The following is a 51,268-nucleotide window of genomic DNA, read 5'->3' on the forward strand; positions in this document are numbered from 1 at the left end:
AGATACAGATAAACATGGAAAATTAAATGCCAAGTTAAATTCTTCAAGAAAAGATCAGAATAAAATTATCAGCTGGTAGCACTCACATTTTTTACTTTCTTCCACCACTCAGCCTCCATGTCAATTGTTTGGGTCGCATTGTTCCAACCAGTACCTGTTTGCCTCCTCTTCAACTTTAGCCAAATGGTCCAATCAGCCTTTAATTTATCCCACTTGTTCTTAATTTGAGTCTTTGATAATGAGATACCAGTCATTTGCAAAAACCTAGCTAAGATCTCAGTATAACCTACAGAGTTCAAATGAGTATTTGGGCGATTGCCTCTACTAACTTGTTCAGCCATCAACTCGCAGGCTAATTGCAAATGTGCATCGTTCCAGTCCATTTGATCACCCTGACCATGATATTGCAATAGTATGTTCAAGCACTCAGGAGAATCTATTGAATTTTGCTAGCACTGTCGCACAAATACTATCTATTCAAGGCATCATGAAGCTCATTTTGAAGTTTTACAGCAAGGAGCAATACCTATTTCTGTTGCCTTAAGACAAAACTGTGTATTCAGACATGTTAGCAACACTTGAAAATAGAAGTGAACTATGGCGCCACCAGCTCGATTTTTATGTGATCAATGTGCTACTGCTCATGGGTCCATGCAAACGTGCACTAGCACATTGGAATGTTCATGACAAATAGAAATTTTAACACCAGTATCAAGTTATTTCACGAGAACTAAAAGCAATACTACAAACACGCTATGACATAAGAGTTTGTATATATGATTTTTGCAGCTTAAACTGTGTAAACCATTGCAGTTACAGCACTAAATACTTGTATCCAGTTTTATATCAGCATAGGACAACACATGGGATCATCAATTTGGAAAGGAAAATGTTATGTAAACAAGATGCCGTCAGCACACCCCACTCCCCACTGCAGACCATGGTTCTACATGCTGGCAAGAGTAAGAACCACAAGGTTAAAGAATACTAAACCCCTACAAGCAAGAAAAGACATACGAACAGTAAAAGCACCCAGAAGAACTTCAGAAGTTAAATGCATAGTGCAGAAGTATCTAAGCGGTCAAGGATTACATCCTGCAATTTAGCAATTGCATCCACCACATTATTGAAGCAGATAGTCAATGTAGCAGAGACCACATATTACACAGATGCGTTATGCATAGCTTCACTCAAGGACTAATGATGCATCAGCATATGTGATCAAACCGTTTTTGGGGTGTATGTTCAAGCACTCAGGACAATCTATTGAATTTTGCTAGCACTGTCGCACAAATACTATCTATTCAAGGCATCATGAAGCTCATTTTGAAGTTTTACAGCAAGGAGCAATACCTGTTCATCTTTCTTCTTCGCTGGTAGTTATCGTTTGCGTGAAGCACATGCCAGAGGGCGTTGGTCGGCCATGGCTTGTGGGGCGGCCTGCCCTGATCGACCAGCAGCTGGTCTTGGACGGCCACCACCCGTCCCGGCCTGGATGGAGGCCACCAGCGGTGTCGTCGAAGGAGGCCGCGCCAGCCCCACCCTAGGCGCCGGCGAGCTTCCTCGACCCACGGACACGCCAGCAGTAGCTTCATGCGAAGTTGGGGGAGGGAAGACGGAGGGGATTTGGGGGTAAGAAAAGAGAGGATCCAGTTCAGGATCAATGGATCTATCTTCTCCCTCCATCACCTTGCTGGAATGCTCATTGAGGCGGCCGGAATAGCGGGCAGCGGCGCTAGGGTTCGTGGGGAAGAAATGACGACGCTACGGAAGAAAAACCGAGGGAGGAGGCAGGTGGACGGTGACTCGGCGGAGTGGGAAACAGAACGAATCGGTATTCTTGTGTAATGAGTGGCAGGGGTGGGTAATTTTCCACGAACTCCACGAGGACGTACAAAAGGCTATTTTCTGGAGTATCCCTTGAGGAGCTCTGAGAAAAACGTGGAGTTGGTCTCTAGCTCCATCTTTTTGTTGGAGCAGAGTTTCTGAAGTTTGACCTGTTTGGCTAGCCAAGTTTGGAGCAGAGCTAGAAAAGCTGGAGTGGAGCAGTCCCAAACAGGCCCTTAAGCATGCGTGCCTAACCTACGCATGCATGCATAACGTTCGGCTCTTGACACGATGCTAGCTGTTGTTCCAGCCGGCTCCGTGCTTCCTTCGCCTTCGCGGCATGCGGCTGACTGGTCAGATCATCAATAGATTAAGACAGCGATTCCTCACCGCTACACCATGTACACTGTTTTTGTTAGTTATATGAAATGTTTATAATAATATAAACCGTATCAGACCATTTAAGTTTAAGAAATAGAAGTGTTTCGCCCTCAGTAGAATAATGTTTAGACAAAAAATATACCAACTGACATCTCACAGAATATAGAGAAAAGCTACGTAAAAGATAAAACAAAATAAAAATATAAAAAAGAATGAAATGAACTCAAAGATCATCGTGGAACATCACATTTTTACAACGTAAACATTTCAAAATACATCATAGAGCATCACATGTATGCCGCATGAACATCACAAAAAAATACATCATAGAACATCAAATGTGTACCACATGACGCATCACAAAAATCATTATAGAATATCACATGTATAATATGTGAACATCATAAAATACATCATATGATATCACATGTATAATACATGAACATCACAAAATGCATCATAAAACATCATATGTATATTGTGTGAACATCACACATTACATCATAAAACATCACACGCATACTACGTGAACATCGTAAAAATAAATTATAAAACATCACATGTATAACACGTGAACATCACAAAAAACACCATAGAATATCACATGTATACTACGTGAATATCATATGTATAATATGTGAACATTACATGTATACCATGTGAACATAAAAAAACATAATATAACATCGCATGTATACTACGTGAACATCACAAAAAACACCATAGAATATCACATGTATACTACGTGAATATCATATGTATAATATGTGAACATTACGTGTATACCATGTGAACATAAAAAAACATAATATAACATCGCATATATACTACGTGAGCATCATAAAAACACCATAGAATATCACATGTATACTACGTGAATATCATATGTATAATATGTGAACATTACATGTATATCATGTGAACATAAAAAAACATAATATAACATCGCAAAAAACATAACATGTATATTACGTGAATATCACAAAAAATACATTATAAAAACATCACGTGTATACCACGTCAGCATCACAAAAAATATATCATACAGCATCACAAAAAATATATCATACAACATCACAAAAAATACACCATATGACATAACATGTATATATCACGTGAACATCGTAAAAACATCATAGAACACCACATGCATACTACGTGAACATCATAGCATCTCATAGAATACATAAAATAAAAAAGTAAACATGAAAATAATTAATTAGGGTAAAATAGAAAATAAAATTATTCTTTTTGCTAAGACTTATGAAGAACTCTCCATTTCTGTTGAGATAGGTTTGGTGCATGCACAATTATTCTGTTGTTTTCAGACAAGCTGCCATTCTTTTTCCGTTTGTTGGTTTACCTAAGAAGTTTAGTTAACCACTAGTTAGATGGTCCTACAACTATGTTTTAGAGAGTGCTTCAGCAACTGTAGCCAATACCATGTCATTTGGACTCTTACTATGCAATGCATTGAGCTTATTCAGGGATCTAATGTAGTTTCTAACATGCTGCAGATCTTATTATTTTATTGTGTGAATTCTTCGATTTATAGTTTCTATTTTGTCGGTTACTGGTTGTAGATGTAATCAACTCATTTAAAAGCTTACAACTCATTTAAAAGCTGTTAAGCTGAAAGAATTTTATAATCTCAGCAGAACTGGGAATAAGAAAATAGATTGGCATACGCAAGCTGAAAAAGTCATTCTCACATGCTCTAAATCATCCAGGAACATTGATCATGTCAAGTTTCCAAGATACTGGACGTATAAAAGGTTGATTCTTACAAATCTGCCATTTCAGAGGGATGGTGAGTTCTATGTTTTCTATTGATCATGGAACATGATAAACAAGCAAAAAATATATTTACAGTTTACAATATTATTTATAGGTTCGTGTACGATTCTTTCGCTTTGCATTGCACTAGAACTAAGATGTTTCATAAAACAGAAAAACAAACAGATACAGGATAAGATTGGAGTCGACATGACTTTGGGTAAAAAGAATCTGCAAACAAGTTGGCTCTGTAAGCACAGGCAACCATCCATGTGATGTGCTTGATACAATCATGAAAATGGAAGGAATCATTACAAGAAAATATAGTATGCAAGATGGTGAATTTTCAAGACGCACTATTCCAGTTGAAGACTATGGATACAGAAACATGGAAAGAATGAGTCCATCTGACGTCATCTATGAGCTCTATGTGTATGATCCTTTTGTGGGAGTTATTGCTATCACTCAAGATAATGTATCTGGACCTAAAAAAGTTTATAAAGGATGTCCAATGTTATTGGATGGTGCATTCCACTCAGTTCTCTATTATGGATACCAATGGATACGTGAAAAGTTACACTTAGAGGTCCTCGATAACATTGACTCTAAGCTAGGCCCTACAGACTTTTACCATTCAAAGCCTTTGACGACTTTGTATTTCCTTATGTATGATTGGACTCCAATAAGTGAATGTTTCTACTATAGGTACTCTATAATCTTATGTAAGAACTATAAAACACTCCTCTATATTTGGTATTTTAGGGGCATATGGTCTTTATCAAAGTCGGTAATGCATGGAGGAACATACATTTTTGAATATTTATTTAGTTATGTCCTTAGGAATGCTACTTCTGCTGTTTGAGAAGGTGGGATGATTATAGGAATGCATCAAATCCCTGCATATATGATATATGTGATTATGTTTTCTACACATTCAAATGTAAGTTCCACTCAGAGTTATACATGAATGAGTGATAGAAGAGGGTAGGATTATTCGAATATATGTTTATTTGTTGTGTGTTGTTTTAGACAACAAGAATGAGAGGACGAATAGTGAGAGAGCGAATAAGAGAGAGGAAGGCAAAGGGCCGAGTGTTCAGCCCCCGGGCCCCTCTCCACCTCCCCTCTCCCCTTTTTTAGGGGAGGTGGGAGAGGAGATTCTCTTCATGCCCCTCAGTGGGGTTTGTATTTACAGAAATATCACTATGGGCCACAAATGGACCCATGAAGGGGGCTTGTATTTATAAAAAATGCCACTAAAGGCTACAAATGACCCCTAAATATTATTTGGTGAGACATAGGCTATGTAATTGGGCCCTAAACATGATAGTGGGGGTCCCCAACATATGACACACCCCCAACAATAGCCCCGCTGGCTTTGATCAAAAGTTCAAAAGCCAATAGCTAAATACTACAAGGTGTGGCCCCAATTACAACTTGGATTTGGTACACAATTTTTGTCTATGCATAGAAAGTCTAGGGACTGCTTTGCCTCTAGCTAGTATTCGGCTTGTCTTCAGCTTGTCTTCGTTGGCACCTTTTGCTCGCACCTCTATGGCCCGGCTCTTGGCGACTTTCTCCTCGCAACTCAGCCTTCGTCAAAAAAACATTGGGGTGATTGGAACAAGTGAGGTAGTTGACCCAGTTGAAATAGTCGTAGGGGCTCATGACTTGTGTTCAAGCCATCACTCATGAGCGCCAGGCAACGCTTTTGTCTTTGGGCGAATTACTTGTCCAATGCGCTCCTCGCCAACCCTTCTTGGCCGGCGCTTGTGGGAATTTCTTTCGAAGGTGGCAATGGCGATCGCTTCACTCCAAAACATGAAGTTAAAGTCAAAGATGTCGATGACGATTCCTTTGCCCATAATGTTGGTGAAAGTGAAGTCGGAGATGTCGATGGGGACTTTTGCCAAAATGCTGATGAATGCATTATTGATGATGCGGATGGCATTATTGAATCCCCTTGCGAAAACCTTGGCAAAGATGTAGTTGATGAATACCGGAGTTGGCGATAAAGCCCCTAGTCAAAAAGTTGGCGAAGGCAAAGTTGATGATACCAAATTTGATCGTGAAACTCCTAGGCAAAGCATTAGTGGACGCGTTGTCGATGACGCTGAAGTTGTTGGTGAGATCCAAGGGCCGAAAGGATCTTGAAGGTTGTGTCCTTTTTTCTCCTTACATAGATTTTTGTTCAAACTCAAATTTCATATATACATAGATGATGTGTGATCTATTCATTCATATTTTTGTTGAAAATTTTCATATATATTTGATGATGTATCTTGTGATCGGGAGCACCAGAGCACTCCAGATGTTTGGAGCACCTGAGACGCTCTCCTCTCCTCTGCTCTCGCCACATTGCCTCTTCATAGCGTGGCCAATAAACCACCATGTCGCTCCCTGCTGAAAGGTCCCTAGTTTGGTTTTGGTAATTGAGTGACAACCTAGGTGGACTAATGTGTTTAAATATGAGATACACAGGTGATTAGTCCATAGGTGGACTTATGTGAGCAACTCATGCCATGACGGTGAAGATGGCTTGCATTTGTTGCAAGGCTCACACATATGATGAAGGAGCTCATTGCATATAAGACATGACATTGAGTCATGTGACTATGATGGAGAAGATCAAGACAAGACTTGGCTTGATGAACCGGTTGCAAGCATGAAGGGCAAGTTGGAGGCTTTGGAGCGATGGACCGCATGGCGGTGAAGCTTGAGCAAGACTTGGTGTCAATGGACGAAGGCAATGGTGAAGGGCAAGTGAAGTCAAGATCGATGAACCAATAAGGTCACATGATGATATGAAGTGGATCATATCATTTATAATATGGTTGGTGCATGTGTTGCATCAACACCACAGGAGATGGAATGGAATGCGCAAGGCAAATGTATATTTGTAGGGCATTTCATTTGACCGGTCATAGATGTGTAGAGAAGTTTATGACTGAGTTTAGGATAGATAGTTGTACTATCAAGAGGGGCAAACTTGTTTGCATATAGGTCATCTAATGTCACTCGAGTGATTTAACTTTGTATCGTTGCTAGGATCGAGTGGCGTGGTGAATTGAGTGACTAATCCTTTAAAAAATGTTAGTGAAATGCTAACACACAAGCACATGGTGTTGTACACTTGGTAGTGTTGACACATTTGCAAAGGAGAAGAAGTTAGAGTTGATTTGGATCAACTTGGAGAAGAAAAGTAGGTGCCCTGGGTGGACCAGACCCTGGCTATCGGAGGACCAGACCCTGAGTGGGTGAGTCCAGTCATCAACCCTAGCCATGGCATGGCTCTACAAAGTTTTGGACCTAGGGGACCGGACCTAGGCAAGGGGGTCTGATTTTGTGTGGCTCTGGCATGGCTGCAGCGTTAGTAGCTCTAGACCCAGGGTGTGCGCTGGTCTAGACTTAGAGTCGTGAGTCTGGTTGTGGCACGAGCGGTGAGAGGCAACGTGGCGCTCAAAAGAGGTCCGGGCCCTGACTGCTCAGGGTCTGGATGGTGGAGCCGGTCTGAGTTCGGAGTGAAATATCGCTCTCTAGACGTCTCTATTTGAGACCGCACTCTACATGCAGCGAGTCCGGTCATAGCATATAGGCGGGACCAATGCTGCTTGTGTGCACATTGTGGCATGACTAGACTCTGCTCAGCGAGTCCGGTCTCAGCGTAGTGGTGAGTCTGGTCTAGAGCAGCAGGCGTGAGCGTGAGACGACCGTTTGAAAGCTCTAGTTTGGTTTTGGTGAATTAATGAAACCCTAGGTGCTAATCCTTTGCTCTAAGTGATCATGAGATAGGATGACACATTCCAAGTGATGGAGCAAATGGAGAAGATCATGATGGTGGTGATGGCCATGGTGATGATCAAGATGCTCGGACTTGGAAAAGAAGAAAGAGAAAAACAAAAAGCTGAAGGCAAAGGTGATATCCATATGAGCTTTTGTGTTTTAGTGATCAAGACACTTAGTGAGTGTGATCACATTTAGGATAGATAGTTGTACTATTAAGAGGGGTGAAACTTGTATCAAAATGCGGTTATCAAAGTGCCACTATATGTTCTAACTCATTCCATATGCATTTAGATTCTAGTGAGTGCTAACACCCTTGAAAATGTTTTTGAAAAATATGCTAACACACATGCACAAGGTGATACACTTGGTGGTTAGCACATTTGAGCAAGGGTGGAGAAGTTGCACTTAAGGAGAAGTAAAACAGGGGCGTCGGACCCTGATTTCCTGAGGCGTTGGACCCTGATTCCCTGAGGCGTCGGACCCTGCTCGTCTAGGTCCGACGGCTGACACTAGCACGCGCAGAGAGGAGGCGGCATCGGACCAGGGCTCGCGGGAGGGTCGGACCGACCATGCGCACTATTCATTTAGTGCCGCATGTGTGAGTGAGCGAGGTTGTGATGCCAAGCGGCGTCGAACTCCCCCTAGGGTCCGACGGACGACGTCAGACCGGTGTCTGAGGGTTTTTACCCTCTCTATTGCTTACTAGACCGCGTCGGACCCTTCCTATGTGGAGTTCAATGGTGAGTCCGACGGTGGCGTTCAGCATGTGTCAGTGACCGTTTGCGCGGCAACGGTCAACTCATTTTGAATCGGACATGTGGTGGCACGGCAGTGGCGCTAGGGGCGTCGGACCGAGGTGTTGGATGGTCCGATGGCCCCATAAATGCGAGTCCGACGGTCACTTATGTGACCCAACGGCTCTTTTTCATGGGGACTTCTATTTAAGCCCCTTGGCCGGCTCTAGCTTACTCTCTTGGCCATTTGCATTGACATGGCCACCTTATGAGCTTAGCCAAAGCCCTCCCACTTTTCTCCATCATTGGTTCATCATCTTTATGAGATTGGGAGTGAATCCAAGTGCAATGCTTGAGTGATTGCATCTAGAGGCACTTGGTGTTCATGTTTTGCTGTAGGATTCGCTTGTTACTCTTGGTGATTACCACCACCTAGATAGCTTGGTGCAGCGAGGATTGTCGAGCGAAGGAAGGTGCTTGTCTTCGGCTCCGATTGTGGTGATTGTGAGGGGTTCTTGACCTTTCCTCGGTAGAGAGCCAAAAGGTACTCTAGTGGATTGCTCGTGGCTTGTGTGATCCTCATCTTGTGTTGGTTGTGCGGCACCCGGTTGCGGGTTTGGCATGTGATGCCAATTAGCGTGTGAACCTCCAAGTGAGTGAATCGCCATAACGAGGACTAGCTTGTCGATAAGCAAGTGAACCTCGATAAAAAATCATGTGTCATCATTGTCCAAGGATTTCATTGGTTATCTTGTGATTGATTGTGATCATCTTGTGATTGGCTCACTCATCGACACGTCGGTATAATCATCACCGCCATCTCTTGTATTACATTCTTAGTGTTGCTACGCTCTTTAGTGTAATTAGTTTTAAGAGCTAGCTTATGTCGGGTCTAGTGGTTAGTGAGACTCTTAAGTTAGCCTTTGAGAGCTCACTAACATAGTATAGTGACTTAGCCAATTATGTGCTTAGAGATCATAGTCACTAGAATTGTGGTAGGTGGCTTGCATTTTTAGTAGGCTAGCGCAACACTCGCTTCGCCTTTTAATTGTCTAACATCTTTGCTAAGTGTTGTTGTAGAAATTTTAAATAGGCTATTCACCCCCTCTAGCCATTAGGACCTTTTAAGTGGTATCGGAGCCGTGGTCACCTTGATTTTGAAGCTTAACAACCTTCGGTGTTAAAATGGCTCAAATCAACAATACGAAGAAGCCACCCCAATTTGATGGCTCTAACTATCCCTATTGAAAGACTAAGATGACAACATATATCAAGTCAATCAATAGGAAGGTTTGGAAGGTGGTGGAGACCAAGATTGAGATTGCCAATGAGGAGGCTCCCACCGCCGTCGAAGAAGTATTGCTCCAAAACAATGACATTGCTCTTAGTGCTATTCATGATGCATTGGATGAGAGAATATTTGAGCAAATCAAGAACATTGAGATGGCTCATGAGGCATGAAAGAAGTTGGAGGAATCCTTTGAGGGCACTCAAGCCATGAAGGGTGCAAAGGCATACATTCTTAAGGAGAAGTTTGCAGGCTTCAAGATAAAAAAAATATGAGAGTGTGCTGGAGATGTTCCATAGGCTTCAAGTGTTTGTCAATGATCTCAAAGCACTTGGAGAAGAGGTAAAGGACAAGGACTTCTTCCACAAGTTCTTAAGATGCTTAATGTTAAGATTTGGCACATTGGTCACTATTCTATTAAGGAGTGGTTTGGACACCATGACACCAAATCATGTGTTGGGAGATGTGATGACTGATGACACATATAGAGATGGTGATGAGAAGGAAGAAAATGAGGAGAAGAAAGATGAGAAGAAGGATGACAAGAAGAAGAGTGGCATTCAAGGCCACATCATCTAAGGGCAAGGCAAAGCAAGAATCATCAAGTGAAGATGAAGACTTAAGCTTTAATGAGATGGATGATGAGAAGATAGCTCTCTTTGTCAAGAGATTTGGCAAGTTCATGATGAAGAAGGGATACCGTGCTAGAAGAAAGAAGTCTTCATTCAAGAACAAGGAAGAGTCAAGAAGGTGCTTCAAGTGTGGTAGCAAGGACCATCTTGTTGCTCAATGCCCATACAATAATAACAATGATGATGATGACAAGAAGAGCAAGAAGAAGGACAAGAAGGAATAGAAAGAGAAGAAGGACAAGATGACCTTTAAGAAGAAAAGATGGGTGGTTCATATGTGGTCACTTGGGATAGTGATGCTTCCTCAAGTGATGATGATGATAGTGATGATGACAAAACCACCAAGAAGAAGGCTCTTGCAAGCATTGCTATCAATGAGAAGCCTTCTCTCTTCGACACTCGATCATGCTTCATGGCTAAGGCCACTAAGGTATAAACTTGTGATGATGGATGTGATGAGGAACATGATAATAAAAGTGAAAGTGAAAGTGATAATGATGATGGACCCACTAAAGATGAACTAATTGACATGTTAGAAGATGCTAAAGAACATTTTGACATTAAGAGAAGGGAATGCAAAGACTTGCGAAAGGAACTAAAAGCCCTTAAACAAGCCTTTGATGAGCTCAATGCATCTCATGAGAGGCTAGAGGAAGCCCATGAAAAACTTGGCAAGGCTAACAAGAAGCTTGAAAAATCTCATTCCTCTCTACTTGATGAGCAAAATGAGAAGGAGCATGTTGTAACATATTATAAAGGCTTAACTTGTGACATAATTGATGAATCTTTCTATAAGTCTATCATTGTTGCTCCCACTAACCCTTCTTGTAGCACTTCTACTTCTACCTCATCTAGTAGTGATGGTTTCACTTATGATGCCTCACTAGTGGTTGAGAATGAGACCCTCAAGAAGGAGGTAAATGAGCTCACTCGCACCTTAGACAAAGCCTATGGTAGTGAGGACCGCTTGCTTATGTGTTTGGGTAGCCAAAGAGCTTCTCTCTATAAAGAGGGTTTGGGCTATACCCCCAAGAAAGGCAAGGCGACCTTTGCTCCTCATAAGACTAGTTTTGTGAAGAACAATGATCGATTTTGCACTAGTTGCAAACAAGTTGGTCATGTAGAGCAAAAGTGCACGAACAAGAAGTCTAAAGCCAATGTATCCTCAATTAAGCTTGATTCTTTCTATATGCTTACCAAGGGTACTAATAGTGTGAAGGCTAAGTTCATTGGTGCACTATGGATAGGCTCAAAGAAGAAAGTTATTTGGGTACCAAAGAGCTTAATGACTAACCTTCGAGGACCCAAGCAAGTTTGGGTACCTAAAAAGAATTGATCTTCTTTTATAGGTCAATTACAAAGCCAAAGGAAGGCATTGAATTCTTGATAGTGGGTGCACTCAATACATGACCGGTGATGCAAGAATATTCAACTCAATCAATACCAATGACAGTGATGGTTATGATAGTATCACATTTGGTGATAATGGCAAAGGCAAGGTCAAAGGACTTGGTAAGATTGTAATATCCAATGACATGAGCATTTCTAATGTATTGCTAGTAGAGAGCTTGAACTTAATTTGCTATCCGTGGCTTAATTATGTGATCTTGGATTCAAATACATATTTGGGGTATATAATGTAGAGATCATAAGTATAGATGGCTCTAACTTGATCTTCAAAGGCTTTAGATATGAGAATTTATACTTGGTTGACTTCAATGCTAGTGAAGCTCAATTGTCATCATGCTTGTTCACTAAGTCTAGTATGTGTTGGTTATAGCATAGAAGGTTTGGTCATGTTGGAATAAAACAATTGAATATATTGGTTAAGCATGACTTGGTTAGAGGCTTGAAAGATATTATGTTTGAAAAGGATAAACTTTGTAGCTCTTGTCAAGCCGGCAAACAAGTTGGAAATACCCATCCTAAGAAAAGCATAATGAGCACTACCAAAGCATTTGCGTGGAGAAGTTTTTGAGCAACGGCTCTTTTAGCTCTTGGGGCTATAAATAGAAGTGGTGACCAGCCTTGAGCTGGTTGCTGAGCACCCTCACACTTTGGTGGCTTTGTGTAGGTGTGCTTGGATGCCCTCTAACTCACTTGTGTTTGCAAGAGTGTGAATCGATTGCTACTGAGTGATTCTAGTGCGTTGCATTATGAGACTTTATCGAGTGGCACTAGGTGTTCGAGTTGCAAGCCGGTGGTGCTTGTTACTCTTGGAGGTTGCCACCTCCCTAGACGACTTGGTGGTGAGTTCTCCGTCGTGAAGCACGTAAGAAGATTGTGCGGTGCTCTGAAAAAGGATTTATGAGGGGTGTTGTGCTCGTCCCGTGGGAGCCGCGAAGAGCAACTCTAGTTGAGCGTGTCATTGAGCTACCCTCACTTGCGAGTAGGTTCTTGTGGTGCCCAATGTGTAGGCTTAGCGGGTGATGCCAATTAGCTGCAGAACCACCAAGTGGGCGGTCAACACAACGGGGACTAGCTTGGTGACAACCAAGTGAACCTCGGGATAAAAATCACCGTGTCAACCTTATTCATCATGTTGGTTTGCAATTCCCCAACACAAGCTTGTATTTACTTTCATATATATTGTGTTTGTGTAGTTGTTTTTTAATTAGTTAGCTTGTGTAGCTTGCTAGTTACTTTCTTGCTTGTGTTGCGTAGAAGTGGCTTTCTTATGTGACTAATTGACTTGAGTAGCCTTGTTAGTCATATTGCTTAGTTTGTGTAGCTAAGTAATTTGAGCTCTATAATTTGGCTTGAGTAGCCTTGTTATTAAGCATTACTAGTGAGCTTAGGCATTGTGCTTTTGCATACTAATTTGTGTAGGAGCTCTCCCGGTTGCTTGAGTACTAGTTATATAGGTTTGTATGACATTGCTATTAGAATTGATTAGATGAGCTCTAACTTGCCCGGCACCTTAGTTGTTTATTTAGGATTTTTTTAAAGGTGTTTGATAACTTAGACAGAGGGGTGTAGTCTTGGCTAGACCAATAGTTTTAATTCCGTATTTCTTTCGGTTAGCGAACACGTTTAATTTTAGAAAGGACTATTCATGCTCCTCTAATCTGCCGTCTTGACTCTACACCTGCTCTGGAGCCACAATCAGCTGCTCGCATGCTGCTATAGCGTACGTCGACGCCTGGTGGGTAACCTCAACGGGCACGACCCCCATATTCCAGCGCTCGTGCTTGCCGCGACAATGGACTTTTTTCTTGACAATATTTGATTAGATAAAAAAAAGGACAACTAGCATTGTGCAATATCTTGTATTATAGTTTCAATAATTTGAGCAAGGGAGACCAATATCTAGTATTGTAATTTAGGGAGTAAACTCAAACTTAGTTGAGGGGTGTAAAATGTACCTTTTTTTCTTTCCTGCGTATCGGATTGGTGACTACTCTATCAGTCTATCCGTTCCAAATTATAGGTCATTTTAGCTCCTAGATGTATTCATTTTGCTATTGGATTTAGATATACGTTAGGTCTAGACACGTAACAAATACAATGCATCTAGAAAAAAAAACTATCTACAATTGAAACGGATCAATTATTTGACTTAGATACCTTTTTCCATATATCAGATGTCCTATTTTTACCACCAAACTTTTGAGATTCGTGCAGGTATTGGATCTAACGGTCACGGATCTTTCTCCCTGGATCCGAGGGAGCTCACCAACCGCCAAAGTTTTTTTTCTTTTTTATAGCCATTTTTTATAGAGAATTTTTATTTTCATATAATATTAATATTTTCTAGATCTTTTGGTATATTTCAAACAAAATAAAATGTTCGAGAACAAGGTTATAAAACATATGCTTTTGTTCCAAAAACAAAAAAAAAATGCTTCAGTCTAGACTAGACCTTATCGGCCTAACTTATCAGCTATGGTATAATATTTTCTCTCATAACAAATCAGTTTCAACCGACTCATCAGCCACAGAAACCAAACAAATATCAATTTTTTTGTTATAAATGATGTAATTAGGTTAATCTGATAGGCCTAATTAGACTATCGTGTTTGCAAGCTAGAAGTAAAACATCCTACATATATTAAGTCCCTATTCAAGAGACCGAAGATTACTTACCGGACGCATCGACGAGAGGGATTTCGGTGGCCAGGTTAATACTCAACAAGTGCGTGAACAAGTTTGGAACCATAAAATTCACCGACGGTCCCAACTTGGTCGGAGGTGTCATTTCGATCTCCGGACTTTAAAAATACTATCTACGGGTCTGTCAACGATATCATCCAAGTCCATAAATTTCTAAGGGGTTTACTATGGCAACGTATCAAGTGCAAATCAACCTTTCCGTGCAAATCGTGCAAACCAACTGCGGAGAAGAGGTGGGAGGGGGGATTTGCAAAAGTATAAGTAACACACTTTTGCAAATCCCCCCTCCCACCTCTCCCCCGCTTTTGCAAATCCCTCCTCCCACCTCTCCCCCGCAGTTGGTTTGCACGGTTTGCACGGATAGGTTGGTTTGCACTAGATATGTTCCCGTTTACTATTGGTCCCTAAACTAGACTAGTGGTGTCATTTCAGTCCCTAAGCTCGGTTTCAAATTTCATCCAAGACCAAATGGAGCCTAATCTACTCTATACGCTGACGTCACACATTGATTTTTTTAAAAATAATTCATAACTTTTTCATATGAGCTCGGTTGAAGACAAACTTTATATGAAAATTGTAGCCCTCGATGGGATCTACAACTTTGTAGTTGAAATGTTTTTGAATTAAAACTGTTTAGAGTCCCAAAATATTTATGTAATTTCACAAATTTTAAAATTTAAAATTTAAAATTACCAAACAATCTTGGATGTTGACATGATCTATATGAAAGTTATAGTTATCAATATGATCTACAAATTTGTAGTTGAAAAGTTTTTTATTTAAAGTTTTTTAGTATCCCAAATATGTGTTTTAATTTTATAGATTTTGAAATAAAAAACTTAGAACACATATTTGGGACACTAAACGACTTTAAACTACAAAGTTGTAGATTGTATTAAGAACTATAACTTTCGTATAGATCATGTCAACATCCGAGATTGTTTGGTAATTTTAAATTTCAAATTTCAAAATTTGTGAACTTACAACAATATTATGGAACCATAAACAGGAACATTTCAACTACAAAGTTATAGATCCCGTCGAGGGCTACAATTTTCATATAAAGTTTGTCTTCAACCGAGCTCATATGAAAAAGTTATGAATTATTTTTTGAAAAGTCAGTGTACGACGTCAACATATAGAATGGATTAGACGCCATTGGGACTCGGATGAGAATCAAAACCAAGCTTAGGGACTAAAATGACCGCACTAGCCAAGTTTAGGGACCGATGATGAACACCTTGGAAGTTCATGGACTTGGATGATACCGTTGGCCAAGTTTAGGGACCTGCAGATAGCACTTTGAAAGTTCGGGAACCGGAATGACACCTCTGGCCAGTTTAATGACCGGCGGTGAATTTGTCCATGACATTGTCGCTACACGCTGAGTAGTCCAGCAAAAAAGCCACGCTTAACCGTCTCCAGAATAAAGGTACAGATAAGGACGCCATTTACATGTCACACCAGTTCTAGGACATCAAATATTGACAAAGCATTCTGGTTCTTCGAGTTCATCGTTGCTTTCTTGCGCATCACCATTGCGATCAGAACTCAGTCTCGAACACGGTCCTTTTTCCTGCAAGAAAGGGTGGATGCATCAATGATCACCAAGTTAGACATCACCAACCCCACACGAATACAAAAATCATAACTTTCTGGATGCATAACTTGAACACCGTGGAGAAAGAAAGAGAGAAATTGCCAGCGCCGCGCCGTTGCGAACCATTCCCTAGGTGACTGAGCGCAAACGAGTTGATTACCTCACTCTGAATATTTCATAATCATTTTAGGTTCATCATTCAGCCATGGTTTGGTGATTTACCTGTACTGGGTGTGCCCCAGTTATCAGCGTCAACATGGCTGCCTGAGCTGCCTCCAACACTGCCACCACCTTTCTCCTTGTAATGCCATGGAAAACTCAGCAGCTCAAGCCATTTAGTGACACACAGTTTGCGACCATCTCCCAGGTCCAGCCCATCCCGCTCAAGTGCTGCGACTAAGTCAGTGTGGCTATTGAAACGCACAAAGGCTTTCCTGCAAGGTAGACGACCAAATAAAACAATCAGTACCATGAAAAGTACATGCAGAGGACAACCAATCAATGAACAGGTTGGTCAACTTTGTTACCCTGTGCTTGTGCCATCTGGATTCTCTGGGGTGATAATTCGTCCACTATGTAGTCGATTCCGGCGGAAATGAGATCTAAGCATGCTTCTGATCTGCAGTGGGTGGAGAATCAGTGAGCCAGGTGGAATGACAACACAAAGGAGGCTGATCAGGGAAGCCCTTGTGCACAGAGATGCAAGATTAATTACATGTGTGATACTGAGAGATGTATCGAAGCCCACGACACAGACGGTTCGAGGTACTCTACCAGGGAGTAACTCCATCACAGGAAGAGCGTCTCTGGGAAATAAAATTAATCAAGGAAAATTGAGCCGATGAGAGAGCATTCAGCATGGAATTTACCTGTTAAGATCATAACTGTTCTTATCAAACCATGCAAATTTGAGTGGACGCCCCATCAGACAACATCTGGTAAGCTGGTAAAGTGCCTACAAGCATATTAAAATAAATTACAACACCTCTAGAGAAAAGAAATGACACAATAATTAATGTAACAACCACAAACATAGAAAATAATTCATCAGACCAAAGTGGCATGATATTGATCGATAAACTTCAGAAATATTGGTGTAACAAACATAAACAAGGGAAATGAATTGGAAACATTTATTTACCATCTGAGCAGCAACTGATGTAGTAAAATGCACAACTGCACAGCGTTTCGTACTACTGAAAGAAATGTCAAGAACCCCACTAATCTCCTTAAAAAGATCCCTCCTGTACATGTAACAGAGTAATAAAAGGTTAATAACGGAGATTTAAGTCCAAACTTCTGGAAGCAAATTAAGCTGTAAGATCTTTGTGCTTGCATATAAGCTTACACTTGATCATAGCCAACATGTAGGGCCAAATCCCAACAAACAATTGTGGCCATTTTTTATATTTTATCATGATGAACATCCCGTGGAGGCCCTTTGGGCTTCACATCCGGTGGAGGACCTTTGGGCTTCACTTCCGGCAGAGGGAGTCTGGGCTTCACACAATATCAAGAGATCACAATAATTACTGGATCTTAAGTTACAAGAAACATGGTAGGTTACTTTGTACACTTTGTTGTCTGACATAATCTCTACCCTATGTTATTGGCTACAAACAGGGTCAAATCATCAAAAAAAAGAGAGTTAATACACATATGATAGTTGATATTTAAAAGAATAGCCATCTAATCTTCAAGTAGTTAATCTGCAAGTACAACATAGTTCCACAGATCGAAAACATAAGAGCAGCTGCTGTTTCAGTACAAGGAAGTTATACAAAAGTGAAAATAAATGCTAATTGAATGCAGGGCTAAAATGCATATGGTTCGACCAAGGAAAAACACCCAGTGCTCCAAGGTGTGCACAGTGCCAAACACACTTAGTTCCTAGAGAAGGCATCAATTTTAGTGAATGAAGACTGGTTCGCTAAAGAAGTTTGTTTATCTGAAGCACCTACTCCAATGCAGTCTTTGAGCACTACAGATAAGCGAGGGCTTGAATTGTTTTTGTGGACAATGCAAGAGCCACAAGATTGCTATGATGCAATACTTGTCAAGGCGCTAGATTCTATTAGTGTAATAGAGTAGTACATAATAGTCTTACATCATCTCAAATATATTGCAAGGTCATTCTCAACGGCTGATAACGGGCTTCATCATTGTATATTAAGAGAATATTGTTGGCAAGCCAGTGCACATCTTATGATGGGATCAATAAGCCCTCAGAAATACACATTTTTTACAAGCCTTGAAGCTGTTCCTTGCATCTTCAAGTCATCTCCAACACGTCAACATCAACAATATATGATGTAGCCTTTTCACAATATTTAACATTTTCACACAAAATTTTGAGTAGTCATTAAATAGATAATTAAAAAATGTCATACTTGAAACCAATAAACTAGAATGAATCACAATATATCGATTATGATATTTCTTAGTTACCAAGTTTCAAATTGCTGAGTTCTCTTTCAGTGATCCTTGACATTTTGAACAACATATTAGTTATATATATTTCCATAGAGTTCTACACCCATCTGCCTTTTATACTGCAAATGAAACTAAATATTGTTTGGCCTAGAGATTTACACCAGCAAGAAATCAAACCAGAATTGCAGCATGGCTAGAATCTGGGTAAAGAGAAAATTGAGCCAAGAGATGTTATCCAGTTTTAGTATCACCGAACAACAGCCAGTTATAAATGGTGTTAGCAATGCTTGGTTTGGTTCGCAACTTCGCATGTATATACTATACTAAACTGAACGAGTGGTCTAGCTGTTACAGTACAGACTATTCTGCACAATCAATACTCTACCAGAAGAAGAAACACTAATTTGATTTGTTGTACCAATACCCAAAAATTACTCGCCAAATCACCTAGTTGCAGTCTATTCGGCAGAATCAAAGCGCGCGACAGGCAGGCACTTTTTACACATCGGAAACAGAGAATAACATTGTATACTGACGGAAAGAAAACTCAGGCATTTGAAGCACAAGTTTCAACATATCAAATTGGACAAGACAATTGGATCAAATTTATTTAGTTTCAACATGTCAAATTGGACAAGAGGAATGCCTCAAATTTCCTTTCTACTTGTAGGCAAAACAAGTAAATTTCCGAATCACCTTTGGCTTCGGTCGGTCCCAAATCGCCCTCCTCGGAGGGCCAGGCCTCGGTTGCCTCAAGTGGTCTGGGAGACGATCCTTCGGAATCCTGTGGATTCTCTTCTTCATCCTCGCCATCTTGCCGGCGGCTACTGATGAGCCCCCGAGCGAAACCCTAGATTATGGCTCTGGATGATTTGGGGAAGACGAGATGGAGTCTGCGGGATTTCGTCCCACCTTTCGACTGGGACGGGACACGGGACCTTCTTTGAATACAAATATCCCGGCGCTGATGAGCAACTCAGGCAGGCAGGCGTCCCCTAGATGTTCAATCGTGAGGCGATTGGCGGTGAGGCGGGCGGCGACGCAGGAGCAGGGATATCTCTGCGACGCAGGGAGCAGCTTCTGCGGAAAAATACTAAACTGCCCCTTAATTACAATTAATTAATTTTCGTAATTAATACCTGCGGCAAATTGGTTCCTCCTAACACACTGTATTTGATATCATAAATAATGATATTTTTTATTTATAATTAGTCAAAATTAAAATACTAAAGCATGGCACTATTACTATAATTGTATTTTTTTTTTGACAGATGGAGTACCAAATAGTAATGCAAAGTCATGTGTCATGTTCGCTTGGTTGAAAAGCTATGGCTGAAGATACTGTTGTCTGATTTGTTGTGAGAGAAAAATATTATTTATTGATTGGGCTTATAAGTCAAGCGAACGAGGCGATGGCTCTAACACAGTGGGCATATATCACTGTCAGTCTGCCTGCCTGCCTGCCACAACCACAAGTCGTCGTCGTTTTGCCGCAACCAAAGCATAAACGTAGTAAAGGTTGTTTCGTTTTGCTCCATCTGTGTATCGCTCAACGAATCCGTCCAAGACCTGATCGGCATTTCGTTTCGATGGCGCATCATGCGTGCTGCAGGCAACCGTACGTGGTGATCCGATCCGCCGCGAACGATCATCCGTATGCTCGCTGGGGCTGATGGACATGGTGCGCGTGTACCGGCCGCGAGCTGGCCCGGGAGTTGAATTCGCCGTGTGCCGCGTCGTCGTGTCCAACCCAAGCAGCCCAACCGGCCGGCCGCCCACCCAAACGCTCAGCTCGTCCCGGGCCGGCTGCCTCGTACTTCCTCCGTCCAAAATTACAAGGCTGTTGACTTTTTTTTTTACACCAAGTTTAACCACTCTTATTCAAAAATTTATACAAAATATCACTTCTTTTATCGTGGCTTGCTTTATTAAGAAAAGTTCTTCGAGAATGACTTAAATTTGACTATGTTTACACAATTTTTTTTTGAATAAGTCGAGTGATCAAACTTAGGGTCAAAAAAGTCAAGCATGTTCGCTTAACTTATCAGCCGGCTTATCAGCTAAAATCTACAGTATTTTTCTCTCACAAAATACCAGCTTTAGCCGGCTTATCAGTCGACTTTAATACCAGCCGAACAGGCCTTCAATCGTCTTATAATTTGGGATGGAGATTATTTCATCGCTGCAGCGCACCGTCTTCTACTTCGACTCCCTCACCATGCCCGTAACCGCAACCGTGCGCAACCATGGTGAGCCACAGCTCCCGCTCGCCCCGCAGCCATGGCATGCAGCATCACGCTGGTGGTGGTGGCAGCGGTCCAGTTGACCACCGCCGAGCTGAAAGAAGGGAAAGTTAATTTTGTCATTAGGGACATATGCCCCATAAAAGGAAGCCACATGTGGAGCCAGCCGACTAATTAAAGGTGGCTACAAGACATTATATCATCATGCTCGGGCAACTAGGAGCTGAGGAGGCCAAGACATAATGAGTGTCGATGCCGATGCTCACAGAGCGTGGCACCATTCCTTCCTGCCATCGATGATGACGGACAAGTCGAGGCTGCTGCGGTCGTACCGGACCATCTTCTCCGGTTTCGCGGCACAGCTAACGGAGGAGCTGAAGGAGGTCTCCACCAAGCCAGTCTTCGTCCGCTCATTGCGAATGTCGGCGTTCCTGGGCCTGTCGAACTGCATGGGGGAGTCGCCCGACGATTGGCCCAGCGGCGGTGGTTGGGGGTGATCGTCGGTGTGTCGTCGATGACATTGTCCACCTGGCAATCTACAAGGCGTGCGGCAGAGACATGAGAGACTACCCCTCGATAGGCTTGCTGCAGGCCTTCGGCAAGGCGGTGGCGGACGGGGTGGACGTGATATCTGTAACAGAACCGACCAATTATACGAAATTAAGTAAGAAAATCACCTGTCAGAGCAGACGATTTAGCAAACTTAAGCCCGTATAACCCGGTAGTCCGTGAAATCATGAAGGATTTCAAACCAACTCACATACCAGCCAAGATCGTAATAAGTTTAGCGGTCACCATCACATATTACATAAAAGTTCGCATCACAGATACATCAGAGTTTAAACATAGTTATTATAAAACGAGTTCAAATTGAAGTAGCGGAAGCCATTTGTTCAAAGCCACACACACTCACACGGAGTTCAAATACAGTGCCAGCTAATGATCATCTCCAACAAAAGCATCAGACGAGACGTAAGGAATGACCATGTCCATGGTCCTAAGCATCACCCATTGCAGGATAAAGGCAGTTGATACAGTAGCCGTAATACATCTGCCCATCTGCAACAAGTGGGAATAAAACCCTGAGTACGAAAATGTACTCAGCTAGACTTACCCGACATAACCGAAAATAAAGTGACACCAAGGATTATGAAGGGCTTTATAGTAGGGTAGCTGACTCATTTGCAAAAAGAGGCATTTTTAGTATTTCAAGAACCTTTCCAAAAGCATTATTGTCAAGTTAATTATTATTAACCTGTCGACTACATTTGCACCTATACTAGAGCAAGTATGTGATTAAGCAAATAATGATAACCAATGATCATTAACAACTTTCATAATGTCATATTCGTTATAACTGTCCAAGTGTTCCATCAACATTACTACGATGAAGTCACTCAAGTCAAGTGCTCACTATCCAGGAGCGATGGCGATTCGAATCGATTCCTAACCAGCTGGTGATTTATTCCTTACACAAACCTCACTTACCCGCTAAAGTAAGGTATCTGTCACCGAGTCAATTATCCAGGAAAAATCTCGAGTTTGCCAGGAACCACATGTACCCGGGGGCCGACCGACTGCCTTTCGGTCTTATCATCGCGCCCCCGTGTCCTACCACACCTACTCCGGTACAGTGCGCTGCGGGCAATCTACTCGGCCCGAATAATCTCCCAGCTTCGCGGTCGAAAGGTACTTTATTCGGCCAGCTAAATGTAAGGCATGCGTTCAACATGACCTGAGGCGCAACAACGGTCGGTCCTTAATCGACACAAACGGAAAGCACTACAGTCCAAAAACCTGCAAATCTCCGTCTGGTCTCAACTTCAAATTAACACTTAGCCATACTATGACTACATAGTTATCCAAGCAGATCTAGGTAACCACCTATAGCTCGCAGGTGACAGGAAATCATCCGACTTCTACCGATCCAAGCCAGCTAAGCATTGACTCGACGGCGGATACCAGGGTAACAAGGATATGGTATAACAAAGGTAGACAAGGTATAATGCAGCAACGGTTGCAAACAACTCCTGAACGTAATGCATCAATTAAAGTAAAGCATTAATTAATAATCGCAAACTAGGGAGAAAAATGCTCCGGGGCTTGCCTCTCTCGAAGGAGCTCGGGCGGTGATCGGGGCACTCTGGAAGTTCCTCAACGTCCTCCTCGTCTGCTTCGGTCACTTCCTACGGCTACACCTCGAGCTGCTCCTCTGGCTCCTCGGGTATGACGACCGGGCTCTTGGTTTGCGATCCTATATAATGCAGGTGCGTAAGTGCTTATGCAAAAGGTGCATCGGATGAAATGAACACAATGAATATGCTTGCATGCAAGGTAGTCAACATCATCCAAGAACATGTACTACAAGCACATGTTATCTACTGCATTCTCTTCTACTACTAATATGCTACGTCAACACATCTCATTAAATGCTTCAAAGATACACCAAACCTTCACTAATTTCTTAATCATACATAAAGCAACATTTGATTAAACCCTAATTAATAATAGGTTTGAATAGCAACATCTATTTTTATAGCATAGAAAAATCTTAGAAAATTACCATAGCACAGTACTATCCTAAGTAGTCTACCATCAAATTTTTATGGCAATTGGATAAGTAGAATGGCCTACACAAAAATGATAAGCTTAGACCTAATTATGAGCATGAAAATACTTTGTATTATGAAAAGTGTCAAACAACAGCTTTAGCATTTTTCCTAGGTTCTAAATAGTAAATAATTACTGTACAAAAAGTATCACATGCATGTTTTATAAAAATTTTGCTCTCTAGCAAAAATAACAAAAATCAGCCATTAAAGGCACTTGAACTACACCTCATAATTTTTCTACAGGACATGCATGGCATATATTTTTCCAAGAAAGTACATTACACAAGAAGAGTAACAAACTTGGAATCATATTTTTCTGATACATATAGGATTTACTAAACATTTTACAAGATATCAGCAATATCAAGAATTAAATAAAGCTCTACATTAAAGTATCTCAAAAATGATATGCAATATTTTTATCATGCAGATCTGATGACAAGGAACACAACAAAAATTGTTTCAACAAATTTGGAGCCATTTTGAGCAAGTTATAAATTCCCAAAGCATTTAAATAGAAATCTAAAAAATCATTTCTTAAATCATTTCTGAAAATCCATGTTCAAAACTGCTAGGTCCACCCGACTTTCTACCCAGGCGTGCACCCATACGGCTGACAGTGGCCCCCGCGGGTCAGCCGGGCCCCACCTGCCAGCCCATGAGGCAGAGGAGGCTGCGCTGACCGGTGTGAGCTCGCCGCCGGCGAGGTGGCCGGCGATGAGGTCACCACCAACGTGACCACCTTGCCAAGGCGGACACGGCAGTGCAAGCGGCAGGGCCGGAAGAGCTCGAGAGCGAGCTGGCCGGCGGCCATGGCGGCGCGGTGATGCGGCTCACTGACGGCCAGCCATCTTCGGCCGAGAATGGGCGTGAGATGCGGCATGGGAGCTTCACCGAGCTCGTGCGGTGCTCGTGCGCGTGAAGGGAGAGCGAGAAGGAGGACGGAGGGGTGAGGTCCACGGAGCGGAGCACTCCGACGAGCTCGGCCACAACTCCGACGAGAGATTCCCGGGGAAGGGGAGTTTCTTATGGCTTACCGAGGCGAGCACGAGGTGCGCAAGGAGGAGGCGATGCTCAGGGCAAGATGGAGGTGGCTCAGGCGAACTAGAGCAGCCGAAACGGCCAACTCCGGCGAGCTGCTGGTGCGGGTGGTGGCGGAGGCGAGCGTTGCGGCTGCTGCTGGCGCTGGCGGAGGCAAGAGAGCGAAGTGGAGGAGTGAGGAGGAGCGCAGCGCGGTCGGGCAGGTGAAGGCGCGACAGGAGGGGTGCGGGGCAGGCCGGGGCTGCTGCGCGGCGTGCTCGCCGACGCATGGCGGCCACGCGGCATGCGCGCTCTGTCGTGGCCGGGTGAGTGCGCGGCGACGGGCGCGACGCGCGGGAGCAGGAGCGCGGCACAGAGCAGGCCGGGCCGGTCTGTGAGGCTGGGCCGGAAGTGAGGCGCGAGGCCCACTTAGGTGAAATGATCTTTTTCAAATTATTTTCAATTCCTTTTTCATTCAAACGAATTTTTGAACTATTTCAAAGCTGTTTCAAAAGTTGGTGTAAAAATGAAAGTTGTTCCATTTTTCAAGATCTACAACTTTGCTTTTATGACCAAAGTCAAATTCCAAATAGATTTTGAATTACCAAATTAAGCTCAATATTAATTCAAAACCCTAATTTTGAATAATTATTTTTAAAAGCAAAATTTGGCAAAAATCCAAATATAAACTTTGCTCCAAATTATATCCTAAATATTTATAAGCTATCCTAGTGATCAAAAACAAGAAATCATGGCATCCAAACATGAGCATGGCATTTCACATTGTTTTAAACATAATGAATTTCAATCAACTTAAGCACCACATGAAATGATACTTCATTTCTTTCGAAATGAAATGCATGAATGATGCTTATGCATGAGGTGATGATGATTATGCTCATGGGATGAAATGGTAATGCATGCTTAACACCGAGGTGTTACAATATCGGTGTCCTTCAGCTTCTCCAGCAAACCCACGTTCGATAACGACCCAATCGCCATCAGCACCTTCAACACCATGCAGCAAGGCGTCCACATTGTCGCGCTGACAACGATGGCTCGGCCGCACAAAGTTATTTTTGCCCTTAAGGGCATGTGCCCCAATGTGCATCAACCGTTGGATGCACATTCTCTCTCCTACTGCACACTCATCTCAATCTATATCCAATGGTGATGCACATGGGACCACATGCCTTTAAGTGCAAATTCGCAACCTACATCCTCAACGTCGCGCCATGGATCCTCATGGTGAGAGCCAGCACGATAGACCAGTACTTCCCCGCCACCGTGTACCTTGAAGGGCCAATGGATAATGCTCACGGTTTCACCATCGGAGAGTCCCTTGCCGATAGGATGAAGTTTTATGCACCGGCTGCTAAAACCGTGGAAGCAACTGATGTACCGTACCAAGGAGTATCGCTGCTCGTAGATGAGGGACTTGATTCCTGACAAGGTAATCATCTGCGACAAAATCCTCGCAGTAGTGATCGTGGTCTTACGTGCAGGATGACCTTTTTACTGTTGAGCTTCAACACGTCGGCCATTCTGGTCATCGAACCCAATGATGTTGGATATACCATGATCTTGGACAGCTTTGGCCCAGAGAGTCATATTGTTCAAGTGCCCTACAAGCAGGATGGGATCTCGAAGAAGTTCGCATCAAGGGCGCTACGCTATGCCAACACCAACTTGGGCGCTGACACACACATGGGGCATATGCCCTCAAGAGCAAAAAATAACTTTGGCCCGAGGAAGTTGAGCCCCGGTATCCTCAAGTCGGATGTGTTAGCTCCCAAACTCAACATTCTCGCCGGCGTGCCCGAGGCTAAGGGCAACTTCGGGCGGGCAACTTTGCTTTCAAGTCGGGCACTTCCATGGCCACACAAGGATCCATCCGACGTGGAGTACTACGACCATTATGAGGTATTCCGCTGACAAAGCATACTACAACAAATCTTTTAATCCATGATAGATTCACCGACTACTTGTGAACCGCTGACCAAGCATACCACAACAAATCCTTTAATCCATGATGATTCACCAACTACTTGTGAAACATTTTTATCTTCATCATACCTGTATCCTGTAGTTGTATCACCTACCTGAAGGAAGAAATTGGTTTGTGTACAGGCTAAACTTTCCATGCGTATATGCTTCAAGCCCTTTACGGGATCAGCAACCACTGCCACAAGTTAATCTCATAATTTCATTTTCAAGAATGGGCGCATCAATTCTGGTTATGGAATGATAATTTCATTTGATTTCATCACAATTTTCGATTTGGGGTTTCATCGTTACCAAGTTTCTGTAGCGTTGAACAATTTTCCGGGGCCAAAAGGAAAAAAGAAAAATACAGGCAGACTGAGGACACTGACGCGGGCGTCCATCGGCCGAGCCAAACCCTCAAAAACCGCCTGCCCCGCTCATTTCGTCGAACACCTGTCGCGCGTCTCATCCTCGCCGACGCACTCCGTCGGATGCGCCGCTTCTGCCACATCCCTCGCGGCCGGCGAGTGGCCACAGCGCCCCACGACCACCAGCCACTGCCACCACCGGAGTGGATCGAGCTGTACCCGGACCTCGCGGACCCGAGCCCGTACGCCCCCGCCGCGGCGGCCTCGCCGCTCTGTTTCTGTGGGACGCCGGAGGAGACTCGTTCGCTTCGCTCCACGAGATGGCGCGTGCTCCGCGGCCGTCTCCGGTGCCCACCCTGCTCCGTCTCCTCTCCTCCAACCCCTCCCTCTCCGCCGCCGCCCACGCCGCTCTGCTCAAGTCCTCCTCCCTCTCCAGCGCTGTCCCGGTCGCGGCCACCGCCCTCCTCACGGCCTACGCGAACGCGGGGCTCCCGGGCTCCGCGTCCCGCCTGTTCGACGAAATGCCCGCGCGGGACGCCGTCGCGTGGAACGCGCTCCTCGCCTGCCTCGTCCGCCACGCGCGCGCCGGGGCGGCGGCCGCCGCGGCCTTCCGCGGGATGGCCGCCTCCGGGCTCCCGCCCACGCCCGCCACGCTCTGCACCATGCTCAAGGCGTGCGCCGCGTCGCGCGCCGCCCGCCCCGGCCGTCAGCTCCACGCGCGGGGCGTCGTCTCGTGCCACGCCGACGCCGACGTCATCGTGGCCACCGCGCTCGTCGATCTCTACATGAGCTGTGGCCTCGTCGAGGACGCCGTGAGGGTGTTTGTGCTCACGAGGTGCCCCAAGGATGCTGCCCTGCACAATGCTGTTCTTTCAGGTTGCGTGGAGAACGGATGGTTCAGCCACGCCTTCTCGATGCTGAGGCAGCGGACGGAGCTCAATGGGATCTTGCTGACCTCTGCTCTCACGGCCTGCGCAGCGACAGCAAACTTGGCTTACGGTATGCAGGTGCATTGCAAGGCTCTCCGTGGTGAGTTTGATTCTGACACCATTTTATGCAATGCGCTCATTGACATGTATGCAAAATGTGGGAGGGCAAGTATTTGACCGTATGGCTACCAGAAATGTGGTCTCCTGGTCAAGTATGATTGACACTTATAGTCGCCATGGACATGGTGTTGATGCTTTGGATTTGTTTAAGCTAATGGAAAAAGCTGCACCAATGGTCTTGCCAAATGCTATCACATTTCTGGCGGTTCTGTCAGCCTGCGGACACTCTGGTCTGGTGGATGAAGCTCAGTCCATGCTACATTTGATGAAGAGCAAGTACGGGATTGATCCACAGCCAGAGCACTACGCATGTTTAATAGACATGCTCGGACGTACAGGCCGTATTGACGAGGCCTGGGATCTATATTGTAGTCTAACTGCAAGTCGAAATAAGTCTTCCAGTGCCATCTTCGTCGCTATGTTGAACACCTGCAGAGCAAACATGGATGCTGTAAGAGGAAAGACGGTGGCTGTGCGCATGCTGGAGGTTGATCCACGAAACCCTGGGAATCATGTGTTGATTTCGAATTTTCTGTTGACAAATAAGGCATTTTCATATTTATTTTAATCCATAAAAATAACGCAATAAAAAAGATAGTGAAGTCATGAATGAAAAGACAGAAACAGTTCATGACAAATGTTAACATGATGATAAGACAAATTATAGAGCCGAAACATATGTGAAACATTGTTTTACATAGCTGAAGCATCATAGACATGATCGTTTTATATAACTGAAGCATCACAGACATGATCACAAATATAAAAGATGTGTTCTCAAATATTAAGATCATGATGATCACAAAATTAAAAGGAACCAGAAAACTAGTACTAGCATAATCATCCAAATCAACCAAACAGAGCATGTTGAAAGTTAAAGCAATATTGCCTAGGAACATCATGATACTGATAATGAAACTCAGAAGAGGGTGAAGGAGATTATACCCTGCGGCAGAGCCGCTCGCACCAGGAAAAGCCATGGTGGTGCTTTGCTGTTGTAGTCGTCCCGCTCGATGCAGTGCAGAAAAGGATGCCGTGAAGAGGCACCGCTACAGGTTCACCAGCGAGTAGTCGTGCCACCACCGACACTCCCCAAAAACGTAATCGCCCGTCTTCACCCGAGCAGGTGAAGCCCACGACGGAGATGCGTTCCGGAGGCCTACTCTTCCATCTCTGGTGCTCGCCGGAGGTGGAACGGGAAGAACTTGCGCTGCTGGAAAGTGGTGTATTTCGCCAAGAGATTTTAACCGAGAAGGGAGGATTTGATTTATAGGCAGAGGCCAGAAGACGAGAAGCCGACGGCACCGAGGGGTCACACCTCCCTTCTGCGGTGGGAGAGATGGAGACGGAGAGCCAGGAGTCACGGGAGTTACCAGAAACTCCTCCAATCAATTCCAATCAATTCGTCAGTTTCAAAAATAAAGGCCTCGCCCGCCCGTCCGCTCGCTCGCCGCCGCCCGCCCGCCCGCCCGCCTGCCTCGCCTCGCCACGCCACGCCCACGCCCACGCCCACGCCCACGCCCACGCGCACGGGCACGGGCTCGGGCCGGGCCGGGCGGCGGCGGCGGCGGCGGCGCGCGCGCGCGCGTGTGGCATCCAGGTGATCCACTTTTACTTCTCAAATAGATCGACCAATGACCAAGTATTTAAGTAGAGTCGCCTCTCGATTAAATTCCCATATGGTATAAAACCATTAATGCACATGTACGGACCATAGAGTTTAATAGAGTTATTAAATAAATGGGCCAAGCCCATAATATCTAACAATCCCCACCAAACTCTAGGGTACGCAGTTTGGAGTTCTCAGAACCACATTCCTTTTATATACCAGTGTTTCGATGGAGACTGTTAAGTTGAACATCCATCTAGAAGGCTAGCTACACTCATCCACAACTGAACAATGGACAGAACCTTGAATTGACAGTTTTGTGCGAGATGAGTTTCACATAGCCTCTTAACTGATACTAGGCTGCCAAGTGCCTTCCCTCTGTTTGAAGCATATAAGTCACACTTCGAGGCCTTTTCATGAGCATCTAGAGATTACCCACATCTCATAGATTGTGACTAGCAATCGAGCTCATGTAGGTGTGTTCCTTATAGGATGTTCTGTAGGACAACATCCCCGCTATACCAAGCCGCTCGGATCACATTAAGAACTTAATCATCCTGCCTAACAGTATTGGAGAGACGGTGCATCTCCAACAAACTGAGCTATAATCTAAGGGGTCTCTCCCTCAGTCAATCAACAGCTTGTTTCGCCATCCTAATTCACGGGATCTCCGATCACATAGGATAGGTTACCACTGTTGATGGCTCTATGTGGGTCTCAAACCCAGTTCCCTCGACGCACCTTCTATCACATTGCGTGACAGACCCTTAGTAAATTGATCTGCCAGATTATTTGATGTATGGACATAGTCCAATGCAATTACTCCGGAGTTTCTCAGTTTTCTGACAGTCTTCAAACGTCTCTTCACATGCTTTGTGGACTTCATGTTATCCTTAGAACTGTTTACCTTAGTGATCACAGTTTGATTATCACAGTTCATGGAAATTGCTGGGATTGGTTTCTCAACAATCGGCAAATCCATCAGGAGATCACGGAGCCACTCTACCTCAGCACTAGCGGTATCCAATGCGGTCAGTTCTGCTTCCATTGTAGACTTCGTTAAGATAGTCTGCTTGCAAGACTTCCAAGAAACAGCACCACCTCCAAGTAGAAACACATATCCACTCGTGGCATACAGCTGATCCGCATCAAAAATCCAATTAGCATCACAATAACCCTCTAGTACCCTCGGATACCCGGAAAAGTGAATGCTGTAACTCATTGTCCCTTTCAAATAGCGCAGCACTCTCTCAAGAGCATTCCAGTGAGTATCTCCCGGATTTGACACAAACCGGCTCAGTTTGCTTACAGCGAACGAGATATCAGGCCTGGTTGCGCTAGCTAGGTACATAAGAGAACCAATTATCTGTGAATATCTCAATTGGTCTCTTGCAATTCTGTGATTCTTCCTCAAATGAATACTTGGATCGTACGGAGTAGGAGCAGGCGTACACTCATTGTACCCAAATCGGTTCAAGACCTTTTCCACATAGTGAGACTGCATAAGAGTTACCCCACCATTTCCTTCCTCCCTTGAAAGCTTAATGTTGAGAATAACATCAGCCTCTCCCAAGTCTTTCATCTCAAAGTTACTCGACAAAAAATCTTTTACTTCTTTAATCACATTTAGATTGTTGCCAAATATTAATATATCATCCACATATAGGCATAGTATCACACCATCACCACCACCAAACCGATAATATACACATTTATCAGCTTCATTCACAGCAAAGCCGGCTGATGTTAAAGTTTTATCAAACTTCTCATGCCACTGCTTGGGGGCTTGCTTTAGGCCGTACAGGGACTTCAATAACTTACAAACTTTACCCTCTTGACCATTTGCAATAAACCCATCAGGCTGATCCATGTAGATCTCTTCCTCAAGCTCTCCATTTAGGAAGGCTGTCTTGACATCCATCTGATGAATGAAAAGACCATGTGAGGCAGCCAGGGATAGCAACACACGAATGGTCGTCAATCGAGCAACAGGTGAGTAAGTATCAAAGTAATCTTCACCTTCCTTCTGTGTATAACCCTTAGCAACAAGCCTAGCTTTGTACTTCTCAATTGTACCATCAGGCCTCAGCTTCTTTTTAAACACCCATTTACAACCCACAGGTTTGCAACCAAATGGACGGTCAACCACTTCCCACGTCCCATTGGACATAATGGAGTCCATCTCACTTTGCACTGCCTCCTTCCACATGTCAGAATCAGGAGAAGAGTATGCCTCAGAAATGGTTGTGGGAGTGTCATCCACGAGATATATAATAAAGTCTTCTCCAAAGGATTTTGCAACTCGTTGCCTCTTACTCCTTCGAGTGACAGTATTATCATCCTCCTCAGGATTTTGCTCAAGCTCATGGGTGTTATCATCAGCGTGTATATTTGATTCATGAAGTTCAGGAATAGGATCATGACTAGACATGCTAGATGCACCTATTTTCATTGGAAATTCATTCTCAAAGAACGTGGCATCTCTAGACTCCATGACCGTTCCAACAGCCATATCAGGAGCACTAGAATTTATTATTAAAAAACGATAGCCCACACTATGAATGGCATAGCCTAAGAAAACACAATCTACAGTTTTTGGTCCAAGCTTTCGCTTTTTGTTTATTGGCACGTTCACTTTGGCCAAACAACCCCAAACGCGAAGATAAGAAATATTTAATCTCTTTTTCTCCCAATCCTCAAATGGAGTGATTTCTTTGTTCTTTGTGGGCACTCTATTTAGGACATGATTCGCAGTTAAAATTGCCTCACCCCACCATTCCTTAGATAAACCAGCTGTCTCCGACATGGCATTCACCAAGTCAGTTAGAGTGTGGTTCTTTCTTTCAGCAATTCCATTGGATTGTGGTGAATATGGAGGTGTCCTCTCATGAATTATACCGTGCACCGCGCAAAACTCAGAAAATTCATTAGAGAAATATTCTCCCCCGCGATCAGACCGCAACCGTTTGATATGCTTTTCAAGTTGATTCTCAGCCTCAGCTTTAAAGGTTTTAAAATAATGTAATGCCTCATCTTTTGTTTTAATTAGGTACACATAGCAATATCGAGTGCAATCATCTATGAACGTTATAAAGTATCTCTTACCACCTTTTGTCAAAATTCCGTTCATTTCACAAATATCGGAATGGATGAGTTCAAGTGGTGCTAACTCTCTCGCCACAGCTGCCTTGTGAGGCTTGCGAGGTTGTTTTGCCTCAATGCATGTATGACATTTGGAGCTTTTGGCAACGTCAAATTTAGGAATTAAATTCAAACCAGCTAAGCGGGACATGCAACCAAGATTAACATGACATAATCGAGAATGCCAAACATTCATCTCAACATTAACGTTATTAACGACATTATTCACTGCAAGAGGTAAAGTATCAACCAAAGACAAGCGGAACAAGCCTCCGCTCTCATAGCCTTTTCCAACAAAGGTTCCATACTTTGACATAACACACTTATTCGACTCAAACACAAGTTTAAAACCGTCTCGACATAGCAGAGAGCCACTAATAAGATTTTTCCTTATTGAGGGGACATGATGCACGTTCTTGAGTTGCACGGTCTTCCCCGAAGTAAGCTTCAGATCCACCGTACCAACACCATGAACACCAGCACGCGCGCCATTCCCCATCAGCAAGGCTCCACTCCTCCCGACCTGGTAAAAAGAAAACAAGGACTTATCAGCACACACATGTATATTTGCACCTGTATCAACCCACCAATCAGGTGAGGAACAAACTGTAAATGCAGATAAATTACCATACCCAGCAGCGTCTGCATCAGTCTCAATGGTGTTGACTGTCTTCGCCTTTGGTGGGGGCTTCCACTTAGCCTCAGGACACTCTCTAGAAAAATGCCCAGTGTTCCCACAAGTGAAGCAGTTCATCTTTGCCTTGTCTAATCCCATCTTCTTATTATTACCTTTCTTGAAGAAGGTAGTGGATTTCTGCTTAAGCTCCTGCTGGGGCTTCTTCTTTTGTGGCTTAGGACGAAACTTTTGCACCACATGTGCACTAGTAGTCGCCTCACCATTCCCGCCCTTGCTCTTTCCCTTAACATCCTTTGCTCTTGTCTTGTCCTCAACATCAAGAGTGCCAACAAGTTCAGCAATGCTAAACTGCTGCCTCTTGTGTTTCAAGGTAGTAGCAAAATCAGTCCAGGAAGGTGGCAGCTTAGCAATAATGCAACCTGCCACGAACCTGTCAGGGAGAGGACAGCCGTACAGCTCCAATTCCTTCACCAGTCCCTGTATCTCATGAGCCTGTTCGACTACAGGACGGTTATCAACCATCTTGTAGTCATGGAACTGCTCCATGATGTACAGCTCAGAACCGGCGTCGGAAAGACCGTACCGGGCCTCAAGGGCTTCCCACACAGCTCTGCCAGTCGGGAGTGGTATGTAGGCATCAACCAGAGAATCATTGATGATGCTCAACAGTGCAGCCTTGCACATGGTCTCAGCATGTCCCCAAGCCTGCTCATCCTCATCGGATCTCACAGTAGCAGGCTGCTCATTGAGCACATGACCACAGCGCATGGCCGACAACCACAGAAGGGCTTTCTCACGCCACCTCTTGTAGTGAGTGCCCTCAAACGGCGTAGGCTTTAGCATGCCCGCAAAGCCAACAGATGAAAATGACCTGAAATTACGTTTTTGGATTGTTGACAAATAAGGCATTTTCATATTTATTTTAATCCATAAAAATAACGCAATAAAAAAGATAGTGAAGTCATGAATGAAAAGACAGAAACAGTTCATGACAAATGTTAACATGATGATAAGACAAATTATAGAGCCGAAACATATGTGAAACATTGTTTTACATAGCTGAAGCATCATAGACATGATCGTTTTATATAACTGAAGCATCACAGACATGATCACAAATATAAAAGATGTGTTCTCAAATATTAAGATCATGATGATCACAAAATTAAAAGGAACCAGAAAACCAGTACTAGCATAATCATCCAAATCAACCAAACAGAGCATGTTGAAAGTTAAAGCAATATTGCCTAGGAACATCATGATACTGATAATGAAACTCAGAAGAGGGTGAAGGAGATTATACCCTGCGGCGGAGCCGCTCGCACCAGGAAAAGCCATGGTGGTGCTTTGCTGTTGTAGTCGTCCCGCTCGATGCAGTGCAGAAAAGGATGCCGTGAAGAGGCACCGCTACAGGTTCACCAGCGAGTAGTCGTGCCACCACCGACACTCCCCAAAAACGTAATCGTCCGTCTTCACCCGAGCAGGTGAAGCCCACGACGGAGATGCGTTCCGGAGGCCTACTCTTCCATCTCTGGTGCTCGCCGGAGGTGGAACGGGAAGAACTTGCGCTGCTGGAAAGTGGTGTATTTCGCCAAGAGATTTTAACCGAGAAGGGAGGATTTGATTTATAGGCAGAGGCCAGAAGACGAGAAGCCGACGGCACCGAGGGGTCACACCTCCCTTCTGCGGTGGGAGAGATGGAGACGGAGAGCCAGGAGTCACGGGAGTTACCAGAAACTCCTCCAATCAATTCCAATCAATTCGTCAGTTTCAAAAATAAAGGCCTCACCCGCCCGTCCGCTCGCTCGCCGCCGCCCGCCTGCCTCGCCACGGGCTCGGGCCGGGCGGCGGCGGCGGCGCGCGCGCGCGTGTGGCATCCAGGTGATCCACTTTTACTTCTCAAATAGATCGACCAATGACCAAGTATTTAAGTAGAGTCGCCTCTCGATTAAATTCCCATATGGTATAAAACCATTAATGCACATGTACGGACCATAGAGTTTAATAGAGTTATTAAATAAATGGGCCAAGCCCATAATATCTAACAATTTCATGCTGCTATGAGACAATGGTCTGAATCAAATGAATCGCGGAGGATTATAGTGGACACGGGTCTCAGGAAAGAAGCGGCGAGCAGTCATGTCTGTTTTGGCTAAAAACTAATTGTGCACATATCTTGAAAACATTTGCCACAGAGCGTGGCAAAGGTTGGGATACCATGGTAGCCAACCAAAGGGACCCTTTACCCTAAGTACACGCCACAACTGGTATACACAGAATGTTAGTGCTGATTTTGATTTTGTCAGCATAGTGTACTTTTTTGACAGGTAAAAAGATTGAAAATTGTGGTATATATAATATATATGCCTAATTAATCCCAAATCATGCAGCTTCATCTAGCTTACTTGCATTGGCATATCATTACTTTGGTTGATTGTGCCCACTGTTTGCTGTAAAGGTCGTTTTTACTTTATTTCTTTTGTGATTCTAACCTCCTAAGGCTAATCTTTTTTCTCCTGCTATATCAGCAGAAATGAACACTTTCTGATCTTTCGTTTAAAAAAGAACTGTCGTTGTGCAGTTTGACATGATTATAGTGAGCCTGAATATTTGTTCTCTTATAACATTTCTATTTCATAAAAAGGATCAACTGAGGAAGTCATAAATAATGCATGAGAATGAATGTGTACACCTGATTCATCTCTTGGGAAACTATACTTTTGATACGTTTCATGGCTCCAAACAAAGTCTTGTATTGCTGGTTTTAACTATACCTAGCCCTCTTCTTGGATTATGGGTTCAGAAAAATCGCGGAATTGTCATGACCTTTATCAATTTACACGCCAATAATTCCTCAAAAAAAAATTACACGCCAATAGTTTTGTGTCATGAGTTGGAATGACCAGTGGTCTCTACTCTCTACCGTATAACAGAAGTATCCAACAAACAAACATAAATACTTTCTGAAGTTGGATGTGGTGAAATACGGAAGGCTCTTCACCTGCAGTTCGTCTGTGTATGTGGTAGTGCTACGGAAGCCGGAAGCGGATCAAGTATTCAAGTTCAGCGCTGAGTGATATTCATCTTGGTAAATAACACCCTTCGACCAACAGGTACACAAAAGTGTTTCCTTGTTGTACCATGGGGAAGAAAAGACAATTGATCGATCCGACTCTGATCCTACAACAGCGAGAATACGTCGAGGCTGTTCTAAGGACTGGCACGATTAGCTGAATACCATGGGACAATGCCGCAATCACCATTTGGCAAGGCATTTCCAGTACTGTCTTCCAGGGGCATGTCATTTTCGTCATAAGATCTGTAACTATTAATCAAGCATAGCATACTGAGAGGAGATTTTCACAGATCAGATAATAATAACGATAATCCAGGAACAAATACGGTGGCAAATGGAAAAAAAACGAGAATGGACCTGTGATCCACCATAAGAATCACAGAAAGGATATATCATCAAAAGCTCTCAATAGGTTTTCAGTTTCCACATGACCTTAGGTTTCTTACTCCTGTAGTATATATGTTCGAACCTCTAGCAACAGAGAACTGTTGTTGTTGGTTGATTTTTTTCTTTCTTTCTGCACCGCCCAGAAACCATAGAAAATCACTTGGGGGTTCATCATTTAGTTCAGATGACAAGAGGCCAGTTTTCAAAGAAAACAAGAGCTAAATGACAGACTTGCTGCCATCTGAAATTGTTGCAGATTGTCCGGTTGAGGGAAATTACTGCATTTTTTTTTCAAAAGAAGCGTATACATGATGCATTAGTAGGAAGCATTTTTTTTTACCAACACATTTAGCTTCTGTCTGTATAGTATATGCTTCTCTGCATATGCTTCCTACTAATGCATAAACGATAAACTTGTCACAATGCATTAAATGTTTAACGGATCAGATGGTGTTGAGAACAATGATTGAGGCACAAGCAAAATAAGAGGCTGACCTTGAGACCCAGCTAAGGGAATCACCAATAATGTGTGGTGTGCCATGCAAAATTCTAGCAGCAAGGAGCTTAGATTCCCTCCCTCTATGCAAGTGTGAACGTGTGGCACTAACATATAAAACTTAAAAGAGAGAATTTCATTCTACTATCATGAAGCCTAGATTTCTTTCCGCAACCATTGGCAACCCCATAGCTAGAAAATTTCAATGTTGAACCTGCCCAAGATGAATTGCCACAAAACCAGCAATATCGGAGCGATCTCACAATGGGATCCATGGACTGACTCATTGGTTGTTGATTTCGTCCCATGGAGCCCAGTCAATGCAAGAAACACCCTAGCTTTCAATCACGAGAGCACCCAAATTATGCTTCACGGCATCTGAACTGGCTTTCAGATCTTCAAATCGCCTTGTTTAGCGCCATCGATAAGCAGGCAATGGGTAAGTTTGCTATCTCCTATAGAATGTGGATAAACATAAGGTGACACGGAAAAAAAAAGGCATCATAGAAGGAGCCCACTTTGGCAGGCTTACAGGTTGCATCACCTGCAGCATCACTGTAGCACTGGTCAGTGGTTCCACCCGTTCGTTTTAGCTTGTTTGCCTTATACTGTTGGCTGATTTGATGTGAGAAAAAAATATTATTCGTTGCTGATAAACCATAACTTATAAACCGAATACGACCAAGCGAACAAGCCGAATTACGGTCTACGGGACTAGAGGAGCCTGTGAAGCCATTTTTCGCTGGCTCCTACAGTGTATGAACAGTGCCAGAATCAGAGCGGCCCTTGGCCCTGACAAATAAGCCCTAGATATGTTGTTGCTACATGTAGCAATTGCGTTAGTAGCGGGCACAGTCACAGCAAATCCCAAACCTCGCTGGCAGAAGCACAGCTCTGTAGCAACATTCATTATTATCAGTTCATCAAGGCGGAAACAAACCGCTCACAACTTATTACATCAGAGACAAGCATTACTACATCCTAGGACAGCACCCGGGTATCCCGGTCTTCAGTGGAGTTCCCTGAGGAAGTCGGTGTTGTCAACCAAAACCTACAATGTTAAGGATAAATGTCATATATAGGTATAGCAATCATTCGATTTTATGATTCATTAGATTTGGGGGGCTAAGTCACACCAAACAAACACAATACTCATGAGATGATATGATATAGTGCAGCTAAAGATATTGGAGCTATAGCTTTAGCTTCCCAGTGTACACCCATGAAACATAATCCTGTTTTCACAATGGCTGGGATTCACAGGTGCATCAAGTTTAAGCTTTGAAACTATGGTAGTGCAAAGTTTATGCAAAGCATTAATCATTTCATTGTCACTGGCTCTAGATTTGAAGAAAGAAGGGCAGGCCTGGTGCAGTGGTGAGAGCTGTCTCACTGAGTCACCAGGTCGTTGGTTCGAAGCACCTCTCCACAGATTTTGCGGGGGAAAGGCTTGCCTCGGTTTTTCCCTTCCCCAGACCCCACTCATGTGGGGCTCTAGATTTGAAGAAAGCACTAGTCAACTTAACTTTTTATTTTACACGAAAATTTAACAGCTAACTGTATACAAAAGATGGAAGCATACCACTTTCCAGCCATCTGGATCAACAAAAGAGGCAATCTTAGTGTTGATCCCAGGTAGTGGCCCTGGCTGCCGTAAAATCTTGCCACCTAGTTCTTTGGTCGCCAGATCAACCGCCTCAGCACTCTTGTACACATCATTGGTGCCAATGGCAACCTGCACTTACATAAGCCAAACAATTAAGAAATGCCAAAATGTAATTAGAAAAATGCTTCAGATAAAGATTTCGTAAAGACCTGAGCATATGCATTGCCCTTCCTGTATTCTGTGACTCCATAGTTGTATGTCAACTCCAGAACAGTTGTCTTGTCCTCATCAGCATAGCCCAACATGGCAATGGTATACTGTATAAGGGTGAAAACATTCAGTCCACTAAGCCAAAGAACACTACTTCTTGGGGGGGGGGGGGGGGGGGGGAGGATTCTCTCAACACTATGAAACGTAACAACATTCTTTCAGTGCCAAATAACTGCAACTACCTTGTAATCAGGTACATCCTTCTTCCTTAGGAGCTTCAACCCTAGAGCCTGCATGGAAACAAACAAACCATACATCATCATGTATGACTGGTCCTCTAGAGATAAAAATAAGAAATACATCTCTAACTTTTGGAATAGCACAGCTTTACAAAAGGAAAGAAAATACCTTCTCATAAAACTTGATAGAACGCTCAAGGTCACCAACACGAAGCATGACCTGGCAAAGAGGCTCAGGTGTCTCAGCCCTCTGGATAAGCTCAAACATGTAGCCATCAGGGTCCTGTGCGAAGGCAATAACAGTGGATCCTCCCTTGACAGGACCAGGTTCGCGGGTGATCTTGCCACCCTTGGATTTAATATTCTCAGACAACTTGTACACCTGCATTTGCATCCACGATATCATATATAAACCATAATTCTGCAGCATCTACAATAGGCTATTGCAAATCGACAATACTTACATCCTCATTAGCGATTGCGAAATGCCCAAAGCCCGTTCCAATGTCATACTTGTCAACACCATAGTCTGTTGAATAAGAGTGAACTTGTTACCACATTAGAAGTTACAGAAAACGAAAATAAATTCCCGAGAAAAGAATTAGGTCAGTTCATATGAAGAGAGAAAAATATCCATTGCTAACTTTCTTATAGGGTTCACAAATTGTGCAACTGCAAAAATTAGTAGCATAGTGAAACAAATAAACAAAATTTTGGCAGGTCACTGAACATACTGTAAGTCAATTCAACTGCAAAGTTGGTATCCTCTGGTCCAAAGCCAAGGAAGGCGTTGGTGTACTTCTCCTCAGGAATATCCCTTTTCCTCAGCAGTTTCATCCCAAAGCATTCCGTGTAGTATCTACAAGAATCACAAGGTCACATAAAAAAGCATGATTCTAGCCGCAGATGTTGCAAATGTCAGCATACTTGATTGTGCGGTCCAGATCCCCAACACGGTAAACAGCGTGGAGCATCCTCTTGTTGTCCTGTTTATGCCAGTCAAGCACAGTCTCAGCTGGCACCTCAGCTGGCTTCGAGGCTTCACTACCAGTTGCCATCGCTGATGAAAGAGCTGCACATTTGATAAGAATAAGGGAGGAAAGATAATCTTAACTAGAACAAAGGATGAAAGCATCAGGTGTTCATATTGCTAAAAAAATCTTATTTTTTTCAGCACGGAACGTCTATTTAGTCAATGCTTTTCTCTGAAACGCAGGAATTTATGAGAAATATCACCCTCTCCTGTACACAAAAGGATCAGTGTTCAAATGACAGAACGCAAGGTGAATGAATCTCCTTTTTTCTTAACTGTCCACTTTTCATCCCAATCCCAAACTACATCTAAAATATTTTATACTGGAGAAGATAGCAGCAGCTCAACCAAATCATAGACACAGAGATGCAGGTCTCCCCCTTGGGGAGAACTTTGAGGATGCATTAGTCAACTATTAGATGGACACACAACCAAATGAACGAAGACGGAAACCTAGTAAGATAGGAACCCCAAAATCTAGATCGCGGCATGGCATGCCATGTAAAATCTTTACAGGGCTGCGCTAACCCTCCCGTTGTGTTTCATGTTTCAGCATTTGGGAGAAGGGGACACCCAAATCAAACTCCGTGGGGAAGTGAAAGACCTCAGTAGAGGATTCCTTCCTTTACAATCTGTTACCAGGGGGCGCCCGACCCCGAGTCCCGACCCCGACCCCGACCCCAAAATCACGAATCGCGATCGGCCAAAGGCTAGCCAACAGACGAGCAGGCGGAGGAGCGGCGCAGCCATCCAGGCGAGTAGGCGACCAGGCGGGCGGCGGCCAGACGGCCATGGGCCACGTCTCACGACGGCCAGGCGGAGGCGGGCGGGGGTCGCCGGCCAGCGGCCAGGTCAGGCGGCCAGGCGGGCAGTGGCCGGGGCCCAGAGCCAGGGGCTAGGGCGGCGGCGGCGGCGGCGGCGGCGGAGTAGATGGATTTGAAGGTAGACGCTCGCCTTGGCTTGGATTCGGACGGTCTGATTCGATTCGGTGAAGCAGCACGCGCAGGCACAGCGGTGGTGATCTCTCCTCAACCGATCGCTCCCTTCTTCTGGCTTTGGCTTTCCTCCGGTGGAGAGTGGAGAGTGAAGGCGCCACGCCCACAAACAAACAGGCTATACGGTCCACAAGGACAGGACAGGAGTGCCAAGTGTGCCGCACGCGAGAAGGTCCCTCAGCCCTTTTTCAATATTTTTTTTTTTTCGTCTAGGAAAGAAAAGATTTATAAAAAAATGGTGTTTTGTTTTTTTATACACCTTCTGTTTCAGCTTATACTAGGTCGTTTTGGCTTCTCTGCATACATAAATTTTATCACGTATCTAGACATATCGTATATCTAGATATATACGTAGCTCAGGACACAGAGTAGTATTTAAATAATATAAGTGACGAAGCTGTTGTACTGAATTTATTAAAATATATACAAGATATCATTTTCTTAATTCAATAATTTGGACGCTATCTCTATCTATGTACTACTCCCTTGTAAAAAAAAGTTGGTTTAGAAATGAATCTGCACAAGTTGCAAACGGTCTTTTTTTTACGGAAGGAGTACATAAGTGCGAAAGGGAATTGTCGTCGGGACACACTAATTAATAATTATGCGTCACAATCACTTTCTCACCGACAAGTGAGTCCGCACCTTCCCATGATCCATATACTAAACTCACGCATGCAAACTACCTTTAGGAAGTCATTTTTTTTCGTTCCCCAAATCCTAGCGCCACTCGTCATGTTCGTTTGTCTTATAATCCGCACTTTTCAGACTTGTTTTTTCAGCGAAGCGAACGGACTATACACACATTCTCCTTCACGCTTTTTCACTTAATTAATTACAAGTTGCAATGCACATATACTCACCAAGTTAGTTATATTCTGTGAGAAAAAAAAAACATTGATCTTGCTACAAGTAAGTATAGATCAACGCAGAGAGAACTTTACCGATTGAGTCCATGGGAGACGGTGCAGGCGCAAGATTCCCGGACACCTTGCCTGCTTGCTCCTGCCTAGGACCAACACCGTTGTTGGTCTGAGCAGCGACAACACCTAGAACAGGCAGGAGCAAAACGAGCATATATGCAGTCGAAACCCAACCAGACATCACACGAGGCATGAAACCGACTGAAACTAACTGGGTTTGTAACTGCAGTCTGCAAGACCTTGTATAGAACCACCTATCAAGGGCAAAGTGCATGACCATCATATAAAGGCATGGCCATGGGTTGCAGCTACGACTGCAGGCCACTGTGGCTGTGAGGTGTGTTTAGTAAACGCTTGTTGAGATATAGCGGCCGGAGCAGTGATGGTTCCGGCCAGACGCCGTAGGACGGTTGCAGATGTGTCTTGCACGTAGTTTCAAGGCAAACAAAGTGTGGTATAGGCCTTTACAATGTGCTTAGACCATCTCCAATAGTTAAGTCTGACTTCTAGCTCTAAGATCGTAGATGTTATCTTAGAGATAACACTAGTTCCTAATATCTCTGATGAACCATATTTTAGTTTGTCTATTCTTAGAGATACCACTAAACTAATATCTCTGATGAACCATATATATTTATGCTTTCCTTATTTGACAGCATGTCTATTTATTCTTTTTCTATTTGGCACTACATGCCGCTGCTACATGGAAGATTATAAATGTCGTTTTAGCTGCCACTTGACACCGTTAGTGCATCAAATGGACGGCAATGCAATTTATAGAAGGAAATTTCAAGTTGGTGCTAGACAAGGAAGTTCAAATTTTTTGAGTGATATATACGGAAGAGAGATTTGTTTCAATGTCAATGTTCCCTTTTATAAGGCGCCGGCCGGAATGACACGATCTCCTAAACTATACTTTGACCATTCATTTATTTTATATTATATTATTTATGTTTATAAACTTATGATCATTGGATAGTATAATTGCTTACAAATATAGTTGTATCAAGTTTATATTATCATAGTTAAAAATTGTTAGCCAAATTATTGGTCAAGGTTTTTAAAGTTTGACTCTTGATATGTGTGCGCGCCTTATAAAAGGGAATAGAGGTAGTAATTCTCTCACGATTGTTTGTGCGCTCTAATGGTTTCTGCGGCTGATAAGCTGGCTGATGCTGTTTTGTTGTGAGAGAAAAATATTGTACCATGGCTGATAAGTTCAAGCGAACATGGCGTAATAAACTTTTCAACCTAAGTTTGCCCAAACAGATATTAAATGACACTTCCTTATTACATCATTATAAGGTGAGTTCGACCAATTGCAAAGGTCCACAATACCAAAATCACCAAGCTTTCATCTCATGGTAAAATTTTGCGATGACGGAAGGGGCAAACTACAAACTACTATCATTATGCATAGGCCATGAATGACATAGAAGAGCTAATTGCATTGTCCAACAAAAGCTTGACCGCGACCATCGTTTCCCATTGAGAAAGCCAAACAAAGAAATGTACGGTAAAATAATGGAAGAAGATGAGCCGTCAAATCAATCAATAGAAGTTGAGGATATAAAGGCTTGGCCATGGGTTGCGGATATGACTGCAAGCCGGTGTGGTGTACCATAGGGTGTGAGGTGTTAAGGGAACAACGTGTTGAAACAACAGATAGAACATTGATGGTTCTGGATGCCTACATGTCCTACATGTAGTTTCAGAGCATGCAAAGTGCGGCACGGGCCTTTGCACCATGCTTTGGCCATCTTCCAACAAATAAGTCAGTTGTTAGCTCTAAAACCATACATGTTATCTAAGAGATATTACTAAACTAATTTCTCTAATGAACCATCTCTAAGGTTGACTTTTATTGCTTTTAAGATCTATATGTACACACAAGATGGGCTGATAAACTGCACACCATCTCAATGGCTATCCCTCCTCTATCACTTGAGGTATATCTTGAATACGGGTTTTCACCAAGGAAAAATAAATTTCCTCTGGTGGACCAAATAACCCCTTGTAATATTAATAGTTTGTGATGTATCCTTTTAATTCATATCACCCTCGATTACTCCATCTTCTTGTTCCAAATTGAAGATACGTTGTTTTCTATGTCTTTCATTAGCAACCACAGGTGGAAATATTGGGTGTTATCATTACCTTCCAAGAGGTATTTACATTTTGCTCGCTCATACCATTCAATTTCTTCTTCCCTCAATATATGAACCAATCGTTCATTGAGATAGTGTTTTAAGTTTAACTCTTGGTCACTAAGCCGTCTAATTTTTGCCATTTTATATCTAACTCGTCAATCATTAAGGTCAATTTTTTTCTCCTCCTTTTTAATGCGGCCAGCTGTATTTTTGGCCCATCCTCTTAAAAAACTGGCGAAGTGTTGTGATTTTATTTTGCCAGCTTTCCATGGCAGTCATTCATGAGGTTTCTGATTACCACACATCAGCAACCAAATCATAGAATCCATCACGTATGAGTCACTCTCTTCTCTCAGATTTGAAAAGAGGTTGTTGTTTATTGTGAGAAGAAGAAACGGTGTGTGATCTAAACTTCTATCTTTAGCATGTATCGTTGTGCGAGGAATATGGATAGATATATAGATAGATATGCTCTGTTCGGTGGAGCTCTAGCTATAGGAAATCTATACATTTCCTAGAGTTGGTCACTTGCAGCTATAGGAAATTATGGATCTAGAGTTGCAGACATGTTAAATACATTTACATAACTTTTTTATAATTTAGATTATTAAATAAAAAAATATCTAAACCACTTTAATTAATCTACAAACTATAGATCCAGCGTAGATCTCCAAGCTAACTCGTAAATTCTCTTCTCCTAACTAATGGGTTAAAATTATAAACCAGAACGGGCCGGTCGGATCGCATGGCTTCGGCCTCATGGGCTTAATCCCCAGACAGTCTGAAACGGGAGATGGACCCACCTGTGCCAGCCCATGCTTATCCTCCTGCAGAAGAGAAGAAAAGATCCTGCTGCCCTCGTCGTCAGTCGTCATCCCAAGGCTGCTGCAAAATGGGGAGAGACGGGGTTTAAGCCAGTAGTCGAGGAAGGAGAGGTTCTCCTCACTTCACCTCGGCTCGCTCTCTCCTGCGCGGTCCTGCTCCCATGGAGTCGGCGGCGATTGGGTCGCAGTCCCCGCTCTCCTTCCCCTCCAACCTCTGGTGCGTGCTCCGCTCCCTTGCTTAATTCCTTCCGAGCCCCCCGTGCGCGCGCAGGCGCAGTGTGTCGCTGTCAGCGGGCGAGGAACGATTTATCCTCGCGGCGCGATGCGGCGATGCGATGGTGCCGGTGTCTTTTTGTGATTCGCGGTGGGGATGGATGCGAGGCTCCTCGGTTTATGCTTCTCTGTCCCGTGGGTGGGGAGTGGATGCTGCAGCTGGCAGCTGGTAGGGCGTTTGTGGGGAGCGCTGATTTGTCTAATTTCGTGGAGACCCACGGCCGGGTCTCCAATTCGCGGCTGCCTGCGTGTTATTCGGCCTGTGGTGGACCTCTGCGCGGCTTGCGCGCGCGAATTTCACGGTGTACAAATGTGGCCTCGGAAGGGTAGGCTGCTGCTTTCTTCTGCCTTGGCCATGTAACCAAGCATTCGGGTTCGTTCCACTGACCTGTTCAGTGCGAATGCGCCCCCCTAGCTTTATGGTGAACTGTGAAGAAGAAAATGTTGTTTTACAGCATTATCAGCGCAACTCTCATCTGCAAGCTAAAAAATTCTGACGTGCTCAAATTGCGTGCAGTCTGTGTGTTTTGTGTGCATAGTGGGTTATATGGCTGTTCCGGGCTTAGATACATTTGATTATTTGCAGTAGTCATTAATCTTCCATTCACTTCAACCATGACGCGTACATGTCCGATGTCAAAGTCAAACTGACTCTTCCTAGATATCTGCCCACGTCATATTTATGGGGTAAAAAAATTCCAGACTGATGGGCCTGTGATTGCAAAGATCCTCGCATCTAGGTTGTCATTTGACAAGCTTAAAGAATTCTGCTTCATTTCTTATTCTTTTTTTGGGTGGTGGGGGGCTGTGAATTCATTTCTTGGGATCTGTCAAAATCATGTTATGTCTACTTCCATATAAAATAAAAGGAGAACAGTTTCGTCATGTAATTTCTGTATATTCAATAAATTAACATGCATTTGAATGTGTTACATTGTACTTTTCCCTGTGATAATGCTTTCGCCCCCTTGCTTAACTCTGCCTGGAACGTGTTTGACTGTTTCAGCAAAGCAAAAGTATCCTCTGGTTTACCAATATACAATGTGAAGATCAAGAGCAATCGTAGGCTTGAGGTGGTTTGCCGTGGGATGTTAGCTACAAGAAAGTTTATGAAAAGGAAAAAGAAAGAAGAAGTTTTCAAGGATGCTGCTGATGAGGCCGAGCAGATGAATTGGAGGAGAATGATGAGAGAGATAGAGGAGGCGGGATCAGTTGTACCCATTCTGAAGACTCAGCGGAGAGGGAAAGGGCCACTTCCAAGAGATGTTATTCTTGGGACTCTCGTGCGGTTCAAACAATTGAAAAAATGGAATATTGTCAGTGAGGTATGCTCACTTGCACCAGATGACCCATATAGAAACTGGCTTGGTGACTAAACAGCTAGCTGTGATTCTTGAATATAAAAATAGTCCACTTTCAGGATTCTATACTAATTTCTATACCCTTTTCTTTTCAGATTCAGCATTGGTGGGACTTCAGTGAGATGGACTTCTTGATGCTTGTGACAGCTTATGGAAAGTTGGGGGATTTTAGCAGGGCAGAAAGGGTTCTAAAGTACATGAACAAGAAAGGTTACCAGCCTAGCGTCATATCACAGACTGGTCTGATGGAGGCGTATGGAAGAGGGAAGCAGTACCGTAAAGCTGAAGCAGTATTCCGTAGGATGCAAACATCAGGCCCTGAACCATCACTGGTGACATATCAAATCATTTTGAAATGTTTAGTTGAGGTCAGTATATAGCTGTCATATATTATCTATACACTGTACTCTAATGATTTAGCCACTAAAAATAGATGAAACCAGGCCCAATATTTAACCACCTCTCTGTCAATTCCAACTAGAGCAAACAACCACTCTGCTACTATGATTCTGTTTTTTATACTATACATTTACGTGTAGATGTTTACAAGTTTGTGGGTCCTTTTTATAGTAATTAGTATGAGAACAGTCATTGTGAGGTTCGGTTTACCACCCCACATCTCTCCTATTGCAACCCCACACCTTGGACAGGGCATATAGGCTGCAAAATTGGAATTTAAACTAAAGTTAGCTTACACAAAGCATACTCGAATTGAAACCAAAACCACCAATGTTGCACTTTAATAACATGAAATTACCGGAATTGTCTTACAATTTAGCTCACCTAGCACCATCGGAGACCCTAACCCTACCACCAACTCAAGAAATCAACACGGAAGAGGGTTCAACTGATCCGCAAGCCATAGCTACATTCTCCTCCATTAAATACCTCCAGGTGTGCATCTGAAACAAGAGAAGAGATGTGTATTGCTAAATGTGACTATTTAACTTGTAGTGCGTTATTTGCAACCACTGGTGACTTTTACTAGGGTATTTGAAATTTTCCCTATAATTAATCCCTTCAGAAAACTAGTTATGATGATTTCCGATTTTCTGAATTCATACTTTTGGCCGTATAAATTTATTTGTAATTGGTGGCAGGGTGACAAATATAAGGAAGCTGAAGCTATATTTGAGGACCTTCTTAATGAAAAAAGAACTTCTTTTAAGCCAGACCAGAAGATGTTTCATATGATGATTTATATGTACAAGAAAGCTGGTGACTATGCCCAGGCTCGTAAGCTATTCGCACTGATGTCGGAGAGAGGAATTCCACTATCTACAGTCACTTTTAATAGTTTGATGTCATTTGAGACAGACTACAAGGAAGTTTCAAGTATTTATGATCAGGTACTTTCTTGCTAATTGCACAATCAGATTATCAGTATTTAGTTGTGCAATCGTTATGGTACAGAATTAAGATATATAGGGTGTATCAGTATTCTTTTCCCTAATAATTCTACAAATTATAGATGCAAAGAGCTGGGCTGAAACCAGATGTTGTGAGCTATTCCCTGCTCATCAAAGCTTATGGGAAAGCCAGAAGGGAAGAAGAAGCATTGGCAGTTTTTGAAGAGATGCTTGATGCTGGAGTCAGGTCTTTCTCTGTCACTATTTTTATTGTCTTATTACAGCTTAAGGCTTGATCATCATGCTACACTACATGAAAAATGCAGACATAGTTTTGTAGTGCAGTTAAGGGTATTTGGGGATCTTTGTCAATCCTCATTAAGGACTTCTAGCCCCAATTAGTGAAAAACTTGAGAGACTTCAAAGTTTGGAATTAGGTATAGAAGTATAGAACCCAAAATGTTTGATTTACTCAAACCTTTACCCCTAATTTTATGAAAATTTGTTCTATTTAGTTGAATACATGCAGTTCTTAAGCATACTGAAGAGTTGTTGTTAGGCTTGATAATGTTCATTTTGAGTTGTGGAAGTCAATTGGAGGCCTTCTTTCATGATTTCAAGTCAATATATTCTATGGATAAGCTGAAAACTATGCGTGTAGTTAAAAGAAAATTTCCGTGCAGAATAGCTGCTTGAGATTGAAATGTTCCTGTGAGTACTATTCTGAAGTATGTTATTTTGCAGGCCGACACGCAAATCATATAACATTTTGCTTGATGCATTTGCAATATCTGGATTGGTAGAAGAGGCTAATACAGTATTCAAGGCAATGAGAAGACACAGGTATAACCCATGTCATTGTACCTGACTTTTAGAAATACATTGAACTGTAGATTTCTCACCTTGTCACACCATTTGCCTTTGCAGGGTTGAGCCTGATCTTTGCTCTTATACAACTATGGTCTTAGCTTATGTAAACGCATCTGACATGAATGGAGCTGAGAAATTCTTTCGTAGGATTAAAGAGGATGGTCTGAAGCCCAATGTTGTGGTTTATGGTACTCTGATGAAAGGCTATTCAAAGTTAAATAATGTTGAGAAAGTTATGCGGGTGTATGAGAGAATGCGGATCCAGGGTGTTGAACCCAACCAGACTATATATACTACCATCATGGATGCGCATGGCAGGAACTCGGATCTTCGAAATGCTGTCATTTGGTTCAAAGAAATGGAAGCTCGTGGATACCCACCAGACCAGAAAGCAAAAAATATCCTACTTTCGCTTGCCAACACACCAGAAGAAGAACAAGAAGCGAATGAATTGGTAGGGAATGGTGCAATTCAGCTGGAAGTGAAACCTGATAATGAAGTGGTGGATGGTGATGATGGGCATGAAGTTATACATACTGATGCTGGAAATCACCATTTGCTAGACGACAGACAAACAAGAAACCATGTAAATGGTAGGATCAGAGTTGGTAATTATACTTTTGATGAGGAGGATGACGATGATGATTATGAGGAAGAGGATGATGAAGAGTTCAATTTTGTTTCTTTCAAAGATAAGAGAGAACTAAATTTTGCAAGTTGATGTCATAAATCTTGGTGTATGTTTTTTCCACAAACTCATGATCACACGATGGCCTTTCCTATACAAAGAGACTAACTTGAAATGTGAATAGAATTTGGCTCGAACCTTGAACGATCTTTTCTGTCTAGCCTTGTCTTTTGAAGGAAAGTGATTTAAGGCAGAAGGACATTAGTGGATCCCTGTGGCGCCGATAGTTTATCAGGTAAGTCATACCATGTACTTCTGATTGATTGCAGCCTCACTGGATACAAACCAAACACCCCTCAGCCGGTCAGTTTCACCTGCTGTGTAAGAATTACAGCAGTTTATATTTCTCAACACCACCACAGTTGAGTATACTAAAACTTCTCGACTCTTCATACATGTTTCTAGACTTATTCTGACTTGGTTACACCTGATTAAACCACTGTTCAATTATGTATGTACTTTTGATACGTGACACTGGACCATGCTGTTTAGGAAATATAATTTCACATACTGGAACTTTCAAAGATGCCGATAAGATAACTATAAGCATCAAGGACTAATTTCTGCCAACAGAAGCCAATAATCTTTCTGAAATGGATGTAGACGGTAACACCTTGTGACTGTCCATCACTCCATCCTTGATGCATCGGTAACTGTTACATGGTACAACTGAACTATGAAGTTTCATTTATCTTTGTCATATCTCATGACATTATCACATGGAGAGAAGAAAACAAGTTTTTACATGAAGTGCTTATGTCTGTTTTCCAATCAATTTCTATTGTTGAGAATGTGGTATTTTATCTAGAGCATTCAATGTTATTTGGCATGGTATGGAACTTCTACGCGATCTGGATCGGCCTACACCTGTGAAGATGTTTTCTTCAGAACTGATAAAAAGGAAATTTCGACAAGTTCTTATAGTTTGTCAAACTTAATTTTTTCTGCTTTTGGCAACTCCGGAAGATTGGTGAATTTTCTAAAGACCTGACTTCGGTTTTTTTTTGGTAATTCAGGTGTACTAATGAACATTAAATAGAATGTTTCACAAAATCGAGCTTACTGTACTTGATCTTGACAGCTTCTGTAGCCTTTCTTGTTCATAAAATCGAGCTATGGCTGCCAGTTGTTCCACTTCCACACGTCTGTGTGGCGATCTTTAATATATGATCATCTTGATACGTTCTGGAATTTGCTCCACTGTTCATCAAATTGAGGTACACTGTTGACTGTTGTGGGAACTGTTCACTGCGTATTTTATACGGCGACTCTAATAGCCATAGTTTCTTGTAAAAAAAAAAATAGTCATAGTTAAAAGGAACGGAAGCTCAATGGCGACAGCTGGGATTTTTTGCCGTCCTATTTGGAGTTGGAGCTCCTTCCAGGTTTTCATCGTAAACTGACGATAACCCCGCTCTAATTCTTCTCGCATTCAGCTGGAACTCTCCTCTCTGATCCTGGGGTAACCTGCCGGATCTCATGCTAGATCTTGCTAATCTGCCTGACAGCAACGTGCAGCGTGTGGCTCTTGAATTGGATCCTGGCTGGTGAGG

The 51,268-nt window shown here is 43.1% G+C and overlaps 4 protein-coding genes across 8 annotated transcripts; 2 read left to right on the top strand and 2 right to left on the bottom strand.

Moving 5' to 3' along the window:
* Window positions 1–15,799: 15,799 nt before the first annotated feature.
* Window positions 15,800–19,640, bottom strand: LOC136471996 (nucleolin 1-like). Of its 4 annotated transcripts, XR_010762192.1 has the most exons (9): window positions 19,267–19,640; window positions 17,486–17,632; window positions 17,279–17,381; window positions 17,007–17,092; window positions 16,853–16,943; window positions 16,665–16,756; window positions 16,360–16,571; window positions 16,206–16,274; window positions 15,800–16,113 (listed from the first exon to the last, which is right to left on the bottom strand). XR_010762192.1 is itself a non-coding variant. In XM_066469739.1 (8 exons), the coding sequence occupies exons 2-8, from the start codon at window positions 17,536–17,538 to the stop codon at window positions 16,082–16,084; spliced, it is 669 nt and encodes a 222-aa protein (XP_066325836.1). In that variant the 5' UTR covers window positions 17,539–17,632; window positions 19,267–19,640; the 3' UTR covers window positions 15,800–16,081. The 4 variants fall into 4 exon arrangements, 3 of the variants coding, with proteins under 3 accessions (XP_066325836.1, XP_066325837.1, XP_066325838.1); XM_066469739.1 differs by lacking the exon at window positions 16,206–16,274; XM_066469740.1 differs by lacking the exon at window positions 16,206–16,274 and having other exon boundaries at window positions 17,486–17,637.
* Window positions 19,641–26,736: 7,096 nt separating this feature from the next.
* Window positions 26,737–28,091, top strand: LOC136471997 (pentatricopeptide repeat-containing protein At5g66500, mitochondrial-like). Its single transcript, XM_066469742.1, has 2 exons — window positions 26,737–27,828; window positions 27,921–28,091. The coding sequence occupies exons 1-2, from the start codon at window positions 27,120–27,122 to the stop codon at window positions 27,944–27,946; spliced, it is 735 nt and encodes a 244-aa protein (XP_066325839.1). The 5' UTR covers window positions 26,737–27,119; the 3' UTR covers window positions 27,947–28,091.
* A 9,862-nt stretch (window positions 28,092–37,953) lies between these two features.
* LOC136476368 (lactoylglutathione lyase-like) lies at window positions 37,954–41,401 on the bottom strand. 2 transcript variants are annotated; one of them, XM_066474185.1, is made up of 9 exons: window positions 41,237–41,401; window positions 40,177–40,321; window positions 39,984–40,108; window positions 39,714–39,778; window positions 39,419–39,631; window positions 39,253–39,300; window positions 39,010–39,117; window positions 38,777–38,929; window positions 37,954–38,245 (listed from the first exon to the last, which is right to left on the bottom strand). In XM_066474185.1, exons 2-9 carry the CDS (start codon window positions 40,305–40,307, stop codon window positions 38,204–38,206), a joined length of 885 nt encoding a protein of 294 aa, XP_066330282.1. In that variant the 5' UTR covers window positions 40,308–40,321; window positions 41,237–41,401; the 3' UTR covers window positions 37,954–38,203. The 2 variants fall into 2 exon arrangements, with proteins under 2 accessions (XP_066330282.1, XP_066330281.1); XM_066474184.1 differs by having other exon boundaries at window positions 40,177–40,309; window positions 41,237–41,370.
* A 3,710-nt stretch (window positions 41,402–45,111) lies between these two features.
* On the top strand, window positions 45,112–49,841 carry LOC136471998 (pentatricopeptide repeat-containing protein At3g59040-like). The gene is made up of 7 exons (XM_066469743.1): window positions 45,112–45,391; window positions 46,454–46,772; window positions 46,904–47,176; window positions 47,909–48,157; window positions 48,280–48,404; window positions 48,902–49,000; window positions 49,085–49,841. Exons 1-7 carry the CDS (start codon window positions 45,336–45,338, stop codon window positions 49,746–49,748), a joined length of 1,785 nt encoding a protein of 594 aa, XP_066325840.1. The 5' UTR covers window positions 45,112–45,335; the 3' UTR covers window positions 49,749–49,841.
* The last annotated feature ends 1,427 nt before the right edge of the window (window positions 49,842–51,268 follow it).

Source organism: Miscanthus floridulus, chromosome 8 (genome assembly GCF_019320115.1).
Source record: "Miscanthus floridulus cultivar M001 chromosome 8, ASM1932011v1, whole genome shotgun sequence".
NCBI classification, from domain to species: domain Eukaryota; kingdom Viridiplantae; phylum Streptophyta; class Magnoliopsida; order Poales; family Poaceae; genus Miscanthus; species Miscanthus floridulus.

Excerpts from the sequence above, each read along its gene's own strand:
- LOC136471998 (XM_066469743.1), top strand. The coding sequence starts at position 45,336 with ATGGAGTCGGCGGCGATTGGGTCGCAGTCCCCGCTCTCCTTCCCCTCC. Across the intron at positions 48,405-48,901 it reads ATGCTTGATGCTGGAGTCAG|GCCGACACGCAAATCATATA; the intron begins GTCTTTCTCTGT and ends GTTATTTTGCAG. Across the intron at positions 49,001-49,084 it reads AAGGCAATGAGAAGACACAG|GGTTGAGCCTGATCTTTGCT; the intron begins GTATAACCCATG and ends TTGCCTTTGCAG.
- LOC136471997 (XM_066469742.1), top strand. The coding sequence starts at position 27,120 with ATGGCGCGTGCTCCGCGGCCGTCTCCGGTGCCCACCCTGCTCCGTCTC. Across the intron at positions 27,829-27,920 it reads GCATTGCAAGGCTCTCCGTG|AAATGTGGTCTCCTGGTCAA; the intron begins GTGAGTTTGATT and ends TATGGCTACCAG.
- LOC136476368 (XM_066474185.1), bottom strand. The coding sequence starts at position 40,307 with ATGGCAACTGGTAGTGAAGCCTCGAAGCCAGCTGAGGTGCCAGCTGAG. Across the intron at positions 39,779-39,983 it reads TGCAGTTGAATTGACTTACA|ACTATGGTGTTGACAAGTAT; the intron begins GTATGTTCAGTG and ends CTTATTCAACAG. Across the intron at positions 39,118-39,252 it reads AGGATGTACCTGATTACAAG|TATACCATTGCCATGTTGGG; the intron begins GTAGTTGCAGTT and ends ACCCTTATACAG.
- LOC136471996 (XM_066469739.1), bottom strand. The coding sequence starts at position 17,538 with ATGGCCACAATTGTTTGTTGGGATTTGGCCCTACATGTTGGCTATGAT. Across the intron at positions 17,093-17,278 it reads CATCAGTTGCTGCTCAGATG|GCACTTTACCAGCTTACCAG; the intron begins GTAAATAAATGT and ends ATATGCTTGTAG. Across the intron at positions 16,757-16,852 it reads CATCTCTCAGTATCACACAT|ATCAGAAGCATGCTTAGATC; the intron begins GTAATTAATCTT and ends CACCCACTGCAG.